The 72,089-nt window shown below is 43.3% G+C and overlaps 1 protein-coding gene across 1 annotated transcript; it reads right to left on the bottom strand.

Annotated features, from left to right (window-relative positions):
- Positions 1-14,674: 14,674 nt before the first annotated feature.
- On the bottom strand, positions 14,675-49,589 carry LOC126354642 (protein extra-macrochaetae-like). Its single transcript, XM_050004412.1, has 2 exons — positions 49,191-49,589; positions 14,675-16,454 (listed from the first exon to the last, which is right to left on the bottom strand). Exons 1-2 carry the CDS (start codon positions 49,503-49,505, stop codon positions 16,416-16,418), a joined length of 354 nt encoding a protein of 117 aa, XP_049860369.1. The 5' UTR covers positions 49,506-49,589; the 3' UTR covers positions 14,675-16,415.
- Between the last annotated feature and the right edge of the window lie 22,500 nt (positions 49,590-72,089).

Below are 72,089 nucleotides of genomic sequence, written 5' to 3'. Positions count from 1 at the left end.
ATGCACTATCTTCTACAGTGCTACTTGCTGTTTTTTATACTAACATCACGACAATCATGACACAACTTCGCAACTGCAATTGTTTTACTCTATATACCATTACTAGAATCTTACACCCTTTTATCAGATGGGTCAAGGATATACTTTAGTACCATTATTGCTTTATCGTAATAAACGGAATTGACCGTTATTCTTGTGTCATTTAGATGTCACTGAATTCAGAATTGATTACTCTGGAGTATGTCTAACCAATTCACGTCAGATCACAAAGTCCATTAATATATTTACGGTTAGATATACACCAGCAACTTACATCTTGGCAACTTCTGCACAAGATTGGTTGATTTGTGACTTCTGCTGCCACAGTTAGAACTGCGAAATTTGAATTAGACTGAAGGATTTTTGTTGCTGTCTAAAAAAAATTAAATTCACTAAATCAAAAACAGTGTTTTAAGTTGCTGTTGCATAACCTTTTGTATATTCTTTTCGGCGAGGTGTGGTTCGTATTGTATGTCTTTGTCCAGCTGAAGAATCATCATTGAGGTGATTTTAATTATTTTGTGTACATTATATGTTGAGTATCAGGAGGGAATCATAACTCATTGTGTGCATGATGACAGAGATTTTGTGGTAGGTTATCTGTGATGTGAGGTGTGTTTAAATTTTAATAGTTGTGTTAATGAATGCCAAAGTTTCTCAGAGCGAGAGAGATGGAAGTTTCAGAAAACTTAAAAATATTCGACAATCTTTTAGATACTAGCGAGCAGTGTGAAGTAGCATTGCAAAGCTAAAGTAATGTGAATAACTGGCATGGTCAGGCACAAATTAATGACTAAATATCTGAGGTAGAGCTTCTGAGAGAAGAAGAGAGCGAAACTTTATGTGCAGTGTAAAATTCAGAAATTACATGCCACGAAAGTGCAGCAAAGGGTTGACGCCAATCGTGAGACCACACCGCCACCACCTAATGTATTCGACATGTAGACTTTTCTAACTGAGAAGTTTAAGAAAGACGAACAGGGTAAGGGAAATTTTATCGAAGAAAAGCGCACGAAAAAAGATAGACAATTCAAGACACTGGCTGAACGACTCGAGAAGAGGGAAAATTGATTAAAGAAATGCAAGAAGACATTTAAGAAAAGCGAAGAAACCGGGAATTCAAAATTTGAGGAAAATAAGAGGCAATTTAACAACTTAAGCGAAAGGCTAGACGAGCAGACTGGGGCGGTGAATCAGAAAGACCACATAAAGAAATACGAGGAGCTAGGCATGACTTTGGAGTAGAATACATGATGAGACGGAAGAATTGGGTATGAGAGTAGATATGCTAGTACGAACAATGAAAGATCAACAAACGAAATGAGGAAAAATGTCAACAGAATGACATCACTACTAGGAATATTGAAGCAGGTAAGCCATGGAGCGAGGGGTATGTAAACTCACAAAAGAATACGATGGGAAAAGTAACAGAGCAAGTTGAGGCGCTAACCACCGCCGTTGAGCAGCTGTCGAATCATAATAAAGCAGCATCTGACGGAATGATACCAATAAACACCAGCGAATTTGCCGAGATAAGAGATTTGGTGCTATTTAAGGACGCGCAGGAAACTATTAACTACATGAGAGGGAAGATGTTAGTCGCACTCATGAAAGAAAAGGAGAGCAGCAGATTTTCCACGAGTAATAACAGGAAACAGAACGTAACGATTCAAAGTGAGGAAGATCCGTGGACCTACTGAGAGATTACACAGCACCAGGAGAGTTCCATCACCATCAACTCCTCCAGTTAATTACACTAGTAATTACCGCCATGATTACCAAGGCAGTATTATGCGACCCAGACGGCGACATTAGTAAGCAGTTCGTTTTGAATAATGGTTTTCATTCTTTTCGGTGGTTCAAAATCACCTACATTCCGTGAAACATTACCGAAATCTTGGCCAAGTTTTAAAAACTAATTCCGCATGTGCTCACTTCGCAGATGAAGTAGCGACGAAAATGCGAGCAATTATGGGACGGTGCAAATCGTACGACGAATTTACGCGCGCCTTTCTTTAAGAATATTGGTCGAAAGTAACGTAAGAACAGATGAACATGGGGAATTTTTTTTGTCATCAATCTTCTGTCTGGTTTGATGCGGCCCACCACGAATTCCTCTCCACTGCATCTCAGAGTAGCACTTGCAACATACGTCCTCAGTTATTTGCTGGATGTATTCCAAACTCTGTCTTGCTCTATACTTTTTGCCCTCTACAGCTCCCTCTAGTACCATGGAAGTCATTCCCTCATGTCTTAACAGATGTCGTGTCACCCTCTCCCTTGTCCTTATCAGTGTTTTCCACATATTCCTTTCCTCACCGATTCTGCGTAGAACCTCCTCATTTCTTACCTTGTCAGTCCACCTAATTTTCAACATTAGTCTATAGCACCACATCTCAAATGCTTCGATTCTCTTCTGTTCCGGTTTTCCAACAGTCCATGTTTCACAACCGTACAATGATGTACTCCAGACGTATATTCTCAGAAATTTCTGCCTCAAATTAAGGCCGGTATTTGATATTAGTAGACTTCTCTTGGCCAGAAATGCCTTTTTTGCCATAGCGAGTCTGCTTTTGATGTCCTCCTTGCTCCGTCCGTCATTGGTTATTTTACTGCCCAGGTAGCATAATTCCTTAACTTCATCTACTTCGTGACCATGAATCCTGATGTCAAGTTTCTCGCCGTTCTCATTTCTACTACTTCTCATTACGTTCGTCTTTCTTCGATTTACTCTCAGTTCATACTGTGCACTTATTAGACTGTTCATTCCGTTCAGCATATGGCTCTGACCACTATGCGACTTAACTTCTGAGGTCATCAGTCGCGTAGAACTTAGGACTAATTAAACCTAACTAACACGATACGAACCTGCGACCGTAGCGGTCGCTCGGCCCCAGACTGTAGCGCCTAGAACCACAAGGGCCACTACGGCCGGCATTCCGTTCAGCAGGTCATATAATTTTCTTCACTTTCACTCTGGATAGCAATGTCATCAGCGAATCGTATCATTGATATCCTTTCACCTTGTATTTTAATTCCACTCCTGAACGTTTCCTATATTTCCAACATTGCTTTCTCGATGCACAGATTGAACAGTAGGGGCGAAAGGTACATCCTTGTCTTCCTTCCCTTTTAATAGGAACACTCTGTTCCTGGTCGTCCACCGTTATTATTCCCTCTTGGCTGTTGTACATATTGTGTATGACACGTCTTTCCCTATAGCTTATCTCCGCTTTTTTCAGTTTCCAACATCTTGCTCCATTTTACATTGTCGAACGCTTTTTCCACGTATACAAATCCTATGAACGGGTCTTGATTTTTCTTTAGTCTTCCTTCCATTATTAACCACGTCAGAATTACCTCTCTGGTCTCTTTACTTTACCTAAAGCCAAACTGTTCGTCACATAGCGCATCCTCAATTTTCTTTTCCATTCTTCTGCATATTATTTTTGTAAGCAACTTGGATGCATGAGTTTTTAAGGCGATTGTGCGGTAATCCCCGCACTTATCAGCTCTTCCCGTTTTTGGAATTGTGTGGCTGATGCTTTTGCAAAAGTCAGATGGTATGTCGCCAGAGTCATACATTCTACACACCAACGTGAATAGTCGTTTTGTTGCCACTTCCCCCAATGGTTTTAGAAATTCTAATGGAATGTTATCTATCCTTTCTGCCTTATTTGACCTTAAGTCCTCCAAAGCTCTTTTGAATTCTGATTCTAAAACTGGATCCCCTATTTCTTCTTAATCGACTCCTGTTTCTTCTTCTATCACATGAGACAAGTCTTCCCCCTCATAACGGCCTTCAATGTATTCTTTCCACCTATCCGCTCTCTCCTCTGCATTTAACTAAGGAATTCCCGTTGCACTCTTAATGTTATCACCCTTGTTTTTAATGTCACCGAAAGTTGTTTTGACTTTCCCATATTCTGAGTCTGTCCTTCCGACAGTCATTTCTTTTTCCTGCAATCATTTCGTTTTAGCTTCACTGTTTTTCCTATTTATTTCATTCATCAGCGACTGGTATTTCTTTATTCCTGAGTTTCCCGGAATATTTTTGTACTTCCTCCTTTCATCAATCACCTGAAATATTTCTTCTGTTACCTATAGTTTCTTAGCAGTTAGCTTCTTTGTACCTATGTTTTCCTTCCCAACTTCTGTGATGGCCATTCTCAGAGATGTCCATTGCTCTTCAACTGTACTGCCTACTGAGCTATTCCTTATTGCTGTATCTATAGCCTTACAGAACTCCAAGCGTATCTCGTCATTTCTTAGTACTTCTGTATGCCACTTCTTTACGTATTGATACTTCCTGACTAATGTCTTTTTTCTTTTTTAATTTGTACTAAGGTCTTATGAGACCAAATTGCTGAGGTCATAGATCCCTAAGCCTACACACTACTTAATGTAACATAAACTAACTCACGCTAAAGAGAACACACACACCTATGCCTGAGGGAGGACTCGAACTTCAGACGGAGGGAGCCGCGCGGACTGTGACAAGGCGCCTAGGACCGCGCGGCTACCCCGGGCGGCAATGTCTTAAACTTCAGCCCACTCTTCATCACTACTATATTGTGATCTGAGTCTATATCTGCTCCTGGGTACGTCTTACAAACCAGTGTCTGGTTTCGGAATCTCTCTCTGACTGTGGTGTAATCTACTGAAATCTTCCCCTATCACTCGACATTTTCCAAGTATACCTTCTCTTATTGTGATTCTTGATCAGGGTATTCGCTATTACTAGCTGAAACTTGTTACAGAACTCAATTCATTCTTCTCTCCTCTCCTTCCTTCCATCAGTTTGCAAATAAAAATATTATCCAATAACCTTTTTTTTTCTACTCCTTCCCCTACAAATGCATTGAAGTGCCCTATGACTATTAGATTTTCCTCCCACTTTACATACTGTATTACCCTTTCAATATCTTCATACACTTTCTCTGTCTCTTCAGCTTCAGCTTGCGACGTCGGCATGTATACCTGAACTACCGTTGTCGGTGTTGGTTTGCTGTCGATTCTGATAAGAACGACCCTATCACGGAACTGTTCACAGAAACACACTCAGAGCCCTACCTTCCTATTCATAACGAATCCTACTTCAGTTTACTGGCCCCTACTATATCTAGATTGAGCCTTTGCATTTCCCTTTTCAGATTTTCTAGTTTCCCTACCACGTTCAAGCTTCTGACATTCCACGCCCCGACTCGTAGAACGTTATCTTTCCGTTGATTATTAAATCTTATTCTCATACTAACCTCTTCCTTGGCAGTTTCCTCCCGCAGATCCGAATGGGGGACTATTCGGGAATCTTTTGCCAATGGAGAGATCATCATGATACTTCTTCAGTTCCAGGCCACATGTCCGCTGGATACACGTGACGTGTCTTTAATGCAGTGGTTTCCATTGCCTTCTGCATCCTCATGTCGTTGATCATTGCTGCTTCTTCCGCCTTTAGGGGTAGTTTCCCACCCCTAGGAGAAGAGAATGCCTTGAACCTTTGTCCGCTCTTCCGCCCTCTTTGACAAGGCCGTTGACAGAATGAGGGTGACTTCTTATGCCGGAAGTCTTCGGCCGCCAATGCTGATGGGGATATTGATGTCTAAAAATTACATAGAGTCGAGGTGGCCGAATACCATTGAGTTTCTCAAAGACATGGTATGGAGAACCAATTTTTAGACAAGCTGTAAGAACAATCGGAACACACATAGATTTATTTGACGAAGCTCCCACGTCAAATACAGAAAGAGGATTAGGATCGCTTCCAGAAACAAGAATGATATTCTCGAATTCCAGCAACTGCTGCACGAATTATGGTACGACAAGAGGGGGAAAGCTGAATTTTGTCCAGATTAACTTTCCGCCAGTTAAACAACAAGTAAATAACCAAACCTGGTGAATGAGACTTTCATCAAAAATAAGAATAGAAATGGATGGTATAATCGGTACTGTGATCTCACTAATAGCCTGTTGCCCGAACGAACAACTGGGACGTAACGATCGACCCGATTATGAAGGAAGAGGTGGCAGACAATAGACTGTTGAAACTGGAGGACCTAACCACCGACAAAACCCAAGGAATGAGGAGAAAAGAAACTGGCAAGGGCACCCACTTCAGAACCAACAATTTGATGTACTAGAGCACCAGCAGCACTGTATATATAGATTCTCAATAACTTACGAACATTATTACCAGAAGAAGAGAAGGTTAGAGGTTGTGAATATCCTGCTGGCAATGTAAAATTTAGCGATAGATTAGTCCAGTGTGTATTTTATACAGCCAGCCAAGTTTCTATTTTAGACAAGAATGTTTATGATGTTTTTGATAAGAAAAAGAAATGTCTAGTATCCTAGACACCAAATTTAGAGATCAGAAAAGCCGTGAGATGCAAGAACGCCAATGGGAAAGAGCAAGTGCGAGTAGATTTTAAGAGCCAAACTCATGGTTTTCATGCAGATTTTAGGTGATACAGGGCTTGACAGTGAAGGTAATATTGGGATTCGATTTCTTAAAAAGGTACGAGATGGTCCTGTGCTTTGAAAATTTCGTTACTGCGAAGGTAGCTCACAAAATCGTGACTGAGCATTGCAATAACTACAAAGAGAAGGATGGAGGACAAGGATTTGTGGGATTTAAGTGACATGTAAGAGTAAGAAAGAGGTATAGTAAGGAAGTAAAGTAGACTGATATATTTCACATGTGTGATTTTTTTTTCAGATGCAATTTGAAGAGAAAACACGATAAGACTATTTAATGAGTTGAGACGGGGGATGGATGGAAAGGGCATTGTCAGAGACAGAATCATACACAGAAGATTGAAATTAAAGAAACGAGGAAGAAAAGAGCTTACTTTTAGTGTGGCCGCAGTCGTATTGAGGTGAAGGATGCTACGTATAGCAATGTGTAGGTAATCAAGAAAAGGCTACTGAGTGTTGGTAGACTTCTCTGATTTAGCTTGTAGAGCATGAACTCGAGAGATAATGTCATGAATATATAATAACTAATCTAACCTCACCTGAGCTCCCAACCGAAAGAATTTTTTACAGTATTTTAAAAACTTACTCAGGGATAATGATTTAACATAAAAAAATTTAACACTGGAAACAGCTATAAACTAAGATATAATACGTAAGAATGTACCTCAGTTTTGAAAAGAAAAACCGATTAGTAAAGAGATAATAAAGATTTTCAATTTTACAAATGAATTTTAAATTTGTGATTGGGTAAATTCCTTAGAAATAGTAATTACATAACGTGGGGTAAAATTAAAGTAATAATTTGGTTACTTTTAGAAAGCAATAGTTAAAGAAATTTTAGACGCTATTACTAGAATCCTACGCTAGACACTTTTATCAGGCCGGCCAAACGTGCACTTTAGTATTATTATTTCTTTTCAGATAATGTGTAAGTCACTTAATAGCAATAAGCCGAATTAACTGTGAATCTGGTTTCATTTAGTAATCATTGAATTCCTAATTCATTATTTTGGAGGGTGTCTGATTAATTCACGTCATATCACAGGGCCAGTAAGGCATACTTGCAGATTGGAGACTATCAGCAGTGAATTCACTCAGTGACTGGTTTCTTGATCAGAATGTTTTATAGTGACACTGTCGTCCTCTTTCTGTGTTGTCTGATGGGAGATACCCCTGATATTGCTTACGTCATAGAATCCCGAAACGTGCCCGCTGATGCCATGGAAAGCTCTCTAGTATTATTTTGGACCAAAAAATCTTACTGGCTCAGGCTACTGATTTTTTTTCCTCTGGACTAAGTAAGAAGAAATTACTACCATGTTACTGAAGCCTCCCACTGTGTAACTGCTATGTGTAAAGTACCACCTTGAATTAAAACACGAATCAGCTCATTCACTAAACATAAGTTCGCTTTAGCAAGGCTTGCAAACGAACAGTCAGTCTTAATTCTTTTGCCTTAAATATTACACGGTTGTCATCTTATCACGTAAAGTGGCGGGGAGAAGGAACTGGAAGGAAAGATTTTCAGCTAAGCAACAAGTTCATTGAGCGCAGGAGGAAGTACGGCACGCAGTAGTTATTTGCTCAGAGTAAAATGAAAGAATAAGAAACGGCACAGATGTTTGTGTGTGATTACTGCTCCCACCGTATATAGGCTCTTTAATGAGGCCCGTAATCCGCGTTTTTCATTAGCGCGTCCGTCAGGCAGGTGATTAATTGCGCCGCGGAGAACACACACGAGTAATAGAGCGCCAATCACCGCTTTCGTCCTATCACTGATGCTATCTCACAGAGCCGCCGCTACGGTTAATTTCGAGATTTAATGAAGACTCGCCGCATCAGACGTGTAATTACGTCCGAGATCTCTAATTCGAGTAATTACAGGCATCGCGGAACTAATACGAGAGAACATCGAGCGGTGAAACGGCGTAGCCAACTGGGAACGCTATGGCGCGGGCTGCAAATTGGCGTAAGTGGGTTAGAGATGAGGAGAGAGGAGCGTTAAGGAAAAGGTATAGAGCGGGGGGTTGGGGGGGGGGGCGGGGGCGAAGGTGAGGATACGCGAAGATGGACCACCCAGTGGTCCGCTTCGATCATGAAGCTTACAACTTAAATCTGCGATCGCTCGAACACCGTCCCCGCATTCCGAAGATTACGGCTGGGTGCACTGGAGCAGTCGGGACCGTCAGAGGTCCGCCTCTTCCTGGCTGGCGGTGGCAGCCTATCCGACTGCGACGGCGAGTAGCGATCGCTCGCCGCGGGAGATTTATTGCTCGCCATCCATCATGCAGCGGCCCGCGACCGAGATTTATCGCCGTTTAATTTGAGGGATCCGCCGGGGGGTCTCGCAGGTGGTCCAGTTTGGAGAGAAGCAACAGGTGGCCGGGGAGTGGGGAAAACAAGTGTTCCAGGTCGCGCTCTCGCAAAGTGTTGTGGCAGAAGCCAGCTGTCAAAACATGACCTCTCCCTCCGTCCGATCCGACCCATTGCCACCTTAACGGCGCAGTGATAAAATGAAGGAAGCATCAATGAAGTGTCTGGGACAGAATCACCTCCGTCGTGTCAAACAGTACGGATTCCGTAGACATCGATCGTGTGTGACATAGCTCGCACTTTCTCACATGATATCCTGAAATCTAGGGATCAGGGCAGTCAGGTAGACACAGTATTTCTTCAGTCCAGAAAAGCATTTTACTCATTACTCTGCTCCACACCTACCCATGTTACCGAAAGCATCGGTAGCCGTCTGCTGTTAGACACATTTAATGCCGTGTATTTATGTGCGCATCCACAGGATCTTGTCTGTCTCAAAGACCTTTACTCATCTAGCTGTCTGCTGGAGACGTAGGGAATCTGTGAGTTAGTTCTTGGTAAGTCGTTTGGACTTTGATGTATGTATGTATGGAACGCTTGGTAGCAAAAGCAGTTTGTAAGGCCGTGTGATCTCATGTTTAACTGGACACACTTACTGTTGTGTTCACCACAGACACAGTGTCTTCTGATAATCAAACAGACACAATGAAGCACCTTAGTTCTGGATCATGCTGAGATGATTGCAGCCAATGTAGTGCCTGCCTAAACAGGAGGACAAGGTCTTCGTTCTGGATTATGCTGAGATGGTTCCTGCCAATGTAGTGCCTGCATAAATGATCACAAAAAACTGTAGTAATGTAGTTCAGTACACAGGGGGTCAGGAACGTAAGTGCAAATATTGTGATCACTGGTACCTTAATACATACATACTTAAATTTGTTGGTTGTTTTGTGCATCTAACAGTTTTAACACAAACACATTACATAATATATTACGTGGTGTTTCCTGGACTGCAGTAACTGCATCACGAAGTGGACTACGCTTGTCAGTATGGATCACCTGTTTTGTTTCGACACATTAACATCTCACCTGCTGCCTAGGGGAAAATTAGCATTATTGGCTGGCTCTTGCCACATGGACTTGGAGGTACCAATAAGACTAAGAATATACTGTTCTTAATAGCATTAATTACCAGTCTGCAAATTAAATAAATGCTACAAATCACCTTATATATCTCGCTTTGACGTACAGTTCTGTTTGACCACTGCCAATATATTTCCGTATGTTGACGCCTCCCAAAGATTGTGTGTCTTTTAATTCTGTGTTTCCGAAGCAGATTTTGAGGACTCTTTCATTTTATCATACATGTGCTGTCCGGGCTCGTCTTTTGAACAGTGTTTTGGTAATGTGGTACTGATCATACATGGTCCGTATCGGGTGCGCATCTGCTTTTTATCCAAGGATTTACAGAGGAGTGACATATTTTTAGGCGCACTTGCACCTTGGAAGTCATGCCAAGTGGGGTATTAGTTTAACATGACCTGACGTTATACCTCCTGGGTATGAAACCCGTCGTCAAACAGTGAAAACACAATAAACACCTATTGCGGATTTGGACTTTCACTCAGTTTAATGTAGACTACTTTACCATTTCTAATTTTAATTTGTTTGATTGTCCTTCACACTACGTAGAAGTAAATACTGGTGTAATGTTGTTCAGTACACTGCTCTCTGACGCCAAAAAAAAAAAAAAAAAAAAAAAAAAAAAAAAAAAAAAAAAAAAAAAACTCCATTTACACCACTTACTCCCCGTGTATGTTAATTAATGAAAAAGTCGTCCTCTAGTTGAAACTAATTGCATTGAGGTATTTTCACCCTGTATATTGATTGAGATATATCAGTTAGCAGAAAACAGTGGAAGGAGAGACCATTGAGGAATGAAAGAGTCCAGAAGGTAATGGGAAGGAAGAACAAGGCGTTCAGAGTGTGGTTCGAAGGAAAGACTGAATTGGCAACAGGAAGTATAATAAAAAGAAGAAAGGCGCAAGACAATGGCTGAGGAGAGAAGAAAGTGGATGGAAGAGCGGACAATGATGATGGAGGGATAGAAGAGGAAATAAGAAAGTGCTATATGGAATGCTCAGAAGAAGGAGGACAGGTTTGAGAGAGAATACAGCAATGATGGATACTAATGAAAAAGAGGTTAATGACAAAGAGATACCGAAGATCGTGTGAAAGGAGTACTTAGAGCAGTTTCAAAATCCGAACTAACTTGGAAATGAGGCTAACAGACAGGAAGCACCTGACATGGAAATAAATGGAAATGGTACTGGACGAGATGAAAAGCAGGAAAGACACTAGGTGTGGACGAAATAAGTGTCGAAATGGTAAAGGCAGCATGGAGGTAGGGAAAGAGAGGTTGTGTAGCGTTTCGAGGAATGGGTGGAATGAAAGTTTGGAAGAGGGCACTAATTGTCCCCGTATTCAAGAAAGGGAGCAGGAAGGATTGTAGAAACTACTAGGGAGACACACCGATGCCGCAATTTTCCATCATTTACGAAAAGAGCTTGGAGATTAGAATCTGAACAAGGGTCGAGAACAAATTGTGAGAGCATCAGCATGCCTTCAGACCTGGAAGGTTAGCTGTTGTCCTTATATATGCAGTAAGGCAGCTGCAAGTGTATAACTATGAATCTGGCAAGGAGTGGAAAATGAGGCAACAAGCAGAGTGGAGCAGATGTGTTGTGGAAGTGTGAGTTGTGTAAAAGAGGGATATTAAAGGAAGGATTGCTTCCAGCAACAAGTGGTATGAGGCAGTGCAGTGAATTGTCACCTCTCCTCTCCATTGTGATCTTGAATGAGATAATAGCTAAGGTGGCAGAAAGAAATGAAGAAGATGAAGAGAAAGCATTGGTGTCCACAGATGACTTGATGACCTGGGGAACGGGGAGGATAAAATTTAGGAACAACTTGAGGCTTGGGAAGAAACTGTGAGACGGTATGGAATGAAATTTTATACAAACAAATATAAGAGCCTGGTGATAACTACAAAGAAAGATAAAACAACTAGAATAAGGACTGGAGGTGAAAAATTGAAGTAGGCTGAAAGTCTCACGTACTTGGGAAGTGAGACAGACGAAAATGTAAGAAGTGAAAAAGAGATCACTGAATGTGACAAACAGGCGAAATGTTAGGAGGCTGATTTGGAACAAAGCGTTAAAAAAAATTGTTAGAAATATGTAGAAATTACTAAATCCCGGTACAGACCTATGTCTCTGAAACATTGGTAACGAAGGAAGAAATGCGATGTACGAAGATTACAGGCAGGTGAAATAAACTTCTTCAGAAGTTGCAGAGGTGTAACAAGTAGACCCAGGATGAGTAAGGAAAGGATAATGGAACCACTGAAAGAGCACCACATAAACATCAAGTCTAAGATGGAATGGGCACTTACAGAGTATGGAAAACACTAGGATTCCCAAGAAGACCAATCAATTGGTGATGCAAAGGAAAAGACCAACAGGAAGACCCAGCGATAAATGGCTGGAAAGTGTACAGGAGTCTGCTGAAAAAAGAAGCGACGATTGGACCAGAGTGAACACAGAAAGATGGTGGACAAACAGGACTAGGTTGCGAGATTTATGTTCCCAACAGACGTTGCCTGGGGTTGGAAACTGTTCAAGATGACGATGATTACATCAGCTGCTGTTAAATGCTCTTTATAGAAACTCTCAAAAGGCAAGTTCAGCATGGGATTGGTTCACGGAAGCCATCACTGTGTTATGTCGCTGCGAATAAGAAGTGATGTTGGCCATGAGTAATCTCAGATATAATTTTTAAAATGAAAAATGAAAACGAATGTTAGTTACATGTTCCATAGATCACTTGAACGATTCTTTTATCGAAATGATGTGGAAAAAGTCAGTTTTGAGGGGTATGTATATGTAATTAGTGCTAGCATTAATGAACGCACAATTTTCTTAGTCTTACGCAAGCAGCTACACAAGTTTCAATACATGATGAAACAACTAATACGCAAAATAACTGGTACGAAGAGAGAAGCATAGTTTCAAGCAGTGTTATGCCATAATTAAAAGTGTGTTATGTTATATCGGAACTCTTATTAAGTGAGAATGTAGGTTATAATGAACAAAAGGCATTCTCTTTAAAGCTGTCCACTTTAACTGTCAGGGATCTTCTCTTGCCGTACAATCCATATATATACATCACGATCCGATAACACTGCCTTAGGTTTCTGTTCTGAGTTATTTTTACTCTCGAATATTTCTTTCCATTGAGAATGACATGCTGTATCCAAGACTATAGGAACAAAATTATATGTCATTGTTTTCCACTCTTAAGTAGCTCGGAAGAAAAATATGTACCGCCAATAATTATTATAATCTTAACGCACCAGCGAATATTTTAATCATACCCAGTGGTAATGTCTGTGTTAACAGAAGAATAAATTCTTATCATCAGTGACAGAAGAAGCACCTAGTGTGAAATGAGACTCATTAATACTGTTCTGTTGCTTTCCCTCCAGAAATGATCAATTTGGGGATGGTTCCAAGTGCAACAGTTGCTACAGTCTCAGTACTGTGGGATTTCTGCTTTTGCAAACACAAATAAATTCCGATTCTGTTTTCTCAAACATAGTTCAGCATTTCTGTGCCATTATAAACAGCTTCTTATTCACATTACACCAGAAGACGTTAAATGAATGAGAAAAAAGAATGATGACTGAAAATTAGTCTAAACGCTTTTTGTTGTTACCATCTAAATTTTTGCTCTTCGTCTCAGTGAATCTAAGGCTTGTGACTTAACCAAATTTAAACAAGAGTGCATTTGGAACATTTAGTGTAATACAGGGGTCAAGTTATTGATCCAACTAGAAGGTAGCTGTAACACAGCCACAGGCAACATCGGCAACCGAAGCATTTACCAGGTGAAACCCAACTGTTATCAGTCAGTCCACATTGGATAGTCACGTTAGATGCACTGGTGGATCCCTGGGACCTTGTTCGTAGTTTCACATACAGCTTTTCTCTTCTAAGATATAGGCACTCTCTGCATTTCCAACCAGCCCTCAATACTGAAGAACGTTCAGATTCTGTCAAAAACACAAATCCAGTAGGATCAAGTCCAGAGAATGCGGAGGTCAAGGAAATGACCTACCTCCTGCTATCAACCTAGCACAGAATCTGTTGTTTAGAAGCTGACTGTTTAACACTCAAATGAGGAGGAGCTACATCAAGTACGAACTCATATTTTGTCCTGTTCATTAAAGCACATAATCTAGCTAAACAGGTATGGTACTCTTTAAGAAACCATTGCTAATTTCATCTTTCGGGCCCAAAATCGAACACAAAACACTGTCATCATAGCTAGTTACTGCAACATAACCAGATTTAAGAAAGAGTGAATTTTGATGAATTGGCGTATGTAAGTTCCATTTACTAAGAAAAGTTGTAGAAAATGTGTTCTGACACCAAAATAAACCATCTGAGGACATATTTCCATGCAAAATATGTTCTTCTTTTAAGTTGAGAAGTATCTTCTGAAAGATTGTACATTTTTGTCACACACTGGATACATCAATGAACACCAAGGTATGTAAATGTCATTGTCAAACAGTCTAACAACACCCTACAGCAGACTCACAGGCGGATGTACACTATCTGAAAACATTTATTTGTCTCTGTTTCATTAATGTATTATTTAGTTTCTTATAGGATATGCACTAATTTTCTGTCACTTTCCCTGCATACTTGTTGTGTGTACCAGAAATATAATGAAGCTGGAAAATGTGGTTCCAAAAATATGAAATAAATTTCAAGACAGTATGAAGATTTTCATTGTTTAAGCTTTATTTGTTATCCCATAAAATACATTATATTGTTTTCTATATCTGTCTTAATATACAATTCTCTATCTATCATTTTACATATTTTTATAAATTTCATTATATACACAAAAATTATAAATAATAGTCTTCTTCTTGTATCTCTGCAATGATGTACCCCTAATGGTTTTCTTTTCCTAGGTGCATTGAATGCCCCAATCACTTGAAGAAATTTGAAAATTTCACAATAAAATAAAAGGGAGTGTTCTTTTTCATTCATATCAAGCGTAAGTCTTTTGTTACCTGCCACATGCATAGTGATTTATGGAGACTATAGTTAAGTAGCAAATAGCTACCCAGTTGTACTATTGTTGATTCTTCACTTCTAATAAGTCATCTCCAGCAAATATTTTAACTCTTACATCATATATAGTTATCTGTTTCACCACTTTGTTACACTGGGTAGAGAATTATGAGAGTTGTTTTGGAAAATTACGCTGTAACTTGAATTTAGAGTGTAAGAGTAACTGACAAACACTGACAAATTACAATATTTTTTTACTGTGTTGCATAGCTTTTATAAATTGTATCATTTTATTCTTCATTTAAATAAACTGAACAGCAGTACATGTTTACATGCTGTCACTTCTACAGTTCTATAACAATTAGTCTTAGAATTTCTGTCAGTAACATTACCTGTCAAGGAATGTACTTTTCACATCTTTCAAATTATGCAAAATTACTCTTCATTAGCTAAGCAGAATTCATCCCTTCTACTAATGTTCAAGTGATCACTGTATCCATGTCCTCCTAATTGTAAAGAGGCACAAATTTACACAAATAACAATAGCAATGTTCAGTCAACCCAGTAATTATGAAATAGATCACAGGAAGTTTTGTCACATGGAATAAATGCAGCTAGTCATTATACACAGTACATACTGGAAGTAGAAATGTAACAGTCAGTACACAGAAACAACGTAACTTTTGATCACTTCATTCCATTGTGAACTGTGTCACACTAACACTTGATTAGATGAAGTTGTGGTACTTAACCCAAAAAATGTATACCAAAAGTGTCTTCTGGCGCAAAAAAAAAAAACCTTGGACTTAATTCCCATGACTTTTTCAGAAATACACAGATATGGGAAGAAAAAATTTCCTCAGTGACTTCAAAATATGTAACCTATAACAAGTAGTATGCAGGTTGCTATCAAGTTTGATGGAACTCATTGATAACCCTGCAATTAATTTTCAATTTACACTAAAAACCAGGAATTTTGTATTTGCATGTAGATATTGGTTGCTGCAATGAAGGGATCAACAAAATATTTCGAAAGGCATTTCCATCAAATATTAAAACTGGAGTGAATTACAGTGGAGGCAGTGTGCATAATAAGAGAAGTTAACATAGTAACTAATAACAGAGACAAGAATGATATGTTTTAGTTTTTTTCGTTGAAGAGGGGAAACTTAGATAGCTAACCAAATAAGATTTCAAATTGACTGTACGAGTAAAGCACAGTATTTCTAGGATGTGACGACAAGCATTGCTGACGGGTGTACTACTTCTGTAGAAGTGGCGAGGACACCGGTCCTGGAGTTCCTGATTAGTCACAGCCTCTATTGTAAGCCACACGGCCAGCGTTAAGGGCGAGGACGGCGAGTGCAGCTGGCGACGTCACAGGTGACGTCAGCTGTCCTGCTGCGGCAGGCCGCAGGACACGCTTTGCGTCACACTGTGCTAACTCTCGGGGCCCATCTCCTCCTCGGTGCACGAACTCTGTAACACACCAAACAGCATCATGAAGCACGGAAAACTGGCACGTCGTAGAAGACTAAGAAGCAAACATACACGCAGGACGGTTTCTCAAATACCATTTTTAATTACGTAAATAGTTCGGTAGCTGAGGAGTCGTCACACCACCAACCCCATGACTGGAGACTGATTCCCACTGAACTATTTCTGAGAAAATCAAATTAACACATAAACCGGGATGCAAAATAGAAGTGCCCGGAAAAATATTTCATGCTTCTTAAGATAGCCAACCAACTTAACATTACCTGCTCTAGCTGTGGATAATTTGGGTGAAATGCCTATAAGGTACACGAAATATTTTCGGGGCCAGTGCTATTGCGTCCACCCTGTGTAATTAATAATGTTACATAATGCGAAGTTTATGCAATACCCTACTTTCAGTTCTTAAAGTCAGCCATATGACTGCGCAGGTATTACAGACTTTCTACTTGGATGATGGTGGGTGCAACGGTCAAGACATTAGTAACCCTTCATAAATCTGCATACTTAGACAATTACCGAAATAATTTGTAAAGCAAAGTTGAAAATTTTTTCTGATTGTTCACATCTATAGCGACAACTTCACTGAGTGTCAATGAAATGAACACTAAATCTAAGAACATGAATATTGTTCCAACATTTCAAAGAGGTAATTGTTCATATACTCTCCAACTGTAAAGTTTCTTCACTTTTTATCTGTTGCATGAAATACACTGAGTTGACAAAAGCCATGGAATAGCGATATGCACATATACAGATGGTGGTAGTACCGCGTACGCAAGATATAAAAGGGCAGTGCATTGGCGGAGCTGTCGGTTGTTGTTGGGTGAGTATTTGGTGAGGTTCCCCATGTGATTGCGGCCATAACGACGGGAATTAACGGATAACCAAGCGGCCGACGGCCTACACTTAACGAGCGAGAACAGCCGTGACTGTACAGAGAAGCTGGTGCTGACAGACGTCCAACACTGCGTGAAATAATACAGTACTGGCAATTAAAATTGCTACACCACGAAGATGACAGGAAGAATATGCTGTGAAATGCCAATGATTAGCTTTTCAGAGCATTCACACAAGGTTTGCGCTGGTGGCAACACCTACAACGTGCTGACATGAGGAAAGTTTCCAACCGATTTCTCATACACCAACAGCAGTTGACCGGCGTTACCTGGTGAAACGTTGTTGTGATGCCTCGTGTAAGGAGGAGAAATGCGTACCATCGCGTTTCCGACTTTGATAAAGGTCGGATTGTGGCCTATTGCGATTGCTGTTTATCGAATCGAGGCATTGCTGCTCACGTTGGTCGAGATCCAATAACTGTTAGCAGAATATGGAATCGGTGGGTTCAGGAGGGTAATACGGAACGCCGTGCTGGATCCCAACTGCCTCGCATAACTAGCAGTCGAGATGCCAGGCATCTTCCAGAATGAGATTTTCATTCTGCAGCGTAGTGTGCGCTGATATGCAATTTCCTGGCAGATTAAAACTGTGTGCCGGACGGAGACTCGAACTCGGGACCTTTGCCTTTTGTTAGGTTCGCAGGAAAGCTTCTGTCAAGTTCCGAAAGTAGGAAACGAGGTACTAGCAGAAGTAAAGCTGTGAGGACGGGGCGTGAGTAGTGCTTGGGTAGCTCAGTTGATAGAGCACTTGCCCGCGAAAGGCAAAGGTCCCGAGTTCGAGTCTCTGTCCGGCACACAGTTTTAATCTGCCAGGAAGTTTAACGCCAGGCATCTTATCCGCATGGCTGTAACGCGTCGTGCAGCCACGTCTCGATCCCTGAGTCAACATATGGGGACGTTTGCAATACAACAACCATTTGCACGAACAGTTCGACGATGTTTGCAGCAGCATGGACTATCAGCTCGGAGACCATGGCTGCGGTTACCCATGACGCTGCATCACAGACAGGAGTGCCTGCGATGGTGTACTCAACGGCGAACCTGGGTGCACGAATGGCAAAATGTCATTTTTTCGGATGAATCCAGGTTCTGTTTACAACATCATGATGGTGGCATCCGTGTTTGGCGACATCGCGGTGAACGCATATTGGAAGCGTGTATTCGTCATCGCCATACTAGCGTATCACCCGGGGTGATGGTGTGGAGTGCCACTGGTTACCCCTCTGGGCCACCTCTTGTTTCCATTGACTGCGTTTTGAACAGTGGACGTTACATTACAGATGTTTTACGACCCGTGGCTGTACCCTTCATTCGATCCCTGCGAAACCCTACATTCCATCAGGATAATGCACGGCCGCATGTTTCGGGTCCTGTATGGGCCTTTCTGGATACAGAAAATGTTCGAATGCTGCCATGGCCACCACTTTCTGCAGATCTGTCACCAACTGAAAACGTCTGGTCAATGGTGGCAGAGCAACTGGCTCGTCACCATACGCCAGTCTTGACGAACTGTGGTATCGTGTTGAACGTGCATGGGCAGCTGCACCTGTACACGCCATCCAAGCTCTGTTTGACCCAATGCCCAGGCGTATCAGGCCCGTTATCACGGCCTGAGATGGTTGTTCTGGGTGCTGATTTCCCTGGAACTATACACCGAAATTGGGTGAAAATGTAATCACATGTTTCAATATAATATATATGTCCAATGAAAACCCGTTCATCATCCTCATTTCCTCTTGGTACAGCAATTTTAATGGCCAGTAGTGTAACAGTCGGAGGTAGTCCAAAACCTCATTCGACCTAAAATTACGTTCTTCTCTTCCTGATGCATGGCCATCAGAGTAAATGCTCCGTCTTTAACAATCTTGACAAAGATGTGACATTAAACACTCACGTGCCGTCCCCAGCTGAGTGACCAATCATACGATTGGTTAAAATGGCTCTGAGCACTATGGGACTTAACTTCTGAGGTCATCAGTCCCCTAAAACTCATCACACACAACCATGCCTGAGGCAGGATTCTAACCTGCGACCGTAGCGGTCGCGCGGTTCCAGACAGTAGCGCCTAGAACCGCTCGGTCACAACGGCCGGCCAATCATACGATTGCTGAGCCAATTGCTGTGTTCGTCAGTTATTAGTGTTTACCGTAACTATGTAAAGGGAAGATGAAACGTGTGAGCGATTTGTCTCATATTTACCACTTTTCCCTTTCTTCAAGGCTGCGTGTAAACTACGTGTCAACTACTCGCACTGGTTTTTGACTGCAAATTCTCTGCATGTCTGCCCAGCCTTAGCACGGTTCACGACTTCCTCCAAGAATGGTATGTATGTTCTGTGAGCGTCACACGGTATACAAATGCCCTGGGGTCATAAGACTTCCTGTAGAGCGGTTCATGTAAAACAAATGAGCGCAGTGAGAAACCCGGTCGTTGGGGCCGGTGTTCTCTGATTGGACGAGTATGAAAGCAGGAAATACGGTCTGAAGTTCGTACATTGCATGCAATGCGCGGAAATGATATGAATGTGTCGGAAGAATCGATTGTGTGGTAATGTTGGTCAAAAAATATAGAACGTCGTCCAAATGTTGTGTGCTTATTGTTAGACGCTTTTTACGGTTTATGGAACCAGACGGTAATTTCATTTTACAAATTTATAAATTCTTAGAATACCATACCAACCACAATTAATTATTTCATGCGTAACTATTTCTATAATATATGTTTACAATAAATTTTGAAGATTTGATGTAAAATTCTTAAATTTAAATCTACCCAGGTTTGCTAAATGTTTATCAATTAATGTCTTTAACAAAGATGTAAACGTCTTTGCTTCTAATGCTATCTTTGTACTTTCTCATCGTGAACAGTTGCCACAAATTAGTGGAGCAATGGAGACAAGTCGTGTTTCGCTGTGTCCTACAAATCAGACATTGTAGTTGCAGTTGATAGCTCACGGAAGAGAAAGAATCTTCCGTTTTATTATTTCGATGTTTGAGACTTAAAATATAAAAATTAAAAGCGTACATGTGTATTTGATTTCTTAGATATTCACGACACTTCCAGAATTCCAGTATCAGTGAGTTTCTTTGCGCAAAGAAAACTTGCGGATTTCCATACCTGTGTAAGAAGACAACGGAGCAAACTTCAAGACATTCAGTTACGTGAATATTACATTTTAGCAAAGTAAGTATACTCATTAGTTCAGATCCATTCACAGTCACTACAAACGACCGTTCCACGAACAAGTGGTTGAATAACCTGTACTGAATCTGTACATTAAAACACAGTTGACAATTTTCTGAAGGTTTGCTAGGCCTTTCAGACAAAACCCCTTTTCAGTCTGTAATTAATTATTTACTCGCACAAATAGTCTTCAAAAATTGGTTCGTTTATGTAGTTTGATTTCAAAAGAATCGGAAACTATCGATATCAGAGTTGAATCTATCGGTAAAATTTTTTATTTACTTTGTGTTCCACAGCCAATAAGAGTTTTTAGGCGTGAAAACCATTATCTGCACGGAGCTGAGAGATTTTGTTGAAATAAAATAATTATCAATATCCGCTACTGACCTGCTCGGGCTTTTAAACCGAATTTTCAACGAAAGCTGTAGTTTTTCGTCGTTGCTTGACTGGCTACAGTTCCGAGGATATTTCACAGCAAGGGATTTGACGAGGGAAGAAAGTGAGGTCGGAAGGTCGAATGCTGTTTTTCCTTGTCTTCTTTTTTTAAATACTTAATTTTTAAAATTAAAGTCCTTTATGCTTAAAATGGAAAAGGGGTAGAGGTCGTCCCTTTTTCGGGATTCAGATATTCATTCTGGTTCAGCAAAGATCATTAGCACTCCAAGGGCATCGTCGGTTCTCGTCGAAATTCAACCTGTATTCCTCGCCAATACACAGAATATTACAACCTTTTGTAACTGTTGAATGAATTTTCTGCTACACCTTTGTCGCATGACCCAATGTTGCAGTTGCAGTTAGGATTGAAAGTTCAGTAGGCCTGGAATGATTGTGTTTATCGAGTAGTGAGAGAAATACGCAACGGCCGGTATCTGCTTCCTGGAAACACGAGCCAATCTGCCTAAAACTGAAGTTGAAATCTACGGTGGTGGGGCAGGTCCTGGTAATTAAAGCTAATTTTTTCATCTTACACGACCAAATTACATTTTCATCAGGACAAACGAACCTATGCGCGAGGATATTCAGTAATAGACACTTTCTGATGTGAAGGTCTGGTGGTAAGCTGACGTTGCGTAGCCTTTGTACGAGCATTCCCCTAGATTACATCCAGCCAAGTGCATTTGATGTCTGACAGCAGAAATTTTTGTTGAACATTACACCATCTACATTTACATCTGCGTGACTGCTCTGCAGTTCACACCCAAGTGCCTGGCAGAGAGTTCTTCGAAACACTTTCAGACTATTCCTCTACCATTCCACTTGCTAGATACGCGTGGGAAAAATGAACACTTAAATCTTCCCGTATGAGCTCTGGCTCCTTTATTTTATTGCGATGATCATTTCTCCCAATGTAGGCTGGCGACGACAAAATATTTTCGCATTCAAAGGCGAAATGTGGTGATTGAAATTACGTGAGAAGATCTCTCTGCAACGAAAAACGCCTTTGTTTTAACGACTGCCACCAGATAATAGACGACGAGTTGCCATTCTTCGGCCTTTTTCGACGTCCTCCATCAATCGCATCTGGTAAGGATGGCATACTGCACAGCAATGCTGTAGCACAGGACGGACAACCGAAGTGTAGGCAGTCTCTTTAGTAGACCCGTTACATTTTCTAAGTGATCTGCCAATAAAACTCATTCTTTAGTTTGCTTTTCGGACAGATAATTTACGTGATCGTTCCAACATAAATCGTTCATGATCGTAAAGTGAACTGGCGGTCTTTAGTTTTGTGTGACTTATCGTGTAACCGAAATTTAACGAAATTCTTCTAGTACTCATGTGGATGATCTCACACTTTCCTTTATTCGGAGACAACTGTTACTTTTGGCACCATACAGATATTGTTCCTAAGTCATTTTGGAATTCGTTTTGATCTTTTGATGACCTCACTAGAACGTAAATTACAGCATCATCTGCAAGCAATCTAAGAAGGCTGCTCATACTGTCTCTTAAACCGTTTTATGGATTAGGAAGGTCAGACGGCCTACACCACTTGTTTGGGGAACGCCAGATATCTCTTCCATTTTTCCGTCGATTACCTTTCTGACAGGAAATCACGAGTCCAGTCGCACAACTGAAGCGATACTCCATAGGCATACAGTCTGATTAGAGATCTGTTTGTGAGGAACGGTGTCAAAAGCGTCAGGTAAACCGAGAAACATACACACATCAAAAAAGTTTTGCATCACCCCAGTTCCCAGAACTCCTGAAGATAGACACTGACTGTGAATATTGTATCGCAGACACAGTCCCTTTGACTGTTCAAAGATGTCACCAAACCCGCCCAAAGAAGTAAACAATCATGCACGACCAACGCCCATTAGACGGAAGGGGTCCGACAGCCGATCAGATCAAGTCATTCCACAAGGAAAGAGGTCGCGGCTAGCGTTGTCTGTAGTTCAACCATGCAAAGACGGTCACTACCACGGTTCGATCGCGTCTGCATTGTTACGTTGGGCCAGGAAGGGCTCTCAACAAGGGAAGTGTCCAGGCGTCTCGCAGTGAACCAAAGCGATGTTGTTCGGACGTGGAGGAGATACAGAAAGACAGGAACTGTCGATGGCATGCCTCGCTCAGGTTGCTCAAGGCCTACTACTGCAGTGGATGACCACTGCCTATGGATTATGGCTCTGAGGAACTGTGACAGCAACGCCATCTTGTTGATAATTCTTTTCGAGCAGTCACAGGACGTCGCGCAATGTGGTGCATGATGCGCAACTTCACTCCCGACGTCCATGGCGAGGCCCATCTTTGTAAACACGACACCGTGCAGCGCGGTGCAGATGGGCCCAACAACATGCCGAATGGACCGCTCAGGATTGGCATTACGTTCTCTTCACCGATGAGTGTCGCATATGCCTTCATGCAGACAATCGCCGGAGACGTGTTTGGAGGCAACCCCGTCAGGCAAATGCCTTAGACGCACTGTCCAGCGGATGCACCAAGGTGGAGGTGCCCTGCTGTTTCGGGATGACATTATGTGGGGCCGACGTATGTCGCTGGTGGTCATGGAAGGTGCCGTAACGGCTGTAAGATACGTGAATGCCATCCTCCGATCGACAGTTCAACCGTATCGGCAGCATATTGGCGAGACATTCGTCTTCGCTCCCCCAATCGTGCACGTTTTGCGAATGAATTCATTTGGGATAACTACATCGCTCGACAAGAATGGTCAGCATGTTCTCCCGACATGAACGCTATCGAACATGTCTGGGATAGATTGAAAAGGGCTATTTATGGACAACATGACCCACCAACCACTCTGAGGGATCTACGCCGAATTGCCGTTGAGGAGTGGGACAATCTGGACCAAGAATTCTTTGCTTAACTTGTGGATAGTGTCCAACGACGAATATAGGCATGAATCAGCGCAAGAGGACGTGCTACTGGGTATTAGAGATACCGATGTGTACAGCAATCCGGACCACCACCTCTGAAGGTTCCGCTGAATGGTGGTACAACACGCAATGTGTGGTTTCAATGAGCAATAAAAATGGCGGAAACGATGTTTATATTGATGATTATTCCAATTTTCCGTACAGGTTCCGTAACTCTCGGAACCGAGGTGATGCAAAACTTTTATTGATGTGTGTATATCAACTGGAGATTCCCTGTCGACACCACTCATCACACCTTGCGAATATTGAGGTAGTTGTGTTTCCGAATAACGGTATTTTCTGAATCCTGTCGGCTATTTGTCAAGAGATCATTTGCTTCGTGGTAATTCGTAATATTCGAAGACAGTATATGAGACAAAATCCTACCGCGTATCGACGTCATTTATATGGGTCTGTAATTCAGCGAATTGCCATTATTTCCTTTCTTAAGTATTGGTGTAACCCGTGCAATATTCCAGGCTTTAGGTACGGATTTTTCATTGATCGGGCTGTTGTATATGATTGACAAGTACAGCAATATTTTATCAGTATACTCTGAAAAGAAGCTAACGGGTACAGGGGAAGGTGGGGTAAAGTGGCCACTCGAAGGGAAATTTGATTTTCACCAAACCATAGTTACCGATAGAACCTTACCGCTAATCTACGTATTATTAGGTATCGCACGAAACTGGTTTGCTTCAAAAAGAAAATAATATGTAAGAGGTATATGCATTTGTGTACAGGTTTATTTTGGTGTCCATTTGTCCCTACGTAGGGGCGAGAAGTGGCTAGCACCATCGCAACAGCATCCGATATTTATTGTTCTGATTTTAGGATATATATTTAGGCACTTGACGCCTACTGTCTGAAACAAAACCAAGCGGCTGGAGCAGACTCTCTGTGTGTGAATTCCTAAGGAACGAAACTGGTGAGGTCATCGTTCCCTGGACTTACCCACTACTTAAACTAACTTGTGCTAAGAACAACAAACACATTCATGCCCGAGGAAGGACTCGAAAATCCGGCGGAAGGAGCAGCGCAATCCGTGACATTGCGCCCCTGACCGTGCGGCCTCTCCGAGCGGCTGGAGCAGACTCTTTTCAAACGTTTTCTATTACGCCAAATTTAGCCTAACATGTATGGTTTTAAATAACATAATGTAATTATTTCAAAATCGCTACAAAAGTATAAAATGACGGATGATACCTTTGTGCATCAAAGAGTTTAGATGTCAATATGAGTGACGTATGGAAGTAACTAACTGTTATTGCGTAAATACCTTTGCTACTTTTCCCGAAGAGTAGCGTGGCCACTTTACCCATCGGACACCATCTACATCTATATCTACATCCATACTCCGAAGGCCATCTGACAGTGTGTAGCGGAGGGTACTTTGAGTACCTCTATCGGTTCTCCCTTCTATTCCAGTCTCGTATTGTTCGTGGAAAGAAATATTGTTGGTATGCCTCTGTGTGGGCCCTAATCTCACTGATTTTATCCTCATGGTCTCTTCTCGAGATATACGTAGGAGGGAGCAATATACTGCTTGACTCCTCGGTGACGTTCTCGAAAGTTCAACAAAAGCCCGTACCGAGCTACTGAGCGTCTCTCTTGCAGTCTTCCACTGGAGTTTATCTGTCATCTCCCTAACGTTTTCGCGATTACTAAATGATTCTGTAATAAAGCGCGCTGCTCTCCGTTGGATCTTCTGGTTCAAAAATGGTTCAAATGGCTCTGAGCACTATGGGACTTGACTTCTGAGGTCTTCAGTCCCCTAGAACTCAGAACTACTTAAACCTAACTAACCTAAGGACATCACACACGTCCGTGCCCGAGGGCAGGATTCGAACCTGCGACCGAAGCGGTCACGCGGTTCCAGACTGTAGCGCCTAGAACCGCTCGGCCACCAAGGCCGGCTGGATCTTCTGGTATGAAGTGCTGTCGGCAATAGCAGTTTCCAGAAGAAATTATCAAAACGAGAGCAACAACAAGGAGCTATTTTTAGAGACCAGATGATGTTGTTCAAATATTGGTACGGTAAAAAGGTATTACTCTACGTAGATGTCATGTACGTAACGAGAATAATGTAAATGACTTACGTAAGACGACTGAAAATAAGAAAAGTTTGTACCAAAAAAAAATTGCGGAACATGCTTCCTCCACAAGACTCACTAGAAACAACTAAGGTGCATGTTAGAACTAGTTTGTCCACTTCTCGGCAGGCAGCAACACTGTTCAGGACAAAAAAAGTATGCAGTGTCCACTTTTCCCGGTCTGGCTACTTTGCCTCACCTTCCCCTACTATCTGGAGGGAAGGACTTGCCTTTATTACGTAATTTAAGCTAGTTCGCTACACAGATGGTATTTACGTCTGCAGTGTTCGTGTTAGCAGCTGTCCTTGGTTCGAATTGTGGAGCATTTACTTCGTATTCTATGGTGCAGGAATCTGCCGATGGGTAACTTCTGTAAAGCGAGTGTACCGGTGAATGGTGAAACGCCCGTTGGTACAAAAAAGGCTGTGGAGCCCGTGTTAACTGGGTTACGTAAGCTGGTTGGAGTATGAAGTGAACGTGTGAAGATAGGGCAGTGGCCAGGTGAGCAAGGCGAGACGGAAGGCGACCGCTCTGTGCAGAGGCGGTGTGAAGTGCTGTCGGCCTATAGCGGTCGCGGAAGCGCGTGGCACCGGATGGTCGGGTCGCGGCCCCAACAGGTGTCCGCTCCCACACACACACCCGCACCACGGCCGCTCGCTATACAGTACAACTGCACAAGGGTGTGCCCCGCCACGGCGTCAAGAACGCGTCCCGCCATACTTTCCTCACCCATATGGCGACTTCGATAGCGAGAAACGTCACTGTCTGTTGGAAGCTCGAAAGCAGCTCAGTATTGGCCTATCCGAATCTCCGAGTGACACTTTAAAAGTGCAGTTTGTTTGGAACCGGTTTTATACGCCGACACGACATTTCCCAACCTTTAACACAACAAACCGTTCCGTTTTGGAGAGATCTTCAATACAGTGTGTCAATGAAACTGAATATTGTCTTAGTACGGAAGTATAAATACGAAAACCACCGAATTAGCTTTCCAAACACTTCCAAATACTTTTCAATACAGACCAACAAACAATTGTTTTCTTGAATGCTGCCTGGTAATCCCTTTCTTTGTCACAGGTTTCTGTGTAAATATGGTTAACTGCATCCTGACGCATGACTTTGAAATTAATTTCTGTGTTTTTGAGAAAGCTATTTGGGCCTAATAGCGCAATATAGTCATGTCAAAATTTCAATTCATACTCCTTGACATTTATTCCGGCAGCTGCATTAAAGTAGTTGCGCCCTCCTAACTGCAAAAAAATGGTTCAAATGTCTCTGAGCACTATGGAACTTAACATCTTAGGTCATCAGTCCCCTAGAACTTAGAACTGCTTAAACCTAACATAAGGACATCACACACATCCATGCCCGAGGCAGGATTCGAACCTGCAACCCTAGCATTCCCGCGGTTCCGGACTGATGCGCCTAGAACCGCACGGCCACCGCGGCCGGCCCTAACTGCAGTTTGTGTGATTTCGAACATTTCCGCATTAGAATGTTAAAGAATAAAAAAAATGGTAACTTCCCATTGGCATGTCACCATTAAATAATATTTTTTCTCCTTTTGGTAATTTTACATAGAAATAAGATTATTTTGTTTATTTTGTTAAAGAGTTCTGAAGTAATATTTTGAAATGATAAATTTCATATGATGTGTTGTACTATATAGAATTTGTGTGTATGAGTAACAAATTTTTATACTATTAGGATTTTTCATTCTGTCTCTATGAATTTCTGCAAATGTCTGACAGTTCATAGTGATATAATTTTAATATGTATATTATATTATGTATATTTGTAAAGAAAGTTGTAATGAACTAAGAGTTAAGACTCGTGTAATACTTTTAGACTAACTGACTGAGAACCTATATAACACACTAGTAGAAAAAGGAACTTTGAAACGAAGGATTTATGGACCTACTTATTGCGGAGAGACTTGACCATGAGAGCAAGATTGATAGTGGTGAAATGGATAGTGTGTCATGTTTTTAAAGGACTGGAGGTTTGTACATTCAAACAGTTATGTTGGGAAAGAAACACAAAGAACTCGATTTGTGAGGAAAGGATTAAAAATGAATAATTTGTTGACTTTGTCTTCCATGCAAAATACTGTAGTTTATTGAATTACAGACTGATCTAAATTGATGTACTATAAGCATTTCTAATGTTTTTCTTCTGTATATAATGGATATTGAATAGTTTTGTAGGTACATTGATCATTTTCAGAAATCATTATTTTCATAATACTTATTGCAACTTATTATCAATTAGAGAATAATTTCTTTTAATAACTTTTTTTTTTTTTGGGACACCCATCCTATGCAGCTTGTGCATGGAACTGTGTGTGTGTAAGGACGGGGGAGGGGGTTGTAATGGTTCTCTATTTACGTGACCATTACGGCACTCCAGCCCAAGTTCTCGATACCAATAATATCGTACTACTTTTCTGCGAAGTAACAGACATATTTTTGAGACAATATTCATATTTGGTTTTATTAATGTATAGGTACTCCGATGTATCGATATATTACAGTGATATGGTTCTTGTGTGTACTCATTTCTGTGAGACTGTCATAATCTTTGACTTACTTGTAACCGTTTTGGCGCGAATACCCACAGATCAGTCTTTGTTTCACTTTGCAGAAGCAAAGTTGTTATTTCGCTTTGTAAAAGAACAGTCAAGTCTTGTGTTTGGTGAAAGTGGAAATTAAATATATGAAGATTGATAAAAAAAAACTGTTTTCTTGATGATGTGACAATTAAGAAGTATATGTGAATTTACAAGAAGTTTAATAAAAATGTTGATCGTGAACAGCAAGTCAAAAATTATTTCTACCATACCATTGTCCTGCTCTGGGATTGTTTCATCACTAAGAATTTCCTTAAAAACGCATTTGTTAGGTCTTCAAATATTGCTAAAATACAGATCTGGACCTTCTAGCAGGTATAGTGGAATCACCCTAGAATCAATAAGATGAGCCATAACAACTTCGACGAACTCTACGTGGGAATCCATTCAAGGTAAGTGCCAAAATTAATGACTTTTTTACAGTGACTTCATTATTTCCGTTCTGACGATACCATCCGCAGTCAGTAACTTTGTTGTTGCCCGATAAAGCGAACATATGCTGCGTTAGCAACATTATTAATCTGATTTTTAACCTACTTTGCAAGTGGTGGTACTGTTTGACGCTCTACCGGCCGTATGTCAGTTTCCGAGATCGGAGCCGCTACTTCTCAGTCAAGTAGCTTCTCAGTTTGCCTCAGAAGGGCTGAGTACAACCTGCTTACCAACTGCGGTCGGCAGATCCGATGGTCACCTTCCAAGTGCTAGCGCTGCCCGACTGCGCTCAATTTCGGTAATGACTGGAACCGGTGTTGCCAATGCGGCAAGGCAGTTGCCACTTGAGACGTAATAGCAGCCGGCCGTGGAGGGCGAGCGGTTCAATGCTCTACAGTCTGGAACCGAGCGACCGCTGCAATCACAGGTTCGAATCCTGCCTCACACATGGGTGCGTGTGATGTTTTTAGGTTACTTAGGTTTAAGTAGTTCTAAGTTCTAGCGGACTGATGACTTCAGATGTTAAGTCCCATAGTGCTCAGAGCCATTTGAACCATTTGAGCATAACAGCACACCACAAATTAAATTAATAATCATGGTTGTTACAAACATTTGATTTTTCCTTCTGAATCTAAACAAAGTCTTAATTTTGCGCTGACCTGTTGCAAGATCCAAATTTTTTCTATGTTTTAATGATGTACTTACTAGAGAATCAAATATGTGTTACGCCAACTGAAGATGGGCGAAAGCCCGACACGCATATTAGCATAAATGAAAATACAGCATGCCGCGCGGGATTAGCTGAGCGGTCTAAGGCTCTGCAGTCATGGACTGTGAGGCTGATCCCGGCGGAGATTCGAGTCCTCCCTCAGGCATGGGTGTGTGTGTTTGTCCTTAGGATAAGTTAGGTTAAGTAGTGTGTAAGCTTAGGGACTGATGACCTTAGCAGTTAAGCACCATAAGATTTCACACACATTTGAACATTTTGAAAATACTTAAAAGTGTGACTCGTTGCTGTATTACTTAAGCCGCGGCCACGGAGCTCAGCAACCAGTAACATGATTATTCACTGTGTCAGTTTTCGTTGTTAACTTTGATACACTCTGTGTAAGAGATAAACCTTGAAATGGGAACATACTACACAATATTAAAAGTGAGCAATGTAAAACTCTGTGTAGAAGATTTGGGAGTTCGAGAAAGAGTACCAAAAATAGAAATCATGGTATACTTAATCGAAATTACTAATTTTTACAATAATAAGTTTATAAATATAAGCTTCATTAAAGTAAATACGAATAAAACTTAGCATATATATTGAGATAACACTTTTTACGTAGTTAACACTACGTTTGGATTTAAAAAATATACAGAATTAAAGGACCACTTTGTCGAAACCCCGTAATTCACACTCTTTGCAACGATGGAGTTTGAAATTTGGCCGAACGGTTCGTACAACCTTCCTCTATAACCATGCAAAACCATGGCGCCCTGCGATGTCATTTCCGGCCTCGACAACGACGCACACTGCAAGGTGTCCTCACATGCTGAAAAAGGCCACAGATCAGGGTTTCACGGGGCGTGTGAAGTGTGCTAATGCCGTCACAGTGACACCTACCCTCACCACAATTCTGACCAACGCTGATGTGGACGTGTCCCACTATCGAAACGTCGTCACACTACCTTTTGTCCACATTTCACCTCTTTCTCTGAAGCCACTGCGATGGAGGTCAGATCCGCAACGATCAGTGTTGAGACCAATAGGTTTTCTTGTGAGCCACCTAGGAAAACATTCCAGTCGCACCGCACTCAGAATCGGCATGAAAGGGCCGCAGTGCGCAGTATAAATGGCGTCAATGAATACACTCCTTATGCTGGGACGTTCGTTCCCACAAATTTCACTGTCGAAAACGACAGTTTGCAGTGCGATGAGCAGCCTTTGATAGTGGCAAGAGAGGGTGTGACGATCGGAAAGCCCACGGGGGCACTGGCCACAACTGTGATGAAATTTGTTGTCATCATGACATTTTCAAACCACCTTATACGTTACGTCAACTTTTGATCTGTGCCTTTTTTCCGCGTCTGCCTACACGTTGCTGTCTGGTGTTTCATCGACCCCGAGGCTGAAGTCACAGGCACCACGGTTTTGAATCATTGCAGAGGAAAGTAGACAGTAGATGGTTGGAGAGACAACATCGCGTTTACACGTAGGTAGTTATAGATGTTAGCCACTGATGCGTCGTGTTAACCGCAATAGCATCAGGTAAGGCCTGAAGATGGTTCACTGGAGCTCCTAAACTGGCAGCCATACAATAAATGACATCATAAGGACGGTTGTAGGTGTTTTATCGCCCGTATCTCCAATCACAAGCATGGAAATACAAAATTAGAGAGGAAAGTTGTACTCACGTCTGAGCCAAATTTAAAACTTAAGCGTCGTTATTGTTGTTGTTGTGGTCTTCAGTCCTGAGATTGGTTTGATACAGCTCTCCATGCTACTCTATCCTGTGCAAGCTTCTTCATCTCCCAGTACCTACTACAACCTACATCCTTCTGAATCTGCTTAGTGTATTCATCTCTTGGTCTCCCACTACAATTTTTACCCTCCGCCGGCCGCGGTGGTCTCGCGGTTCTAGGCGCGCAGTCCGGAACCGTGCGAGTGCTACGGTCGCAGGTTCGAATCCTGCCTCGGGCATGGATGTGTGTGATGTCCTTAGGTTAGTTAGGTTTAAGTAGTTCTAAGTTCTAGGGGACTGATGACCACAGCAGTTGAGTCCCATAGTGCTCAGAGCCATTTGAACCATTTTTACCCTCCACGCTGGCCTCCAATACTAAATTAGTGATCCCCTGATGCCTCAGAACATGTCCTACCAACCGATCCCTTCAACTAGTCAAGTTGTGCCACAAACTCCTCTTCTCCCCAATTCTATTCAATACCTCATCATTATTTATGTGATCTACCCATCTAATCTTCAGCATTCTTCTGTAGCACCACATTTCGAAAGCTTCTATTCTCTTCTTGTCCAAACTATTTATCGTCCATGTTTCACTTCCATACATGGCTACACTCCATACAAATACTTTCAGAAAAGACTACCTGACACTTGAATCTGTACTCGATGTTATCAAATTTCTTTTCTTCAGGAACTCTTTCCTTACCATTGCCAGCCTACATTTTATATCCTCTCTTCTTCGACCATGATCAGTTATTTTGCTCCCCAAATAACTAAACTCCTTTACTACTTAAAGTGTCGCATTTCCTAATCTAATTCCCTCAGCATCATCCGACTTAATTCGACTACATTCCATTATCCTCGTTTTGCTTAGAGGGTGGGAATCACGAGGTTTCGAAGAGTCTTCATTTAATACTGTTACGCAGTGTAGTGTCCCAGCACATGAATCTGTCACCTGAGCATTATTTAAAACAGGTGCAAATTATATCATACATGCTTTGTGTTCCATGATACTACAATATATCGACGTCAGTGATTTAGGTCTAGGGCCACATGTGTCAGAAGTAAGCTAAATCTGTATAGGCCATCTGTCAGAAACCGTCCATCGCTAGTTACAATAACAGGTGTTCACGAGACTGCAGCTCGACAGTGGAAGTTAACGTCGAAATGCAGCTCTCCAATTCCGCACTGCAAAGAACGCAAGCGCTATGCCCCTCTATTTCATTTTCTTACCTGCCTTCAGAACTCCTCCCTTCCACGCCCATCCGGTAAACTCGCCGTAAATTATATCCTCGCCGCCGAACCTAATTGCTATTGGGAAACACTACAATCGACGTCCGTGCGCCAAATTAGTGCGCCGCTGCTCGGCCTTTATCGGCGTATTTAGGAGGGGGCGGTAATCGCAAAACAAACGCCGACCTGCGGTCTCAGTGCTGCGTTCCGGGCCGGTCGGCCGATAGAATCAGCGCGGGCCGCTTCTTCCCGCGGCGTTTTTTTCGCCTCGGCCACAATCGGGGCGTGACCGGAACGGGTTTTTTGCCTGCGAGAAGGAGCCGCCACGTTGGCGGCCGTCGCTGGAGCTTCCAGATACTGTGCAGACCACCTGTGTACTTAGTGCTAGCCGCTGGATCCACGTCTTCATCTACGAGGTGTGTTCCGTGTTCAATAAAGGGTACCATTTTTTTTCTTTTTTTATAACAATATACCTTTACTCATACTCATAATTTTGATGGCCCTCGAGATAGTCTCCTTTCGATGCGATGCACTTGTCCCACTGTTTCTGCCAGTCTGCAAGCTGATGCTGGAAACCATTGTTTGGAAGGTCCTTCAGAATCGCCTCCGCAGCCTTCACTTCTGCTTCTGATGATGGAAAATGCTTCCCACGTAGGTCTTTCTTCAGATTATAGAACAAAAGAAACTCACGTGGAGCTGAATGCAGGCCACAGAGAAAGTGAGGGATGCACTTTTCATTGATTTTTGCAAGATATGCACTAACGACGCATGCAATATGGGGCGTGTGTTATCGTGGACTCCAGTCTCGAGCCCGTTTCATGGATACGATTTGTTTTGCACCTGATATGAAGCTGCAATGTTTTCAGGAAATTCTTGAAATATTGTCCAGTTATTAGCGTGTGTGCAGGTGCAACATACTGATAAACTGTTCGTTTAACATCAAAAGATGAGATGACTACAACTTTCCCAGCAGAAGCAACTACTTTTGGTTTTTGGGGGGTTGGTGATAGAGGAGAACTCCAGAATGAGCCAGGTTTCATCAGCAGCAGCAGTTACCGCCGAGTCGAACTCCGTATCTTTCTCTAACCTCCTCTTCAACTGCAGGTAGACTCGCAAGCGAAACGTCCTATTGTTCAGGAATCAGCAGTCCTGGAGCTCACACCCCACAAACATGCCTCAGGCTATTCTTCGTCTATCCTCTCTCATAATGACAGCAGTTAATTTTTTTTTTTTTTTTTTTTTTTTTGCATAAGAGCTGGGGCACCGGGTCCACCTTTCTATGAATCTCATTGTATCCCCTCTTTAAACAATTTAATCATCTTCGAGCTGTGCTACATTGCAGTACAGACTCTCCATAGGCCTTATGCCAAGTAGCGAAGGCCTCAGCTGAAGGTTCGTCGAGACGAAAGCAAAATTTAAAAGCCGCATATTGTTCGTCATGCGTCACATCCATTGCCTCACTAGGCGATGCTCCATCACGTCCCATCTTTCCCACCTCCTACAGGCGTGAGACAGGAGTGTCAACAATGACACTATGAGCGCCAACAATGAAATCAGTACCGGTGTGTTTGTTACGCATTAAGTTAACATAACATTACGTGATTAAAACCCTAGCACGAGAAACTATGACCATAAAGAAATTATAATGATTCTTTATTGAACAGCCTCCATACATAAGCTCAATGGACAAAATTCTTATCATCTTAAGAGGGTAGCAAATAAAATGCTCATATTGGGAGTGTGAAGATGCTGAGGAAATGGTACCTGGAGATCATGTATCCATCCAGCAATGGTGAAAGTAATGGCTGGGAAGTGGTGTCTATATGGCAGGAGGTTGTACAGAATCACTGCTCGATGTGGAGACATGGCGGAATAGCAGGTAGGAGCTGTAGTATTCGTGGCCACACCGTGGAACAGGTCGACAATTTCGTTGTTGTATTAACGTGGATCGCCCAATGTGTCTGCAGGGAATACAGCATGACAACAATGGTCGTACAAAAGATCCTAACCAACAGGGACAGGGTGACGTTGTCAAAGACGATCGGTTTCAAATCCGACAGGAATTCCTACCGTTAGTCAGTGTAGGCACATGTCAAGAGGCCCCCGAGCGAAAATAGTGAAAAGTACTGTGTGTAACGAACACCTCCAGCCGAGTACTTTGCAAAAGTCATCAGTGAAAGTTTAAAAATACAGGAAAAGAATCGAGATGAAACAGTGAAAACTAATGCCTTATTGCCTTTCTAGCAGAAGGAACTGTTTTATATGTTACAAAAATTTTCCCCAGGTGTTTGAACAGAAACCATGAACAATTAAAGATTATGTTTGCCATCTTAATATGAGACTGCTCCTACTGCCACAGTCACCATTCAATTCCAAGGTTAGAAAGACCTGCTAATGATCAGAAAATTAAGTGACTGCTTCAGCAGGGTGTCATCGATCTTTCAGATAATCCATATTGCAGACTGCTGCTGGTAGTTGCTAAGTCGGGAGGGAGTGTACGACTTGTGTTAGACGCCAGAGAAACTAACAAGGTGATTGCTCCAGTATGTACTGGGTTGTGTACCATAGAGGAACATGCAAAAATTTCCAGATGTGAAATATCTACAATGTGTAGATCTTCTACCATGTTACTGGCAAATTCTGTTGAAAATAGAATCAGACAAATACAGCTCATTCAGCCATTTGATCAGAAGTTATCGTTTGACTGTCTTACCATACGAATTTAATGTATATTTATATTAGCCTAGGCTACTTGATTGGGATCAGAAATTCGGAAACTACTGACTTTGTAAATGATCTGTTAATAACATCAAAAACATGGTATGACATCACTGTTTGTCTGAGGTGTTAGAATGATTCACGAACCTGGACTTACAGGAAACAAGAAATCAAAATTTAGACTACCACAGATATACTTTTGGGGTATCTAATATCTTCATCTAGCGTACTGTCGGAGAGCAAGAAGAAAAATGCTATTAATAATGCACCAACACAAAGAACCGAGAAATATTGAAGGGATACCTTGGTTTTCTTCTTGACCAGCGGTACGTAAAGTTCCATGTGTTCAGTGGGCCACACAACACAGAAACTGACTGGAGGTGTGTAGCAGGGTCAGACGAGTCGAGATTTTGACTATTTTAGAATGATCAAAGGCGTCAACTGCAACGATGGCCCAATGAACCATTTAACCTGGAGTATGTGGAGACTAAGGTTCTGGCTAGAGGTGGTTCTGTGATGTTTTGCGATGTTTTTAAGTACCATAACTTGGGTAAGGTTTGATCTTGGCCTATTATGTGTATTTCAACATTATCAGTGAACATATGTCGCCCATTGTTCTAAAAATTCTTAATGAGTACCGGTACCTTATCGGCACTTTCATCTTCCAGAATGACAACAGCTTTGTTCACAAGGGTGCATGGATGTGTTCATGGTTTGATGAACACTCAGGCGTTCAATCGAAGATTGACTGGCTGACCAAGTCCCCTGACCTTAATCCCGTAAAAAATGTCGAAGATAATTTGGAAGAGTGGATGATGTACGTACCTGTAATGAAGTAACGTACTGTGTGAAGAAGGTGCATACATATTGAGTTAGATCTTGATAAGACTTGTTTTTAATGTTCATAAATGTAAAACTGTGCACTTCACATAATACAAAAACGTACTATCGTATGACTACTATATTTTTTAGTCAATCGTTAGAATCAATCAACTTCCACCAACATCTTCTTGTAACAGTTTGCGTGAACATGAAATGGAGTGGTAACATAGTCTCAGTTATAGGTACAGCAGGTGGCAGGAAACGGAAAGGGCGAAACCCACCACGTACCAAGGGGCATACTGTCCTTAACGTGCACACCCGATGGGGGACAGTTCATCATCAACAGACACTGCGGAGAAGTTCCGATACAGTTATGGACGTCAGCTCAAAGCATGATGATCATTAACGTTACGTCATCAGTTCTCCTCCCATTGCTGGCCAGATAGAGCCTGCCGAAATTTCCTTAACCGACAGTATTGGAACAGGATACTTCCGTGCCGAGCGCGACCGCATAAGAGTGCGTCAACGACCTTGGATAAAGAGGTGTGTTTACAACAGTAGCAAACACAAACAACTAGTTCGAATAGTAATGAATGGAAACACGAATATCATAAACATTACCAAATCTTTCTTACATGCAGATATCTCACTCTAAATTGAAAATAAAGCTCGCAGTTTATATTTGAGCAGCGTGCACTTATTGGCAGTGAAAGATTGGCGGCGTTGCAGTCGTGATGGAGCCGAGAGAGGACGGAGAATTACGAGATTTTCTTGATGATTTACGGATTGGGTCTTTCCCGCGTAATGTTTCGTCTTCTGCTGCAAGGACCATCATCACAGGCTATGGAGATGAGTGTTTATGAAGTGTCCGACGTTAACTGCCTCGAAGAACGTGACGATGTCTCTTGCAGCAAGAGTTGGCAGAAAATTATGCTTTTCAGAGTATCATCAAAGAGGTAAACACCAGTCATTAACACCTGTGCGTGAGAGTACAACGATTACAAGCTTTGACACCTCTTGCCGCCACCCCTTTCTCTCCCCATCCCACGCCGTCGTATCTCGAAGCTCCTGCCCCTCGTTGCGTCCTATCTCTTAGAAATAATAACACTCCACGTTTGCTATTCTGTGTGTCACACACTAAACAAAACGTGGGACCGATTAACGCAACCTTCTATAATCTGTCATTGAAGAATACTCGTCTCTGTTCCCCATCTACATCTGTACGCGTGAATGTGTACTGACACAAAGGCTGCTAATCAGTCTTAAAAACGCCAGTAGCGTAAAATTCCCTGAGGTATCGAATATAACCTGTCCACTGTCCTCCGTTTAGACAAGGAGTAGCATCAAAGTGGAGAACATCAGATGGAATGACAGGTCAGTGTAAGCGGTTTCTTTTACCAAAGAACGAGAAAGAAAGCCCTGGCACTGCTACTCACTTCAGAGCGACACCTTTCACGTTTCCTAAGAGCCGTTAACATAGGAAGATCGTATTTTTTTTGCTTCTATTATTTATAATAAGGGAGAGGTGTATTTCAACCCCAGCCTTTCATGTCGTCATGAGGTCCTTAAGGATGGATGTAAAAAATTTAAATAATACTCACAAATACATTTAGTTATTAACGTAATTAATGTTCTTCAAGTTCTGAAGCAGGCAGTTCTGAAGTTCTTACTTACATCGAAGTTCAAAATGGCTCTGAGCACTATGGGACTCAACATCTGAGGTCATCAGCCCCGCCCGCATCTCGTGGTCGTGCGGTAGCGTTCTCGCTTCCCACGCCCGGGTTCCCGGATTCGATTCCCGGCGGGGTCAGGGATTTTCTCTGCCTCGTGATGGCTGGGTGTTGTGTGATGTCCTTAGGTTAGTTAGGTTTAAGTAGTTCTAAGTTCTAGGGGACTGATGACCTAAGATGTTAAGTCCCATAGTGCTCAGAGCCATTTGAACCGTTTTTTTCATCAGTCCCCTAGAACTTAGAACTACTTAAACCTGACTAACCTAAGGACATCACACACATCCATGCCCGAGGCAGGATTCGAACCTGCGACCGTAGCGGTCGCGCGATTGCAGACTGAAACGCCTAGATCCGCTCGGCCACTCTGGCCGGCCAACATCGATGTTCAATCACCTCCTTAATTCAGTTACAGCGGTGCAACGAACAGGTTAGCCACATTGTTGTCACTGGCTTTCTCAACGAACAGAAAGACTCGAATGAGGAAAGCTTAAGGGAAAACAACTGTAACTGACAAGTAAAGCCGTTACTGGTATTGGAGAGTGTAACGGACTATTAATCCAAAGATTTGACGTTCCGTTCCCAGTTGGCTGTAATTATACTACTGGCCATTAAAATTGCTACACCACGAAGATGACGTGCTACAGACGCGAAATTTAACCCACAGGAAGAAGATGCTGTGAAATGCAAATGATTAGCTTTTCAGAGCATTCACACAAGTTTGGGGCCAATGGCGACACCTACAACGTGCTGACATGAGGAAAGTTTCCAACCGATTTCTCATACACAAACAGCTATTGACGGCGTTGCCTGGTGAAACGTTTTTGTATTCTTCACCGCCATACTGGCGTATCACGGGCTGATGGTATGAATTGCCATTGGTTACGCGTCTCGGTCACCTCTTGTTCGCATTGATGGCACTTGGACAGTGGACGTTATATTTCAGATGTGTTACGACCCGTGGCACTACCCTTCATTCGATCCCTGCGAGACCCCACATTTCAGCAGGATAATGCACGACCGCATGTTGCAGGTCCTGTATGGGCCTTTCTGGATACAGAAAATGTTCGACTGCTGCCCTGGCCAGCACATTCTTCAGATCTCTCACCAACTGAAAAGGTCTGGTGATTGGTAGCCGAGCAACTGTAATGGCCAGTAGTGTAGTTTAATAATACTTTTTATTTTTGAAAAATATTGTTTGGAATCAATAGTTAGATTGTAGTCTTCGCAAGACTTTCTAGAGATATAGCATATCCGGACTTAATGCCCGTATTATTTAGTAATTGGCATTTCGGAGTCTATGTTAAATTTTCGTGTCCATGATGGATAAGGACGACGAATGTGACGTATCACGTTAAAAGTACGGATAAATCGGCACAGCTTGCCCAGTGACCAGCGCCTATCTTCGACGTCAACCTGTTATAATCACTCACAGAGGACAGGTGGCAGCACTGGCTGCGGACGGTATAGAAGGCATGTCGGGGGGATGCGGAAAACAGTGCAGTCGTTGTCAGAATGCGGAAAAGGAGCGATTTAACTGAAGTCCAAAAGGACATGATAACTAGATTTTGTACCACGGGTGGAAGCATTTCCGGAATGGCTACGATTATAAACCGTTCTACTACTGCTGCGGTAAAGTATACCGCGCGTGATAAAATGGCGCTATCCAAAACCGACGCCATGGCAACTATGATTCACTACAAGTCATTGATGACAGGGCTAACGACGGCTGCGGAGATGTACACGGGTGAAAGGCATGCAACTGTTCAACAACTGACTGCCCAGATGAACAAAGTGGCTACCAACAATGTCTGCTCAATGACGGCTCAGCGAACGTTGTTGCATATGGGCCTACGCAGCAAGTGCATGGTTCATGAAACCATGCTGACTACTGTCCATCGGCGACGAAAGCTGGAATGTGTTCGCCAACAACGCAACTGAACGTCCACTGACTGGAGACTGGTGGCCTTCTCTGATGAAACACGTCTTATGCTCCATCGTCTGAACACCCTGCAACAATCGATGGAAGAGTCCAGGCCGCATGAGAGAGTGCCGACCGGCCGCGGTGGTCTAGCGGTTCTAGGCGCTCAGTCCGGAACCGCGCGACTGCTACGGGCACAGGTTCGAATCCTGCCTCGGGCATGGATGTGTGTGATGTCCTTAGGTTAGTAAGGTTTAAGTAGTTCTAAGTTCCAGGGGACTGATGACCACAGATGTTAAGTCCCATAGTGCTGAGAGCCATTTGAACCATTTGAGAGAGCGCCATGCTCTGGGGAATGTTTTCGTGGAATTCCCTTTGTGAACTCGTCATTCTGAAAGGCACAATGGATCAACACAAGCACGCCTCTATAACTGAGGACCATGCCAACTGACATTTAAATGGGTCACACAGCTCGCACTGTACGTGCGAGGTACGAAGAGCATCAGGTTGATTTAACGCACTCCCCGGGCCACCAGACTACCCCGATTTAAAACCAAATGAGAAACTGTGGGATAACCTCGATCAGGCTGTTCGTGGCATGGATCCTCAACCGAGGAAGCTGGCGCAGCTGCCCACGCAATGGAGTTAGAATGGTCGAAACCTTAAAGAACCTCACTGCTGCCGGCCGGCGGTTCTGGCGCTTCAGACTGGAACCGAACGACCCCTACGGTCATAGGTTCGAATCCTGCCTCGGGCATCGATGTGTGTGCTGTCCTTAGGTTAGTTAGGTTTAAGTAGTTCTAAGTTCTAGGGGACTGATGACTTCAGACGTTAAGTCCTATAGTGCTCAGAGCCATTTCAACCATTTTTGAACCTCACTGCCTGTCTTCATCACGCCTCGTAGAGGTCCGCGCTGCAATTGTTGGTTGTTCAGGTTCTTTGACAGCTGATCACATTAATGTGGATGGACACAATAGACAATGTAGTTTCACTGTACAGGCGGGAGTATCTTCGGATATTCATCGCATTGAAGGGTACGCGTTAAAGCTCCATTCAGCACCATGGTCAACATATAGAGGAACTACACTCCTGGAAATTGAAATAAGAACACCGTGAATTCATTGTCCCAGGAAGGGGAAACTTTATTGACACATTCCTGGGGTCAGATACATCACATGATCACACTGACAGAACCACAGGCACATAGACACAGGCAACAGAGCATGCACAATGTCGGCACTAGTACAGTGTATATCCACCTTTCGCAGCAATGCAGGCTGCTATTCTCCCATGGAGACGATCGTAGATATGTTGGATGTAGTCCTGTGGAACGGCTCGCCATGCCATTTCCACCTGGCGCCTCAGTTGGACCAGCGTTCGTGCTGGACGTGCAGCCCGCTGGAGACGACGCTTCATCCAGTCCCAAACATGCTCAATGGGGGACAGATCCGGAGATCTTGCTGGCCAGGGTAGTTGACTTACACCTTCTAGAGCACGTTGGGTGGCACGGGATACATGCGGACGTGCATTGTCCTGTTGGAACAGCAAGTTCCCTTGCCGGTCTAGGAATGGTAGAACGATGGGTTCGATGACGGTTTGGATGTACCGTGCACGATTCAGTGTCCCCTCGACGATCACCAGAGGTGTACGGCCAGTGTAGGAGATCGCTCCCCACACCATGATGCCGGATGTTGGCCCTATGTGCCTCGGTCGTATGCAGTCCTGATTGTGACGCTCACCTGCACGGCGCCAAACACGCATACGACCATCATTGGCACCAAGGCAGAAGCGACTCTCATCGCTGAAGACGACACGTCTCCATTCGTCCCTCCATTCACGCCTGTCGCGACACCACTGGAGGCGGGCTGCACGATGTTGGGGCGTGAGCGGAAGACGGCCTAACGGTGTGCGGGACCGTAGCCCAGCTTCATGGAGACGGTTGCGAATGGTCCTCGCCGATACCCCAGGGGCAACAGTGTCCCTAATTTGCTGGGAAGTGGCGGTGCGGTCCCCTACGACACTGCGTAGGATCCTACGGTCTTGGCGTGCATCCGTGCGTCGCTGCGGTAAGGTCGCAGGTCGACGGGCACGTGCACCTTCCGCCGACCACTGGCGACAACATCGATGTTCTGTGGAGACCTCACGCCCCACGTGTTGAGCAATTCGGCGGTACGTCCACCCGGCCTCCCGCATGCCCACTATACGCCCTCGCTCAAAGTCCGTCAACTGCACATACGGTTCACGTCCACGCTGTCGCGGCATGCTACCAGTGTTAAAGACTGCGATGGAGCTCCGTATGCCACGGCAAACTGGCTGACACTGACGGCGGCGGTGCACAAATGCTGCGCAGCTAGCGCCATTCGACGGCTAACACCGCGGTTCCTGGTGTGTCCGCTGTGCCGTGCGTGTGATCATTGCTTGTACAGCCCTCTCGCAGTGTCCGGAGCAAGTATGGTGGGTCTGACACACCGGTGTCAATGTGTTCTTTTTTCCATTTCCATGAGTGTATTTCCGTGACTGGGATCCTGAATCGCATGTACTCGTCATGGTAAGTGCAGGTATTGGGTGCAGTGCAATCGAATAGTTCTACTCGAACGTAGTTGGACTATATACGCAATGAAATCACGTTGTATTTCAAAAAGTGATTTTAATAGTTTAAGCTAGTTTAGCCGATGAAAATAATGGGAATTTTCGAATCGATGATACTGGATTAAAACGTATAAATCTGACACACCAAGCTCGTGAGTGGATAAATTATTTCAAGATTTTGTCATAATCATATATTTAAGTGTCAGGAAGTCTTTCGTGAAGTTAAGGGCTTAGAGTGTGGCATTATAGGCTACAGAAGGGAAACATGGATAATAAATAACATCGATAAGAAGAAATGCTGTGCTCCGAAAACATATTGACCATTAGCTGGGCAGACGAGTAATTAGTCAAGAAGCACTGGATTGTAAAGAACAGTAATAAATTTTGAATAAAAGAACGGCTACATTTATAGGATACATTCCAAGACATCAGGGGATAATAGTTAATTTGGTAATAGAAGGAAGGGTGGTGCGTAAAAATTACAGAGGGAGACGTAGGCTTGGCTATAGAACGTCAGCCGGCGAGAGTAGCCGATCGGTAGTTGGCAGTCTGGAACTGTGCGACGGCTACGATCGCGGATTCGAATTCTGCCTCGGGCATCGATGTGTGTGATGTCCTTAGGTTAGTTAGGTTTAAGTAGTTCTACGTTCTAGGGGACTGATGACCTCAGATGTTGAGTTCCATAGTGCTCACAGCCATTTGAACCATTTTGAGCTGATCGGGGCGAGGAAGGGCTAGAAGGGGAAAACTCCCGACTCCTCGCCGGGCTAGCCACAAACCAGAATCAACGGTGCCTACTACAAAGCTCTAGTGTGACGCCGAGTTTCATTGTTTCCCAGCAAAAGCAGACAAACTGGCAGAAACATTCATATGGCCTGTAGTTGTACGACTTCCGCTGATTTCTTGCGTTCCCCAGAAATACGGGAAGGTATACTGTGCGTGTAGTACGCTGTCGTAAACATTTTGTTTTACAACAGATAGAAGTTTTTCACTGTGACTTTACTGGATAAATTTTTTCACGCGTTCCTTGCCACGTCATATTTGAATGTAGTCTCAAGCCTTCGACAACTGTCTCTGTCCTCGTCGACAGGAGTTATCAGCAGGCCGAGTGCTACTTTATTTATCTGGCGTCACGAAGGCACGGAACTTCCGTATGAAACCAAATATTATGTCGATATCTGTGAGGTAGGTACATTGTTAACGATGTTGATTTCGTTAGTTGGTGCACGACTCAGTCTATTTCTCAAAACTTCTAAACATCAAACGCTCCACTAAGGGTATGTCCACTGCGGAGTACATAGTTGTTGCACATTGTGAACTCAACGGCTGCTTTTACGACATAACCTCAGTAGGCAGACTCATGGGATAAGATTTCCGATTCAGCAAACATAACGGACTTTCGTTTATGAGACCTCGTTTGGCAACAGAAGATCTGTCGAAATCGATGTTTAATGTGTGTGTAAAATCTGTAAAACTCCTCATGAATGCGACAGCAGTTACAATGGTCAGTCAGTACAAATGGTTTCAGAACGCTGCACATATCATATTAAGCAAAGGAGTTTCAACAAGGCTGCTTTTGCCGAACACAGCCTTTAAACAGGCATACGACTGCGTTTGTTGGAACGCTTATATATCCCACGCATCTGAATACAGGGATTCTGCCATCAACAAAACCATTTAGATCAACCAGTATAACACTGACAGTTGCTATTCTTTTAGAAGGGCATGGAATCGGGAGCTTGCCGCTGAAAGACTACAGAAAAATCAACCATTATTTGTCGTCTAACGGAATCAGAATCGCTACCAACGTTCCTCCAGAACAGGTATCGACGAAATCTCTGAAAGCATATGCAAGTTGCATGACTTCGTGACGTCTCCACGACCAGCTAAATAAAGTATCACACGGACTACAAGAAACTCTTGGTGATAACAACACAGTAAGTAGCTGAAAAGTTGAGTTTTTCGCACAAATATGGCGTGGCGCTAAATCAATGAAAATTATATCCATCTGAATTATTAACTTGCGACTGCAGTTCCAGTTGGTGCTATACGTAGATATAATACGCAACCAGAAGCTGTAAGAATTTGATGTTATTTATTTTCTGTACCCTTAACTGCAGATTCATCATCAGACGGAGGTGTTACAGGAAATTAAATTGTGGACCTAATACAGCTAGGGTCGTGGTGTTGGCACAAGTAACAGGAATTTAGTTCACGAAATATTTACGACGCAAGATCGTTACATTTTAGGATACTTATACTGCACTGTCTCGTTTTTTCAATGAGATACTCATTTCGCTTAGGTATATTTTGCCATCTCTCTCTCTCTCTCTCTCTCTCTCTCTCTCTCTCTCTCTCACACACACACACACACACACACACACACACACACACACACACACACACATACACACACACATAAACAAACTGATATTACGTATTCATTGAAACAGCTGGAAAGGCCTGTGAGTTGTAATTTTCTCTTGTGTCCATTACTTGAGCTTTTAAATATTTTATTCTGTAATGTAATGCGTCTGATATCAAAAATCTCACTGTGACAATGTGTGACTCTATGCACATACAGTTAGTGGTTGTTTACTGTGAAACCAAGCCACCTAAATATCGTTTGTTTGTGTAAACACCGTGTGTGTGTTAGCTTGCAAAACTTAAATTATCGGTGTCTGCCTGTCTTGAATACCATGAGAAAGTGCAATATAAGTATTTTTCAACATGACGATACTTTCGGTTTTTAAACATTTCGTTAACTAAATTTCCGTTATATCCGCCAGTGCCAATACCCTAGCGTCTAGCTGTATTTGGTCCAAGATATAGCGTTCGTGTGATACGTCCATTTGATGATGACCGTGTTGTGGCTCGCAAACTAACGATTAAAAAAAACAATACTTGATTTGTGGCGATATGCATCGTTATCTCGTGCCGATACCACTGGCGAAAAAAATACCAGACCCTCAGGTTTTCAGACGGGTTGTGATAAGACTTGTGCTGCCGCTGAAGCTATGTAAAACTATGCCTACTTGGTGCAACAGCAGCCTGTAGTTAATTAACTTTTTATACCTCGGATTCACAGTCATGTAGAACTTTATAAAAGATATTATATTTACGCCAGTGACTTTAACACTTTCTTTATTTCACAGTTGCAATTTCGGCCTTAGGCCATTATCAAGTGCTGCTTTTTGTGGCTTTGAGCTCTGTGTCAGCTAATTTTATGTTTGACATGGCTTAAAGCCACAAAAATCTGCACATGATAACAGCCTATGGCCGAAATTGCAATCGTGAAATAAAGAAAGTATTACTGTCACTGGCGTAAATATGTCTTTTATAAAGCAAACTGTAATTTTTGTACGCAGTGGCGGGTAGTGGGAGATGGCTATAACAAGATGAGTCAGCTTTATGCGTGCGTTTTTGACAATTGCGATAACTTGGGTGAAAATCGTGAAAATAAAGCAAAGTATCTCACAAATTTGTTTCCGGTGGCAACTACCATCAAGACACTTCCATTGTCATGTAGCAATCGTGAAAGAGGGTTTTCCCAAATGAATCTAAATTTTACTGATCGTATGGCCTCCCTGTTAATAAAAGATATTTATTCACATCATTTTCTGAAGTTTGCCGGCCCACCATTCACTAGTATTGACCCTTCAAAGAACGTGGAATCTTGCCTGCTTCGTGGACGGCACTCCTCTATAGATACCAATAGCAAGAAAAGAGAGAAAGAGGAGGGGCGTTCAACGAAGATATTTGAATGCTTTATATGGTTTTATAAACTGTAAGCTAAACATTTAGGAGATTTTTTTCTCCTTTTTAGGCTTCCGTATTTCAGTCGGTAAAAAGGAAATCCTTATAGAATCACTTTGTTGTCCGTCCGTTCGTATGTCTTGTCTGTCCCGCTCTTAAAAACACTTATTCTCAGGAAAAGTTGAAATTTATGTCGCTTCTAAGATTTACGGTTCTTTGGTAGTGAAATCACAAGATACGGCCATTTACGCCGCATATTTTGAGACTCGCAAACTCAGTCATCAAAATCTAATGGGTACTTCCTAGAATCATGTAATTTATAAAGAAGGAAGGTCTCACACTAAAGTCAAAAGAAGGAATATCTGAAAATTGCTGATTCGTTATTATATCACACGAGAAAAAAAGATTGCCATATGTTATCAGACTATGCCTGCTAAAATTCCTTTTTTCGCGAGCGGGTAGATGCATCAAGCTAAATTATGTCACATACTAAGTTCAGTAGTCCCTAGGCGGTACAATAAACGTTTGCTTCTAAGTCAATACAATCAAGAGATACGACTATTTATGACACACATTCTGATACGGCCAAGCTCAAGTCATCAAAACCTGTAACGTACTACCCGTTGGCCTGGAATTCTGAAATTCGACAAGAAGCCATGTTTCACTGTACAAGTAAAGAAAAAAATCCGAAAATTGTTAATTCGTAATTGTACGTCACAAAAAAATGTTTCTTTTCTTGTTTGGCACCAGACTTCAACCTTGAAATCGAAAGTCTTGGAAAACGTGGGACCGACGTCTTGCGAGTATCAATGTCGATAACAGACAAAATTGGCGAGATATTCTCGATTCCCGGAATGGGTAGATTCCAAGAATGATTGCCTGTGGAACGCATGGAGCCGTAACGATATATATCGAATGTGCGACTCCATTATTAATGAGCACTGATCCAACTGTCTTCTTCCATAAGTTAATTAAAACGCACTGATCCACTTACCCAGGGCGTTCGAGCAGGTCAAACAGCATGCAGCTTTTAGTTGCTACGCAGTCGATCTCCTTGAGAAGACTGATTAAGGGATCGATGTTTTTCAATTAAATCATGGGAGAAGATAGGTAGATCAATTTCCTTAAAGTCAGTACCGCCCTTAGACTGTTTTTTTTTTTTTTTAATGTATGTTATACAGCGCCTAAGATGGCATACTGTCGTATTTAAAATACGATGTCAAGATGGTATACTCAATGATAAAACGTGCAGTAGGTTTTTGCCAGAAATATTGACCCTTAGAGAATGTGTCTGATAGTATATTTTAAATACGACAGTATGCCATCTTGGCCACTTTATAACTTTAAAACACTAGATAATGGCATTTCAAGTCGATATCATGATCGTGTAAATGTAGCATTGTAAATAAAAAAAAACAGCATAATAGCGGTACTGACTTCAAGGTAATATATTATGACTGTGGCCCCAGATTACGAAAAAATTATTACGTGCATCAATGTTTATTGATGACAGAGTCGCACGATCGGTATATATCGTTAGTTGTCGTTAGGGGTCGTTCCATAGGCAATAGTTCTTGGAAATTACCCGTAATGGTTGAATTATCTATATAAATAATAAAGTGTGCACAGAACCCTCAGTGTGGGATTCCTACTCAGAACTGGCCAGTTTTTCAGTAACTTATAGTTCGAATTTACATGTTTTCTCCTTACTGTAGTTTCGTTTTCTTTCTTATTTAACAGATCGCAAAATGAGAAATAATACTTATGAAACCACGTAACAGAACATTATTGGTGTACGTGGGAATTTAGCTTTTTTTTTTAATAAGTATAAATGTTGTATTCATGCTTTTAATGGGGGTAGGACGTCAAACGGTCCGACCTGGAGCAGGAGAGGCACCACAGGACATTTTAATTTCCACTGTTTATACTTTTACAAATAAATTCATAAAACTTTGTCAGCATGACCAGGAAGGATCCAGTATTCACACTCGTAGCAGCGGAAGTTCAAAAACATAACAAACTAATTGTTTTTTACATGTGAAATTTCATCATTTTGTCACTTACTATTGGCTGCATTTGTTGCTACAGGTACACTTCTCTTCATAGGTAAGAGAGACTGTTCGATGAATTTTGCACAGCATACAAACCATACTTACAAGTGTCTGAAACTCTAGAATTTATTTAATTTATGAAAAAATGAATGAGCTGTTACCTTTTAAACTTTATGTTTTGAAAAAATCAAATTTTGTAGTTAATTATCTCAATTTTTACCACAGTTTTAAATAGATTTGGAAAATTCTAGAGTTTCGTATACCTATAAGTATGGTTTGTATGCTGCGCAAAATTCATCAAAGAGTCTCTCTTACTTGTGAAGAAAAACGTACCTATAGCAACAAATGCAGCTAACAGTAAGCGAAAAAATGATGAAATTTCATATGTACAAAAAAATTACTTTGTTATGTTTTTGCCCTTCCGCTGCTATGAGTGTGAATCCTGAATCCTTCCTGGTCATGCTGACAAAGTTCTGTGAATTTATTTGTAAAAGTCTAGACAGTAGAGAATAAAATGTCCTGTGGTGCCTCTCCCGCTCGAAGTCGGCCCGTTTGATGTCCTACCCCCCGTTAAAAGGATGAGAAAATGTTTATAATTATTTTTGTAAGATGTCTAAATTTGTAAAACACTCCCCCTGGGAGGTCACAGTACCGGAAACTTATTTCTTTTTACGGATCGGGGATAGGATATAACAAATCGTGTGAAATTCGAGAAACAACAGAAACGGCCAGTCCGTGAAACCTTTATCCAGCGGTCAGAGTGGACATCGTTAGGATTGCGGTAGGCGCAGGGTGAGGCGCGGGAATGGGCTAGGTCGCGGACGGGGTGCTGTCCTCCTACCTGTCGACTGCAGGTCGCGCAGAGGTCTTCGTCGTCTTCGAGCCGGTCCTCCGAGTCGGGGGTGGCCGGGGGCGTGGGCGGCGCGCAGGGCACGTGGGCGGAGGAGGCGACGGCGGGGTGGCGCAGCAGCGCGTGCTGCAGGTCGCAGATGTAGTCGATGACGTGGTGAATGACTTGGAGGCGCGAGAGGCGGCGGCGGCGCGGCGCGCGACCGGCCGGCAGCAGGCGCCGCAGCTTGGCCAGGTACAGCTGCACCTCGCGCCGCCGCTGCGCCGCCGCCGGCAGCGCCTCTACCGCGGGCAGCGCGCACTTCATCCCGCGACCCTCGACCCGCTGTGCTGGCGCCGCTCGTGGGCCTGCGAGCGTCTGAGCCGCGCGCGGCTGCCTAGCCGCCGCCTGCCGCCTGCCCTGCCCCCTCCAGCCAGCCACGGTCCCCCCCTCCAACACCGCGACTGTGACGGCTACCGCGTATGAATGAAACTGCGATAAGTGGCCTCTGCCACCGCCGCCGCTGCCGTCCCTTCAGACCGCGGCCAGCAGGGACGCCCGCGGCGGAAGTGCAAGTGCCAGACAGCCTTTCTACTTCTTCTTACACGTCCTCGAGAGCCTCACTTTTCTCATTTGCGGACCCTCTTTTAGGCTAGGCGCAAATTGAGAAGCGTGTAGCACGTGTGACGTGACACGGGTCACGCGTCTTCAGCGCATATTGCGACGCTCTGCGCTGACCGAACCGAAGCGCGCGCAACCTCTTATCTTTCTCAAACGATTTTACAGAAACTATTCTCTGAAAACATATGATGTATGCCTTACTTGTAGCGTTATATGTCAGCTTCGTGACGAAGTGCCTATCACCTCGCTAATGACCATTTTTATTGAGATGTACACATTTTAGTAAGACACTATGCCAAACTCAAAAAGTTTGCAACGGAAATTAGGGGTCGCTATGATTTTGCGTTTGGTGCGTATTACACCATATGTTGCTGCGTATGAAATTTAGCTAACATGCTGAATTTTTGTTTAGACTTGTGAGGAGGTCTCTATCTGCCTCCGATTTAGAGATAATGGATCCCATGTAGCGCGCTCACTTCCGATCTCACGCCAGCGAGAATGAAATACTCGCAACATCTCTTGTACTTCCTAAACCGCTCGAGACATCGAACGAAAGTTTGGCGAATGATAGCACACAAGGAGGAGAGTTTCCAGAATGGAAACATCCAGAATGGAAACATCCCCCACGCTGTGGCTAAGCCATGTCCCCGCAGTATCCTTTCTTTCAGGAGTGCTAGTTCTGCAAGGTTCGCAGGAGAGCTTCTGTAAAGTTTGGAAGGTAGGAGACGGATACTGGCAGAAGTAAAGCTGTGAGTACCAGGCGCGAGTCGTGCTTCGGTAGCTCAGTTGGTAGAGCACTTGCCCGCGAAAGGCAAAGGTCCCGAGTTCGAGTCTCGGTCGGGCACACAGTTTTAATCTGCCAGGAAGTTTCACGCCAGGCATCTTATCCGCATGGCTGTAACGGGTCGTGCAGCCACGTCTCGATCCCTGAGTCAACAGATGGGGACGTTCGCAATACAACAACCATTTGCACGAACAGTTCGACGATGTTTGCAGCTGCATGGACTATCAGCTCGGAGACCAGGGCTGCGGTTACCCTTGACGCTGCATCATAGACAGTAGTGCCTGCGATGGTGTACTCAACGGCGAACCTGGGTGCACGAATGGCAAAATGTCATTTTTTCGGATGAATCCAGGTTCTATTTACAACATCATGATGGTCGCATCCTTGTGTTTTGCCAATTATTAAACACACGGAACTTTCTTATCTATGGCGATATATCACTACTTCTTTTTTTATTTATTTTACTCCAGTGACTGTAATTTTTTAAGAGTTGTTGATAGTTAGCGAAACAAGAGCTTCTCAGTATGATAATAAACATGAAATTTCTTCTTTTATGTTACTCCAAACCGATACTATGAGGTTTTCCGTAAGCTATTGAGCTCTGTAATTGCCAATTACTTGTTTAATGAGGCCCTACGTTTCGGAATTCTGTCTCAATAGCTGCTGTGAGAGGAGTTTGGCAAATTACATTGTGACAGAGGAAGTACAATTAAACCAGTCACCAAGAGAAATGTGGACTTTACTCATAAATAGTGATGCTTCTTCGAATGAGAAAAGGTTATCAACTCACACAAAAACAGATTGGCAATTCTGTTCGAATTTTGGTGGAACCCCTTTAACCCATCGTATTTTTATCACTGAGCGACGGGAATGGAAACTTACCATTGGATTTTATTCCTTCTCTTGATCTGAGCAGTATTAAAATAATGACGAGCGTTCCTTCAGGCGGAATGATAGGCACATGCCAGCTACTGTTTACTCACCTAGGGCTTGCCAAACTGACAATGCGTGATCGCGAATAAAATAGTTATTATTGAGAAAAATAAAAAATTGATCTGTCGCACGACACAATGGTTAGTCTATTGTCAGCAGCGAAGGATAATGCGCGCGACAGGTTCAAATGGTTCAAATGGCTCTGAGCACTATGGGACTTAACATCTGTGGTCATCAGTCCCCTAGAACTTAGAACTACTTAAACCTAACTAACCTAAGGACATCACACACATCCATGCCCGAGGCAGGATTCGAACCTGCGACCGTAGCAGTCACGCGGTTCCGGACTGAGCGCCTTAACCGCGAGACCACCGCGGCCGGCGCGCGCGACAGGAATGCACAAGCTAGCCATATGTGCCTTGTGAGATGGAGTTCGAAAAACATTGTCATGAAAGTACACCTGCCTTTGTCAGCAGTACATTTCAACAAATCAAATATATCTTATCATAACACTCTTTTAGTATATTCCTGCTTTCGTAATAACACGGACCATTTTCTTCATTTGTGTAGCCTGTTGTTATATAATTAGTTTATTAATGCTGATAATTTCCATGCAACAATTGAAATGCTTTTTCTCATCACGGCGAACCAATTAAAACATTGTTATTTGTGACTGCTTTTCGACTGTCTCTAACTTGCAGTGGAAATATGTTGTTCACATGCATGTAATACAGTGTGTCGTATTACATTATTACATCCATATCAGAGTAATCACAGTGAAACTTCTATACTTCAGATCTTGGACGCTTTTTACCACAAGCACAAAGGGATCACACCTGTGGAGATTATCCCTTCCTAAATTTTTTTAACAGATTGTACAGATACGCTAGCTTACTAGGCAGCGAGAATATAACCTTGCTTTACTTTCCTGCCTTGATTCTAAATCACATGATTTTATAATATTCCTTGCTCCCTTATTCACTACCCTCTGTCCCTTCATACGATCTGAAAACATCGCGGAGACATATGGTGCAATTCCATCGGCCAATGGCTCATCAGTTACTGAAGTATACATTTTTCTTGACAGAAGAAAAACAAAACGAAACTACGCAGATATAAATAACAGAAAAGTATAACGTGCTAACGAAGAAAGCTGAGCGTTTAAATGGCGAAAAACGAAACACTACCCAAAGGCAATAAAATACAGTACACAGTAAGGCAAAATTTATCGTATTGGCAATAATACCACTGCTGATATGCGCGGTTCCGATGTGAGCACATGGCCGGGCTAATTTTCCGCTCCCCGCCTCCAATTTCCCACGGTGCTAGCGAGGCAAGCGCGACGCGCGGCGCGAGAAACAGCCTCAACCACAACGCCGCGCGACCTGGCGCAGGCGCGTTGTCGCTTCCAAGTCGCGTCGCGTCCCAGTTTTCGCGGTCCCATTTGAACCTGTGAGTTACAAAAACGCGCGCTGCGCTGCGTCGCGCCACACGCGCTATACGCGTCTCAATTTGCAGGTCACTACACTGCGTGACTCGTTAGCACTCCACTCAGCTGTTAGATGCTTTTATTCCTTAGGCCGGTATTACTCTGTCAAATTTCTTTGTCAAAGATTTGTTCAAAGACGTAATCAAATATTCCGTCAAATATATTTGACAAGGATCTTTGACGTTTGGATTAAGAATAAACGCGAACTGACTGTAATCGACCCTGCAAGTGGAGTATAAAGGGGTTTCGCACCTGCAATAATTTAATTGGATAGAAATTAAGGAAAGTTTCATTAACGTAGTGAGAAATGAAAGAGTTGCTCTATCTATTAACAGAATGAAAGTTCTGTCCAAAATAACAATTTGATTTATTATGACTAAACTCAAAAAATAAACAAAACGCATGAAACATTTACAATACGTCAAATTGGATACTCAAATAAATGCTGTGAAGGTGAAGTTGTCCTTAAACTAGCTTGTGACGTTTATGACCAAGTGGTATGTGGAGCCAATTCCTTGCAACTCAAATCTTAAGAGAAACAACGAGCCAACCCAACATTAATTGCTGTTACAGTGGTGAGAACTCAGACAATGAACACGCAAGACAGAACCACGCAAGAAAACACCGGAACAGGAGCGCTCTGCAGAGCTGTGATTATCACAGAGCAAAATCCGCTAATCTGCTGGTGCTACGGACCTACGTTACCAAGCTGTCTTCTTAACTGCAACGGCACGATCTGGTGTACCTGAAGCGATGGCTGGTTATTTCGACGTCCAGTCGTGGGGATGATAATGTCGCAAGCATAGCCCGAAACAAATTATCCTGGTCTGGTTGTTCCAGACTAAAGACTTCCTAGCAATACAAATACGCCACTGAGGGAGACGAAAAAGGCCTGCCACACAATCAGTGACGGTACAATGATTGATTTTAACAAGCAAAGTCACACAGTAACTCCGACACAGTTAACTTTAGACAAAACTGCTTAAGACGGACAACATCAGCCGCTTGTACACAGAACGTTCAATTGTCAACTGTACTCGGAAAGTTACGTTGAACTTGGAACTTCAGAAACCGCGTCAAAGAGTTACAATTAAATGAAAGTATATTAGACAGCCAACGGAAGGCAGGCCGTCCAGAGCAGCGAGAGCTCAGTCTTGTAACCAACCCCAGAGCACTCGTACAAACCGAACACAGAACATTCCCGCCCCCACGACAGTGGCGGTGGTTAAACGTTCCAATCAGCAACTCGAAAACCGGCGGAAAATTCAACCCTATCGCCGAAGCACTACCATTCCACCAATGGAGATTCTTGGCGCCAATTTCTGCGCCGATTTTGCTACGCCATGGAGCTATGCCAATCACAGTTACGATTTTGCAGAAAACGCGGGAATTTGCCCACCAAGACAGCCTGGGAACACAAGTCATTCCCACGCCTCGCTGGTAGCCCACCAGAAAGTGTTTTCTTTAAGTTTCTGCGAAGTAACGGAATTTCTAGCCCAGCCGCCACTTCTATCCCCTCCAGGCGTGTCGCCCCCGCTCTTATGACAATGTTGGCTTCTGCAAAGCATCCACTCAACTCCCTCACACCCGTCAGCTTAACCCTTTCAAGCTCAGCAGAACCCGCCTGTCACCGGACCACCCGGGTGACGAGAGACGCTGCGTGGGAAGTCCGCGTGTGAAGGAATAGCAATTTTTCACCGTATGCAATTAGAGAGGAAAATCGAATTACTCAGAGTAAGATAGAAATATTCAAGGAGACTCATACCACATCTCAAGCTTACACATTATTTAACCTAAATTATCCTAAGGACAAACACACTCACCCATGCCCGAGGAAGGTCTCGAACCTCCGCCGGGACCAGCCGCACTGTCCACAATTGCACTGTGTGCACATGCGGAAGAGAAGTGGGGCCAGAAAAAGGAAACATATCTGGCTGAAGCCATGGGATGATAAAAGCATTCAACAAAACGTATTACGTGAGCTTATGGTGGAGGACGTCAAGTCGTACATTAGTTACTTAAGAATAGATGAGCATTCATTTCTGTATGTGTAAGGTGTCAGGCAAATCCAACACCTTTCATGAAAACCCTGACATGATAAGCAAATCCAGTAGTATGTCATATAGCTCCGAATAAATCGTGACATTAAATTAACCAAAGTAATACAAGTAACGAGTGAGCAAATGGAATACCACTCTTCGCGAACAGCTGAGCGTGTTGATGGCTGCGGTCAGCCGTCTTCAGGCTGCTGCCTCGGAGTGTAGCGGCAGTGGGGAGTCTGGTGCGTCGCATGGTGCACCCCAGGTGTTAGATGCTTCACCCACTGTCCCTGCTGTCGAGACATCTTCGCGGGTACCGGGCGCGGTTGGGCCACCCTCTCCCCAAGGGGAGTGGCGGGTTCAGCGGCGTTCGCGGCGCACGAGGCGGAGGGTCAATGTGGAGGCTGGCCGTGTGGCATCGCCCGCTCTGCCTGTGAGTGGACATGTGGCTGCTCCTTCAGCAAGGTCCGAGCAGGCACACGGGGGGAGGGGTTTATTAGTTATTGGGAGCTCCAACGTTAGGCGGGTGATGGAGCCCCTTAGGAAAATAGCGGAAAGGTCGGGGAAGAAGGCCAGTGTTCACTCTGTCTGCTTGCCGGGGGGTCTCATCCGAGATGTGGAGGAGGCCCTACCGGCGGCGATAGAGAGCACTGGGTGCACCCGACTGCAAATTGTTGCTCATGTCGGCACCAATGACTCTTGCCGTCTGGGTTCAGAGGTCATCCTCAGTTCGTACAGGCGGTTGGCGGAGTTGGTGAAGGTGGAAAGCCTCGCTCGCGGGGTGGAATCAGAGCTAACTATTTGTAGTATCGTTCCGAGAACCGATCGCGGTCCTCTGGTTTGGAGCCGAGTGGAAGGCTTAAACCAGAGGCTCAGACGATTCTGCGGAGAGTTGGGGTGCAAATTTCTCGACCTCCGCTATCGGGTGGAGAAATGTAGGGTCCCCCTGAATAGGTCAGGCGTGCACTACACGCCGGAAGCGGCTACGAGGGTAGCGGAGTACGTGTGGAGTGCACATGGGGTTTTTTTAGGTTAGAGAATTCCCTCCCTAGGCCCGACAAGACGCCTCCTGAGACGCGGCAAGGCAGGAGTAGGCAAAATGCAACAAGGAATAACAATATTAATGTGCTAATAGTAAACTGCAGAAGCGTCTATAGAAAGGTCCCAGAACTGCTGTCATTAATAAACGGTCACAACGCCCATATAGTACTAGGAACAGAAAGTTGGCTGAAACCAGACGTAAACAGTAATGAAATCCTAAACTCTGATTGGAATGTATACCGCAGAGATAGGCTGGACAGTGAAGGGGGAGGCGTGTTTATAGCGATAAGAAGTGCAATAGTATCGAAGGAAATTGACGGAGATTCGAATTGTGAAATGATTTGGGTGAAGGTCACGGTTAAAGCAGGCTCAGACATGGTAATTGGATGTCTCTATAGGCCCCCGGGCTCAGCAGCTGTTGTGGCTCAGCACCTGAAGAATAATTTGGAAAATATTTCGAGTAGATTTCCCCACCATGTTATAGTTCTGGGTGGAGATTTTAATTTGCCGGATATAGACTGGGAGACTCAAACGTTCATAACGGGTGGCAGGGACAAAGAATCCAGTGAAATATTTTTAAGTGCTTTATCTGAAAACTACCTTGAGCAGTTAAACAGAAAACCGACTCGTGGCGATAATATATTAGACCTTCTGGTGACAAACAGACCCGAACTATTTGAATCAGTTAATGCAGAACAGGGAATCAGCGATCATAAAGCGGTTACTGCGTCGATGATTTCAGCCGTAAATAGAAATATTAAAAAAGGTAGGAAGATTTTTCTGTTTAGCAAAAGTGACAAAAAGCAGATTACAGAGTACCTGACGGCTCAACACAAAAGTTTTGTCTCAAGTGCAGATAGTGTTGAGGATCAGTGGACAAAGTTCAAAACCATGGTACAATATGCGTTAGATGAGTATGTGCCAAGCAAGATCGTAAGAGATGGAAAAGAGCCACCGTGGTACAACAACCGAGTTAGAAAACTGCTGCGGAAGCAAAGGGAACTTCACAGCAAACATAAACATAGCCAAAGCCTTGCAGACAAACAAAAATTACGCGAAGCGAAATGTAGTGTGAGGAGGGCTATGCGAGAGGCTTTCAATGAATTCGAAAGTAACGTTCTATGTACTGACTTGGCAGAAAATCCTAAGAAATTTTGGTCCTATGTCAAAGCGGTAGGTGGATCAAAACAAAATGTCCAGACACTCTGTGACCAATATGGTACTGAAACAGAGGATGACAGACTAAAGGCCGAATTACTAAATGTCTTCTTCCAAAGCTGTTTCACAGAGGAAGACTGCACTGTGCTTCCTTCTCTAGATTGTCGCACAGTTGACAAAATGGTAGATATCGAAGTAGACGACAGAGGGATAGAGAAACAATTAAAATCGCTCAAAAGAGGAAAGGCCGCTGGTCCTGATGGGATACCAGTTCGATTTTACACAGAGTACGCGAAGGAACTTGCCCCCCTTCTTGCAGCGGTGTACCGTAGGTCTCTAGAAGAGCGAAGCGTTCCAAAGGATTGGAAAAGGGCACAGGTCATCCCCGTTCTCAAGAAGGGACGTCGAACAGATGTGCAGAACTATAGACTTATATCTCTAACGTCGATCAGTTGTAGAATTTTGGAACACGTATTATGTTCGAGTATAATGTCTTTTCTGGAGACTAGAAATCTACTCTGTAGGAATCAGCATGGGTTTCGAAAAAGACGATCGTGTGAAACCCAGCTCGCGCTATTCGTCCACGAGACTCAGAGGGCCTTAGACACGGGTTCACAGGTAGATGCCGTGTTTCTTGACTTCCGCAAGGCGTTTGACACAGTTCCCCATAGTCGTTTAATGAACAAAGTAAGAGCATACGGACTATCAGATCAATTGTGTGATTGGATTGAGGAGTTCCTAGATAACAGAACGCAGCACGTCATTCTCAATGGAGAGAAGTCTTCCGAAGTAAGAGTGATTTCAGGTGTGCCGCAGGGGAGTGTCATAGGACCGTTGCTATTCACAATATACATAAATGACCTGGTGGATGACATCGGAAGTTCACTGAGGCTTTTTGCAGATGATGCTGTGGTGTATCGAGAGGTTGCAACAATGGAAAATTGTACTGAAATGCAGGAGGATCTGCAGCGAATTGACGCATGGTGCACGGAATGGCAATTGAATCTCAATGTAGCGAAGTGTAATGTGATGCGAATACATAGAAAGATAGGTCCCTTATCATTTAGCTACAAAATAGCAGGTCAGCAACTGGAAGCAGTTAATTCCATAAATTATCTGGGAGTACGCATTAGGAGTGATTTAAAATGGAATGATCATATAAAGTTGATCGTCGGTAAAGCAGATGCCAGACTGAGATTCATTGGAAGAATCCTAAGGAAATGCAATCCGACAACAAAGGAAGTAGGTTACAGTACGCTTGTTCGCCCAATGCTTGAATACTGCTCAGCAGTGTGGGATCCGCACCAGGTAGGGTTGATAGAAGAGATAGAGAAGATCCAACGTAGAGCAGCGCGCTTCGTTACAGGATCATTTAGTAATTGCGAAAGCGTTACGGAGATGATAGATAAACTCCAGTGGAAGCCTCTGCAGGAGAGACGCTCAGTAGCTCGGTACGGGCTTTTGTTGAAGTTTCGAGAACATACCTTCACCGAAGAGTCAAGCAGTATATTGCTCCCTCCTACGTATATCTCGCGAAGAGACCATGAGGATAAAATCAGAGAGATTAGAGCCCACACAGAAGCATACCGACAGTCCTTCTTTCCACGTACAATACGAGACTGGAATAGAAGGGAGAACCGATAGAGGTACTCAGGGTACCCTCCGCCACACACCGTCAGGTGGCTTGCGGAGTACGGATATAGATATAGATGTAGATGTAGACTAACACAAGAATACATAAATGCATGTCGTACCTTCCCACCGAGAGACTGACGCAGTTCCAAGGGGAGAAACGAGGACAGAAGCCGAGAGCAGAACTGTGTTAAGCTAGAAGGCCCTACGATAAGGGACGGACTGGACACCCACGTCAGCAGCCTACCTCTAAGACTACCACCCGCACGTTTTAGCGTGAGACTTTTTCGCGTCCCTGTTACGTCAAGGACCACCCCCCAGCCCATGTTAAAAGATAGAGCCCTCCAGAAGAACAGTATAGATCTTACGATTACGCTAAAAGGACCACAGTAGCTGCAGGTTTTAGCGTGAGACTTTTTAGCGTCTCTGTTACGTTGCAAACTTTAAAAACATTGCCCCACCACGAAAAGTATAATGTTTCTCATTGGATAGACAGAATTTTTGTAGGCGGAGCTTACGGTTAACATTGAGACCCTGATTGGTCAGATGAAAACACAGCCAGATAGTTTTTTTTTAAAACCAACTTCGGTAAATTGTAGTAAGGAGAAGTTAAGAGAGTTAGTTCCGAGACGGCGAGCTGGATGGCTGGTGCGCTGCCCGCCGCTGCCCTGACGCTGCCTAAACACCGACAAGGTAATGAACGCACGCGATGCCGCATTTTTGAGCGCATAAGGCTTCACTCAGTACTGCAGAAGTCTCATCTGTTACACCCCCTTTATTTTTGCGTAATACTAGTGTCGATCGTTAATTAAAGCTCATGGTGTTCACATTTGCCACTTGAAGAACAGATCTGAAACGCGATGATTTTTCTTTTATATAGTTATTGACAAGCCACATCAGCCACTCTAATTTACGATAAGTTAGATAAATAATTAAATATAATTGAGGGTCACTGTAGAACATTTCGATAGTTTGCTCTTTTGTGAAACTTAGTTTAAACCTAGATTATAGATGTGATATGGCATAGGTCATCCTTCGATCCATTGTAGAACTTGGAAACCCATTCAGGGAATATTCGTTCACATTTTTGTTGAATGCAGTTGGTTTTTACCATCCTGTATTAAAACATCTCCTTTTATCAATAGTGCAATTTATAAACAATGTTTTGTGAGTAGAATAAAATTTCCAATGGTAAACTTAACTGCTTTTCGACGTTATTTTACCAGCTAACTAAAAATAGGAAAGCCTTGAACCCCTTCCACTAAATTTAGTTAGTATTAAGATTCTTTTACCGGGAGTGCAGTGGAGCTGACGCTGAGATCATTAAGTATTTGGTTATATCATCGCTAGTCTCACTAAACTCTTCTGAATTCTGCATGTCATGTGTGGTCTGGGGTCTCCTTACCAGCAACACGTCCCAGGTTCACACTAGTTAATTCCCTAAAACACACGCTCAGAGCGTCGTTGCGCGAAAGTGGTAGGGAGACACGATATAGAACAATCAGACACCACCATGAATGTTTAGATATGTGCTCATTGAAGTGTATCCTCATATCACAAAGCACAATACTCACATAAGAACTGCTACACCTGCAGAAGACAGGCTCACTGTAACACTCTGATTCCTTGCTACAGGAGAGGGTTAGGTTAGGTTAGGTTCAGTCAAGTCGGGTCTCCGTGCCTCACGTTGTAAAGAGCCTAATCAGCTTCATACATCTCTATTAATTTTGTAGTTGTCGGCACACACCAGTTGTATTTACCGGCTATGTTTATAAAAACACTACAGACGACAGAACGCTCCAGCGATGCTAGCGCTCCGTGTGGTAACATGTCACATTGCAGCGAACAGAAGACAAGCGACTTCTTTGATCAAATCTACAGCGATGCCCTACATTTGATCAAATAGTGGACGACATTTGACAAAGTTGCCTATTACACCATCAAATATCTTTGACAAAGATTTTTGAAAAAATATTTGACAATGAAATTTGATAGTGTAACACTGGCCTTACAACTTGTTGCTGTGGCTCAGTCTGGTTAACAAACAAAGAGGAAGCACACGTTTCTTACACGTACGGGAACTGGATGGAAGGCCTTATCTCCTTCTCCCTCCCTCCACCTGTCTTTGTCCATGTTCCCCTCTCTCTGATTATTCATCGCCACCTCTTACCCTTCTCTTACCTCCACCCCCTTTCCATCTTCTATTCCTCTCTTCTCTCTCTATCTGTCCTGCCTCATCTCTCCTCCCTTCTCTCTGTCCATTGCCCCATCCCTTCATCCACCCATCTTTCCCTCGCCATTTCCTCCTACCACTCTCTCTCTCAATATCTCTCTATCACCTCTCTTTCCATCTGTCCAACCTCATCTCTCCTCCCTTCTCTCTGTCCATCACCTTGCTCCAGCCCTTTATCTTCCCATCTTTTTCTCTCCCGAGCAGCTCTCGGCACTTCAGTCTGGAACCGCGCGACCACTACAGTCGCAGGTTCGAATCCTGCCTCAGGCATGGATGTGTATGATGTCCTTAGGTTAGTTAGGTTTAAGTAGTTCTAAGTTCTAGGGGACTGATGACCTCAGATGTTAAGTCCCATAGTGCTCAGAGCCATTTTCGATTTTTCCTTTCCGTCTCTCTCCATCTCCTCCTACCACTCTCTCTTTCAATATCTGTCTGTCTATCACCTGCTCCTATTTTCTGTGTCCATTTCCTCCCACACTCCTGTCAATCTCCTCCTCACCCCTATCTATGACCTTGAGCCTTGTTTATTCTTCTTGCAAATCCATATTCTGTTGTATTCTAATCATGAGCCGATAAACCATAAATACATCTATCCTGTTTCCTAATGTTTCACTATTATATTTGTAAAAACGTTTATTCAATTAATATTTAAAAATTTGAAGTAAATCTGTCTAGTACCTTTTTAGATTTCTCATAACAAAGTTGCCTTTTATATGTTATATATAAGAGGGGTACTCAAAAAGTAAGGTCCGATTTGGCACGAAATGGAAATCACAGTTAAAATTCGATGGAACTTTCGCACAAATGTGGTGGACTGTGTCTCTAGAATGCTTATCAACTGTGTCACGTAGCTCTTCTCAGTTCCGAGGGCACTGTCAGCAAGCAGACAGGTGTAGAAAAATAATCTCTCCCACCAAGAATGTGAATCCCAAGAGATGTCGCCTGAAGCTATGCAACACACATAAGGGTCATGTGTTTCTTTCTTCAAGACAATTGTTAGCCACATTCTGCAGGGGCAGTGTTTTTGATGGGAAGTGTTTGATCAACCACAATCGTTAATTGGCTCCCTCCGATGTTCTTCTCTGCTCATACGAACCGCTGGCTATGAAGACAACATTTTAGCACAAAGAACGAAAGGCAGACCAGTACAGAGAATTGGCGCAGCGGCGACTATTTAGGGAGATATCTGAAAGGTGTGGCTAACACCTAGGAATAAAAAATTTTTGATTATCACTGTGGTTTCTATTTCGCGCCGGTCGGACTTTACTTTCTGAACAGCCCTCATATTAAAGTATTACATATACTAAAAATATACAGCTCATGTTCCACCGCATGTTCATTAGAGTATTGTCTAAAAATTTGAAATAAACCGCTCAATTACTTTTCGCGATTTTCGGTTATAACGTTTCCCCTTTATACATTTATTTGTATACTAGATTTGTTCAAAAGTTAGGTACATGAAAGCACCCACATATTCGAAAGCAATGTTGTCTCAAAATTTCGAAACAATATGTGAAGAAATTTGGGATTCTGAACAATCGAACATTTAGATTTTTACTACAATATAATTCTAACATATATATTTATATATTATATGAGGCTCTGCAGTATTTGTGCAAAAAAAAAGCGCACTTGCTCTAATGCAACATTGTGTCAATATTTCTGAATAATCAATGTACAACTTACGAAGGTTTACGATTTTGAAGAAACGTGGGTACACATGTCTATTTACGTAGATTGGGAAAGTGATACTGCGAAGGCAAACAAAAATTATTCGTCACAACTGAATGTGATGTAAGAGAGTCAATCATTAGCGAGCGAGCGAGATCGATTACCTTCTTTGTGCTACGACGGAGGTACGGAGCTCCCTCCATTTGTAAAGTCGTCTGGCATGATTGACTGTGAGGGCAAGTTCAGCCGCCATTAGGAAAGCTTTTCCCTATTCTTCCCGGACACTGGCACCTTCCCTTCGCAAAGTGTGAGATTTGCATGTTAAGTGAACTTGTAAATAAGTTAACATAATGAAATGTATGCATACTGTCGCCCAAGCTTCTATAAGCATGTACACACACTACCATACACACAGAAAACGGTTAGATTACAGTTAGCCTAGCGCTAACATAATTTTAGGAATTGTGAGTGGCGGTCAACTGCTGAAAGCAACTATTTCCAGGTATCGACCACCTGTCACATTTGGTGACACAGGACTAGTTACATAACGTTGATGGTAGCGCTCGATGAATTTCGTGACGTCACTTCCCGCTATTTCGCGTTGAGGACCAATTTCGTCACGTGAGACACAAAATAAGTTCTGCTATATTTCGGCGACGAGTCACATAACGTGGAACCAATAGGAAACCAGAACGCTCCCTATGTCACAAGCAGAAAGCTTGAGGCTCGCAGAAAGCTGGACGCCATATAGCACTTGTAGTCTTCACTTAAAACTTCCGGGCTGATAGGCCCTGGTCGAAGTATAAAACTCTCTCCTGACGTTTCGCCTCCGACTGCGGGAGACTTCCTCGGAGGTAAAGCGGCGAACTGCCTATCAGCCCGGATGTTTTAAGTGAAGACAATACGGGACGTGGAAGCTTACATTGTATGATCAGTACTTCTAGTGTTAGTAGAAGCCCATATTCGGTGACTTTTATGTTATATGTTACACCGCATGAATATAATTATGGTGTTTTGAGGCAGCAGCACATTGCATGTCTCAAGAACGAATGGTTATAGTTACAAAATATTGCAATGTAATGGCGGCAAACCTCATATTGGTGGTTATAGAATTTCCGTGTTTTGTTGTCATCGCATTATAATTCTCGTGCTATCAGAGTAAGCCGTTTTTAGGTAACAGTACATTAAATATTCGTGAGAGTGGTGTTGTTTTTGTTACGATTTGCTGTAATTAAATGTAAATTAACTGCATTACGGCGATTAAAGCCTATGTAAGACTATAACATAAAATACGAAGAAGGTCGCTATGACGCAGTAGCCTAGCATAATGAGTATAGGCACTGTATTACAGAATAGAAATTAAGTTGATGCAGTGTTAAGAGTCCCGTTGTACGTTTCCTTTTTTACATTAGTGTTTTCCTAAAGGTTGTGGGACTTTCTTACGACATTATCAGAAAAAAATTTCAGTAATTCTTGACGATGTGCATTCTCTGTCAGGAGTGAGTTTGTTTGTTTTGATGAACTTTTATAAACTGATGTCTGGACATATATCTCTGTGTCTTATCCCATGTCTACAGATATTGAAGTTTAGGTTTATATAAACCACAGAGAGAATAAGATGATTAGCATATGTACGTTTTAACAGAGAAAACGTAGGAATTCTGCCGGCATCCACTTTTGTCAACAAACTGTATTAATTGCGAGCCAGATAAAGCCGACAACTGCCGCTAGAGAGCGCGGAGGGCGCTAAATCACATTAACCAGATCGTCCCGTGGGACGACCGTGCTGTCTCTCGTGGCGTTGTATATCCTGTCTACATGGACCTCAATTTGAGGTGCTTCGTCCAGTGTCCAGTGTGCTGGCGCCATATCTAACCTATCTTCTGCTTCATTCTTCTGGAAAACAAACCACTTTGTTCAAATAACCAATGGGAATGCAGTGATGTCAACGACAGCTGCCGAATTTTGACTGGTGACCACACTGTCATTTACGAGACAGTTTTGTCTCGAAAGTGACAGGGCGGACACCTATCGAAATTTTGACAATGTCGACATCATCCCCCTGCAGTCCCGTAAGTTACTTAAACTTTATGTATGCCAAAAGAAACTGAAGTCTTACAAACCGCCGTATTTATATGTCCTTTTCATATTTATCTTCAGTGCTGCAGACAGAAACTAATAAAAACAAAAAGAGACAGCGGTGGGACATGAATAGCGGTGTGATCAGATGTGGTGCTGAAGGGACCTGTAGCTGGTGCCTGTCATACTGCATACACTGATGATAGCAACTAAGTGCCCAGCTGAAGCAGAAAATGAAAACGGTGTAAGCATATTTGAGATGTATAGATGACTGTAATGTGTGTGTGTATGTGTGTGTGTGTCGTGTGGTGTCACGTCTGCATTGACTGATGTTGAGGTATGGAAGAGGGTGAAGCCAGGTATCGATACACAGCTCCTCTCGAATAATACCAAGTGGACAGAGGAACGCGTCAGCCCCATTCAACGCACAAATCACTGTTAACAGTGTAACATGACCCCAATATGTGAGGGACTGTGCAGAGGTTTGGCATTGACAATGAAGCGAAATATACTGATAGCAAGTTTATGGCACTGTGGTGTGCGTACTGTAAGACCTTCGGTATACAGGCGAGTGTCAGAAATATGTCTCGTGGTCTTATCGTGGCCTGTTTATCTTATGCCGTTAGGTCAGACGATAGAAATGCCACTTGCACGTTTATAGTAGCAGATTGACGGTGACCAACTTTAAACAGAACTTTATTAATTTTCACACACATTTATTAAAATAATAAAAGGCTTAGACATTACGTAACTTGATTCTGGATGCTGTTTACAATTGACAATCTCAAGTTCCTTTGGTCTTGGTACGTTAATCTTATTTTCACGTATCTCTGATACTTGACAAAGTGCAAAGTGTCTACACATTTATCTTTATGGCTATGTACAGGAATATGGTAATCTTATTAGGCGCAGACTGAAACTTGACTATAGACTGGTACAGACTAATGCAGACTGGTACAGACTAATGCACACTGGTACAGACTAATGTAGACTGACTAATCGGAGGTCTGTACACTCATTATAATACCTTGTGCATTCAGGTATCACTGCGCGAGTGTGATCTGCGAGGAGAAAAGGTTCTACATTAGCAGCAATCTCATTGGCTGCGTTACATGTTAATACACGGATCGGCGGAAGCAGAATTTGGTCCGTCTCTAAGGCAGCGCCATCTCGTAGTGCGGAGACGCCCGAGTCCTGGGCCTGCACTGTTGTGCTTAGTGGGTGCGCTCCAGTGGGAAAGTTGTGTACGCACTGACTACGCGGAACTATGTACACAACAGGCACCAACCCTCCTCCCGTTTCCCATAAACGAAAAGGGAGAATTTCCAATTGCGTGTATGCAGGCAGTCACCCACCCAGGTACCGGCCATACGCGACGCTCCTTTTAACTTCGGTGTTTTGAAAGACGCCAATCTCTCATAGCTTGTTCCCTTCCACTTTTCTTTTTTTGCCTTGATTCAAATTTTTCGTATTAAGTTCCCGACGACCAGTTAAGGTCACTGGAGTAATGAAATCTGAAATGAGGGCTTTCATTTTCTTTAGATAGTAATTGGGTGAAGCGGCTGTCGCACTTGGTTAGGCGTGGAGCGAAAAGTGGTGGCATGGCTACCTGAGCGACGACGGCAGAGTACGGCCCGCTCTTTGCACCACAGCAGGTGCCCTGCGTTTTCGTCTTTAGTAGAGAGTCGGGTAGGCTGTCTCGGTCACGGGTAATGTCGGGGTCGGCGCCTCGCAAATCGTTTTAGTGTGCTCGGGCCCGCAGCTACCAGATGACGCCGGACGGCTGCATTGTCTACATCGGTTTGTATCTATAGGGGGTCTACAGTATGGCGCCCACATAGACCACTGCCTCCGGTGGCCACAGGCAGTTGGAGAAACTGCAGGGCACTTTCATTTCTAATACACTGTTACACTGCGTAATGTTCTTAGGAAGGTTGATCTTTATTACTTGGTTGCTATACCTGGATGCCATCTGACTTCAGTCATATGATGAAATTGTTGGCAGTAGTTAACACTCTTGCTTGTGTGGTCTAGAGTTTTACCTGCATTCAAAGGAAGAGGGTGTCGATTTAAATGACTGCAGTAAAAGCGTATGGTGGCTGTGGGCTGAGGGCAGCATTTTTCTGGAGAACCTAGGTGTAAACATTTGCGGATTGCCGAGTTCTGAGGTCTCACTGTGCAGACATGTTGGATGGCGCCGGTCGGTCGGCGGCCGCATCCAGTCAGGCTGACTAGAGCCTAGGAGTCGCCACTGCAGTGGGTAGAGTACCGAAGACCAGCAATAAAGCAGAGGATGGGCTCTTGTTAGGCAGGAACCAATGAGACGACTGTGAGTTTCTGCGAATTTCCGTGGGACAGATCACCGGCGCCCAGACGTCCAGACCATGTTACAAAACATATTTGTGAAGGAACGAGGCTTTTACCGAATTTATGACCGTTCTTTGGAGAGTTCGAAATGGACGCAACAGGAGAGAAACGATCTTTTTATGGAAGACTGTGGTTCCATCCATTTCATCCTTTTTGCAAAAGGCACAGCGTAAACGTGTGGTAAATAGGCCGCGAAGCTGAATATCATTTCCTTTTCTCCCAATTAACTTTAAAGTCTCTGATTGGTCAAATCAGTATGCACCTAGCTATCAGTACTGGCACCGGGAGTACTTGAACAAAGGAAGCAGTTAGTGACGCTAGGTAGATATTAACATACATGATCAGTTGTCTTCAACGAGGGATGGCCGTTGCAACTTCCCAGTTGTACTGTACATCAAGGGTGCAACGGGTATTCCAATGTTACGCGGAAGAGAGAGTTAACAGGTGGAAAAAGTACGTTGAAGGGCTGTGTGAGGGGGAAGATTTGACTGATGTGATAGAAGAAACAAGAGTCGATTTAGATAAGATGGGGAATCCAGTATTATAATCAGAATTTAACAGAGCTTTGGAGGACTTAAGATCAATTAAAGCGGAAGGGGTAGATAATATTCCATCGGAATTGCTAACAACGACCAGTTTGGTTTTAGGATAGGTACGGCACCAGAGTGGCAATTTTGACGATGCGGCTGATGATGGAAGCAGGACTGAAGAAAATCAAGATACGTTCATAAGATATGTCAACCCTGAAGAAGCGTCCGGCATGTAAAATGGCGCAAGTTGTTCGAAATTCTGAGGAAAACAGGGATAAGCTACATGGAGAGACGGGTAATATACAGCACGTAAAAGGGCCAGGAGGGAATAATAAGAGTGGACGACCAAGAACGAAGTAGTCGGATTAAAAAGGGTGTAAGACAGGGATGTAGTCTTCCGTCCTTACTGTTCAGTCTGTACATCGAAGAAGCAATCATGGAAATAAAAGAAAGGTTCAGGAGTAGAATTAAAATTCAAGGTGAAAGGATATCGATGGTACGATTTGCTGATGGCATTGCTACAGTGAGCGAAAGTAAAAAACAGTTGCATGAACTGCTGAATGAAATGAACAATGTAATGGGTGCAGAATATTGATTGAGAGTAAATCGGAGAAAAGTTAAAGTAATGAGAAGTAGCAGAAATGAGAACAGCGAGAAACTTAACATCGGGTTTGATGGTCACGAAGTAGACGAAGGAATTCTGCTACGTAGGTAACAAAATAACCAATGACGGACGGAACAAACAGAACTTCAAAAGCAGACTAGTACTGGTAAAAAGAGCACATCTGGCCAAGAGCAGTCTACTAGTACCAAGCATAGGTCTTAATTCTAGTCAGAAATTTCTAAGAACGTGCGTTTAGAGCACAGCATTGAATGGTAGTGAAACATGGACTGTGGAAAAACCGCGACAGAAGAGAATCGAAGCATTTAAAATTTGGTGGGTTGATAAGATAAGGAATGAGGAGAGGAAAAGAATATGTGGAAAACACTGACAAGGAGAAGGGATAGGATGATAGGACATCTTTTAAGACATTAGGGACTGGTTCAAATGGCTCTGAGCACTATGGGACTCAACTACTGTGGTCATCAGTCCCCTAGAACTTAGAACTACTTAAACCTAACTAACCTAAGGACATCACACACATCCATGTCCGAGGCAGGATTCGAACCTGCGACCGTAGCAGTCGCACGGTGCCGGACTGCGCGCCTAGAACCGCGAGACCACCGCGGCCGGCGTTAGGGAATGAATTCCGTTCTACTAGAAGAAGCTGTAGAGAACAAAAACCTGCATAGGAAGACAGAGACTTGAATACATCCAGCAAATAATTGAGAAAGTAGGTTGCAAGTAATACTCTGAGATGAAAAGATTGGCACAGGAGAGGAATTCGCGGCGGGCCACATCAAACCAGTCAGAAGATTGATGACTCAAAAATAAGTAAATTAATTGGAGTAACAGAATGTATCAGGGGACTAGATGTGTCTTGTCGCTTTATAGCTAACTGCGGCCACGTGTGGTTCCACCACAGTTACAAGAGTCTGACAGCTTTTCGTTAACTACGGACGGCCCTTTTTGCAACCTGGGAGGAACTGACCACTACAAGGCAAGGAGGTGAGCGGGGCAGCCGACGTTGCGATGCTCGTGCACCACTGTAGTAGAGCCGTGCCGGAAGCAGCGGCCGCTGCCGGAAGGGGATAACACAGTGCGAGCCAGATAGCAGCCGCGGGTTTCCTCGCTAGTGCCGCAGCTGGTCGCTCTCCCAGCAGGGGCGAGGTCGTTCACTGGTCGGGAAATCGTAACGGTGTTACATTGTAATGACAGCTTCACATTTACATAATCACACAGTCTGGGGTTACATGCATTTTAGGGGCTGGTTGCAGGGGCTGCTCGTTCTTAAGGGCCAGAGGGCACCAGCCCGACCAGAATTTTCTCATATAATTTTATTGCTCGCAGTTTCTTCAGTATTGTGTCGAACACTTTGAGTATGACATGGTTTTGGCGCAATTCGGGTGACAGAGACTAGAAGCACAGTTTACAGCCCTCTGTTACAAAAACACACGATCTTATTCCGAGCTGCCAGTAACAATCTTACCACTACTCCTCATCTCAGCCCATCCGTCCAGAGTGACGAACCCGTTTCCCGTTCCACACCTCATTCACCCGAGGGCCGAAGGGTATTGCCTCTTGGCTGGGTAACCTACAATTCACAGCACTTCGTGCAAACGTGATATCACTCTGACGTCACCGAGGCGCACAAGAAAAAGAGGATGTGGTGCGTACGTCACAGCATGTGATTCTGCAGGTCTTAAGAGGGGCAACAGCAATTCTTGCTTCGCATTTAAATGCATGTAAGCTCTCGATAGCACACGACAAAGGTAACTCCTTTAGTGGGTATGTCTTCGCTGACGTATTGATTTCCCGTAAGTCTCGTACGGAACTGAGCCTTTGCGAAGTGTGGCGGACAAGCTGACTGGCGTGACGTCACAAGTTCGTTTCCTCGTGGGCCCCGGACGTCACACGCTAAATCGAAAACGACAAGAGTTCTCTCTCGACTTTCGCGATCGTTCGGTTCACAACACGCCAGGCGTATATGACTTTCAAAACAATAACGTTTATCCCAAGTAGAGAGAACTGGAGGTTACGCTGCTACTTTACTGCAGGTTACATTAACCTCAAAGTTACATCGTTTATAAATGTGTAAAATTTTTCTTCGTGTGGACTGGGGTGATGATATGGGAGAAATTAAAGTGTTTGCACGAATTAACGCCTGAAACTTACTGTAAAAGTTGTACTGTTTTTCTTAATATGCCCCTTCATGAACCCCGAAAGTGAGACGGGCTACGGACTTACAAGGAGAAGAGAGAGAGAGAGAGAGAGAGAGAGAGAGAGAGAGAGAGAGAGAGAGAGAAAGAGAGAATGAGAGAGAGCACTCTCGTATTTACATAACATCGAATGTCACACAACATACTTCTATTGACTTAATAGGGTAGTCACAGGACCTTTTAAAAAGGCGAGTGTGAAAAAAAATTAGATACTGACGCGAACCTGCTATAAACATACAATACCATCCGTAACTCAACTGTTATAACCACTTGACCGCAATGAACTATCGACAGCTTGCCTTTTGCACTGTAACCTAGATTTCATGAAGGCTTTAACCGCTTTGGTTCAAATGGCTCTGAGCACTATGGGACTTAAGTCATGAGGTCTTCAGTTCCCTAAAACTTTGAATTACTTAAACCTAACTAACCTAACGACATCACACACATCCATGCCCGAGGCAGGATTCGAACCTGCGAGCGTAGCGGTCGCGCGGTTCCAGACTGTAGCGTCTAGAACCGGTCTAACCGCTTTCATAACACGCAGCCTACGATACGAAATTGCGGAAACGGTATTGTGTTTACCAACTACGCAGCATCGAATGTTAAACGAAAGTAGACCGCAGTTCATGCGGTCTTTGATACATGCCTAAGACGCCAAAATTATGTCATGTTTACACAAAGTGTTCCGAGCTGTAGAGCTTACAGTTGCATTTCCACGTCGTTTGCCATTTATTTGATGCCTCTGCAAACTCTTTTCCGTCAAAGAGGAACTGTTTCGAAACCAGAAAGGTTCGCTGTACACAAGATTTTTGTAGCAGCAACAAAACAATCTCTAACAAATGCTCTGCATCTCAAGGGTCGGGCTGTTTCGGCTAATTTAATAGCTATGTGATAGCTCACTCTCACAGTAAGGTCACTGTGAATTGCACTGATCAGCCTAAACATGAAGACCACCTACCTATTAGGCGGTACGTCCGACTTTGGTACGGATAACAGCTACTACGTGTCGTGTCATGGCAGCAAAGAGGCCTTGTCAGGTCGCTGGAGGGAGTTGGCACCACATCTGCACACATTAGTCGTCTAATTCGTACAAATTCCGTGGAGGGGTGATGACCACAGGCGCCACGATCAGCCACATCCCAGACGTGTTCGATCGGCTTCAAATCTTTCGAGTTGGCGGGCCGGCACACCAACTTCAACTCGCGACTGTGTTCCTCGAACCACTCCATCTCACTCCTGGTCTCGTGACATGGCGCATTATCTTGCTGCAAAATGCCACTGCTATAGGGAAACTGACCATCGCAGATGATCCCAGTATACAAAAAGGGTGAATGGACAGATCCGCAAAATTGTAGACGAGTATCAATAACTTCGGTTTGCTGGAAAAACCTCTGAATTTACTCTCAGGTCGAATATCTAACTTTTTTGAGGCTGAGAAACTTATCCCCATGAATCAGCGTGGTTTTACAAAGCATCGCTCGTGCGAAACTCTGGTTGCCATTTTCTTACCTGTT

Source organism: Schistocerca gregaria, chromosome 3 (genome assembly GCF_023897955.1).
Source record: "Schistocerca gregaria isolate iqSchGreg1 chromosome 3, iqSchGreg1.2, whole genome shotgun sequence".
Taxonomy (NCBI): domain Eukaryota; kingdom Metazoa; phylum Arthropoda; class Insecta; order Orthoptera; family Acrididae; genus Schistocerca; species Schistocerca gregaria.
The sequence above is the reverse complement of the archived record's forward strand: the minus strand, read 5'-3'. Positions and strand labels throughout refer to the sequence as shown.

Excerpts from the sequence above, each read along its gene's own strand:
- LOC126354642 (XM_050004412.1), bottom strand. The coding sequence starts at position 49,505 with ATGAAGTGCGCGCTGCCCGCGGTAGAGGCGCTGCCGGCGGCGGCGCAG. Across the intron at positions 16,455-49,190 it reads GCGCGACCTGCAGTCGACAG|AGTTCGTGCACCGAGGAGGA; the intron begins GTAGGAGGACAG and ends GGTGTGTTACAG.